Below are 61,790 nucleotides of genomic sequence, written 5' to 3'. Positions count from 1 at the left end.
AACTGGATTCTAGGTTTTATGAGTCAACTCAAGTTAACTCTAAAAAATTAAAAAAAATAAAAATTTCATATTTCATATGAAAAAAAAGGGCTATATATGTTATAAATAATAAAGTTTAAAAAAATATTTCAAAAGGTATTTTATCCCATATTAAAAAGATATTATATTATATTTTTAAGTTGAAGTATTTAAACTAATTTTTTTTTATCTCATATATATATATAAGCACTTCAAATCTCATTTTAAAAAGATATTATATTATTCTTTTAAGTTGAAGTACTTAAACAAAAAAAAATTATTCTACATTAAAAATTATAACTTTTTTACATTGCAAGTGTGAAAAAACTCTTTTGTTTTAGTTTATTTCTTATTATTATATGTTGTAAAATAAACACTATGCATTTATAATTTTTTTGAATAAAAAACTAAAATAATTATTTATTGAAATAAAAACCCTGCAACGTAGCTTAGACAATTAATCAAGTTATTGACTTTAATTCTACATGATGGATTGGGCGTATAAAAAAATAAAATATATACACTTATTATATATATTCATTCATATTGCTTTAGACATGAATAATTAAATAAATCATTTACTTACCAATAACAAAGTGTTAACAAGTTAGTAGCAAATATTAAATCTCGAGCTCTCGAGCTCCTTCACTCCCATTACTATCTCTTCACTCCCCCCCACTCTCTCTTCACTCCCCCTACTCTCTTTCTATCTAAAAGGAAAAAAATAAAAATAAAAATTCAAAGCTAAATAAGAGAATTCATCTGTTTTTGAAAAAAAGATTTATGAGAAAAAATCGATTTGATTTGATTTGACTGATCGAATCAGGACCATCAGATCCCACCTTCACCGACAATCGCCATGTCCTCAGCAACCATTGCTCGATCCCTTCCTCTCCTCGCCTTCATTTCCCTCCTTCTCCTCTCTCCAACTCTTGTCTTCAATGCAAATCACAGGGTAAACAAAAGATTTGATAGCTCAAATTTTATTTGCTCTATTCTATTTGGTTTTGACTCAAGTGTACTAACCTGAGTCAATCATAACTCATAGATGTTGTTATTTAGGTTTTATGTGTTTCCTTCCCAAGTTTGACTCAGATCTGTTAATTTTTGTGTTGTTGTTGTTGTGTGAAAGATGCTTAGATTATTGAATTATTGAAAAATTAGATGTGATTATAACCTTATCTTTTTTGGATTATATTTTAGAGAATTATCTGGCTAGTTTTTCATTAGGAAACAATCTTTGTAACTTATTTAGATTGGATACCTAAAAACATTAATATAACAATGGATTTAAATGTTAGGTTGATTAGTGTTCATGGATCGAGTTTTGATTTTACAAACAACAATTTATGCATTACAAACACTGGATCTTATTTGGGTTGCTCGGGCCATGGGTCAACTTATCGGGTCGATTGGGTCTTACCAGTTTTTTACATTTACCAGTTTTTCTCCTAACCAGGACCAATTTATCCACCAAGTCAACTGGTTTCCAACTCAACTGACTAGGCTGGTCCAAGTTTAATAACTATGTGCAAAACTAGGGCTTGAGTTTCTTTGAAAATTAGAGAAAGTTGTCATATGTTAAGTAAACAATACCAAGTTACAGTTAGATGTATAAAACTTCAATGATAAAATTCAATTATATGCAACATAATTTTCACCAAGAGAGAGAAAAGTGTCATTAAATTAATTTTTATTTAAAAAATATTAAATTAATATTTTTTAAGATCTTTTTAATAGTTTTAATGTATCAATGTGAAAAAATATAAAAAAATATGATTTAAATATATTTTTTATTAAAAAAATATTTTTAAAACACACTACATTATATAAACATGATTAACAGGCCTATAGCTGACCCGTTAAAGATTGCTCCCACTTGAGTTGCGTTCTCCCACATATCTGAGTTAGCCCATCACTATTCAACCTTCTAGTCTGCTTTGGCCTTTAGCCCAACTTGTACTTGCAAAAATTTCTAGCCTTCCTTTATTTCATTTTAAAGTAGCAAGCTTTCTCGCCTCTCAAGTCTCAAATAAAAACCAGCAATCTTGATGAAGAGGAAAAAAGAAAAAAACAAATGAGCTTGAGAAATCTAAATGAATGGACCATTATTGCAAAAGAAGCATTCAACGGATCCTTCTTAGTAGCCAAAGCTCTTTGCTTTCTCCATGTCACCAAAACCTATGTTTTCACTATTGCTTCTGCAAGTATAAATAAGCATGAAGTAATGCTTTTTATCTGTTTCTTTAAGTATTTAAGGATTGATGGGGGGGTGTTGCAGCTCTATGGACCAAGTATGCTCCCCACCTTTAGCATTAGTGGTGATTTGGCATTAGTTGAGAAGATTTCACACAGGCTTGACAAAGTAGGTTCTAGAGATATTGTTCTTGTTATATCACCTGTGGAGCCAAGAAAAATTGTGACTAAAAGAGTTATAGGTGTTGAGGGTGATTCTGTTACTTATGTTGTTGATCCTAAAAATAGTGATAGAACTAAGACTATTGTGGTATGTGTTTGTTTTTTTTTTTGTTGGGTTTTGAAGATTTTGCCTTTAGTGTTGTTAAAGTTAAGCGTGATGTCTTCTTGTTGATGGTTTTCTAGTGATTCTGCTTTGTTTTGTTGATTTTGATGCTTTTCTTAATGGGTTTTGATGGGTGTGATTTGGTTAGGTAATTGTTGATTTTTTGCTTGCTGAATTTTTGGATTATTGCTATTTTGCTTTAAAGATTGTTGATCGTTAGCTTAGGAAATGAAAAGGTTTGCTCTTTTTGTTTAGGTGCCTAAGGGCCATATTTGGGTAGAGGGAGATAACATATATAAAAGCAAGGATTCAAGAAACTTTGGAGCAGTTTCTTATTGCCTTCTTGAAGGGAAAATGTTTTGGAAGGTAAGCCTATTTTCTTCTTTGGCCTAATTTGTTGGGTTTTGAGAGTGTTTTTTTTTTTTGTTTCTACCTTTCATAATGACACGACTAAAAGATTGATGTAGCATTCATGATTATAACTTATGTTAACAATAAATCAAGTTCCTTTCATAGCTCAGGTGTCGGTTATACCATACATTATGGGCTATGAAAGTGCCAAGCATTTGTTGTACCAAGTGTTATACAACATAAATCAAGATTAGTCATTTAACAAGCAAAGTATTAAAGAGTGAACAAGATAACAAATATAAAACATGTTAGTATCAAACATTAAAGTCCATATTAAGTTTACATTATACTTATTCTTACACCATTAGTGTAACCTTTTCACCTTGACATAATTAACTTAGCTAGACATAATGAAAGAAAGCAAAATAGATAAACAAAATAAGAACATAAAAGTTAACTAAGTAAAGGAAAGGAAATGAAAGGCATAAACTTAATATTAATGAAAACAAAGCATAAAAAATACAAAGAGAGAAAGGAAGAGCATGATCTTGATCTGGAAATCAAGATGCCTAAATGCATGGCAAATGCCTCCTTTTATAGGCCAAAAATGGGAACTATTGATTTGATGACTAATTGATAAGTGGGTGACCAACTTTTGACTTGGTGACAATCCTTATCTTCTCTTGTCTGCCCAAAACGTCATTGATAACGTCAAAATTGGAGCCAGTTGTAAACATGAAAGTTGTAGGCAATTGTCTCAGCTTTCTTGTGTAAAAACTTCAGCTCATTTGGACTTCTAGAACTCTAGATATGGCCAAAATACCGAACAGTGCTCGGGCTGGAAGACAGATTCGGGCTTCTTTGTTGTTGCTACAATTTGGACTTGATAATGGCCTTTTTAGATCTTGGGCTCCATATGAAAGTTGTAGGCCTATGTCTTACCTTTCCATCCATATAAATTTGACCTAAATCTGAGATATATAGCTCTAGATATGACCCAATTACCGAACAGTGTTCCGGTTTGGATTGCACCGACATCTCTTTTCTATGTTTGGCCATCTCTTTATCCTTGCAATTTAAGTTCTTCAAGTCATCAATCAATCCTTTCATTTATGTGATAGGTCTGCATTAAAAATAGACATTTACCATAAATTATAGGTATCTTATATTATTAGATACATTATTATAAAACATATTTTATTTAAGGAGTTATTGATATTTCAAGTGCAAAATGATGATATAAAACCATGATAAAAATGCACTTTTAACTAATAATCACATAGAGCACATTGTTCTGGTTTTTCTATGAAGAATATGTGGGCTATCAACAGTAATGTTCGCATCATGTTAAAAATAATTATTTTGACGTAGCTGACATCAATTTAGGGCAACTGAGATTTTTTGGTCACCACTATTCGAGGAATTTTGAGCTGTAAGATTAAAACTATGCAAAATGAAACTTTAGTAATGGTTGAGTGGAGCATGTTTTATAAGAGGTTAAGATGTAGGAAGTGAACATTTATCTCTTGTTTTCCAAGGCATTGGAATAGACTGAAAATGATCTTGTATGTTGCGCTAATGCACAAAATGTCCATAAGTTTGCAGGCTGGTTAACTAGACTTGGTAGGTGTAGGAAATTCTATCAAGTAATATGAACTAATATTATTGTAAAGAATGTTGGTAGTAAACCAAAAACATATCTTACCAATCCACATGGAAGAGTGATGGGGAATAAGGGACGTCATCTAAGACAAGACAACATCAACTTGGGATTGACATGGTAGCCCAAACAGTAGGTACAAGCTTAATGAGTGTTTGTTTTTGCATTACAACCTATTTTTCAAATTGTTTTTTGACTGAAAAAGTATGTTTTTTAGGTGTTTATAGATGATTTTGTAGTGCTGATATGAAAAATTAAAATTAAAATTTGAAAAAAATATTATTTTGATATTAATTAAAAGGCTTTTAAAAAGCATTTGCACCACAATATCAAACATACACTAGTTTAATTTTGCTAAGAAGTGATATTGATTGCAACCAATATGCTATATGACAAGAAGTCATTCCTAGATTGTCCTAGACTCTTAGTAATTATCACGTTGAAATGTAGGTTTTATTAGAACTTAAATGGTGTTGGACTGTAACATCTGGGGTGCCTTTGAAGGCACTGTTCACTGCACTGTGAATAGTGCTTTTTTTTTTTTATTAATTTGATCAATAGACTTCTTTAATCGCAATTTTATTCATCCAAGTTACATTAGCATTGTTTTATATGTTGATATTCTTGCATTTTCTTGCATATACAAAGTGTCGATAAATTAAAGATTGATCTTGTAAAATTAAACTTTATTTATAGTTTGAAAAAGGAACTAGAAGAAGAACCAAATTTAACAATAATAATAAAAAAAGAGACCTTGTTTAGATGATGAGAAAATACTTAAATTTTCTCTCTAAAATTTCAATTCAATTATTGTTTGGTAATTGTTGTTTTAGTAGTTTATATTTTGATTTCAAGCTTTATTTTTTTTCATGATTCAGTCTCTAGATATTAAAAAGAAAGTCACCATAAAATATTGAAGAGAAGTGATTGAATATCTATATTAAGGCCACCAGAAAATGTTGATCTTAATGTAATTGAGTTTGTCTCATCAAGAAAAATTTCATGAAAGTGGTGTTGCTCTTTAACTATGCTAGGAAAAGTATATTGAGATCTTTAAAGTTTTTTAATATTCATTTAATTTTTATTTTTTGAGAGATTAGAGGCTGTTATGGTGTTGAAAACGGGGTTGTTAAGGTTTCTATGGTTTTTTCTTTTTTATATGATTTCAAATGAAAACAAATTGAAAATTGAGGTTTTTTAGGTCCTAAAACTCGAACTCTGAAAATTTTTGGATCCCTTGCACATATCCTCCCTCTTATTTATTTATTTTTTCACTTTGCGTTAGTTTTTTTATTTAAATTTTAATTAATACACTCTCATATTTTCTAAATTGTTTATTTCATAATTTTTTAAATAGTAGTTATTTTTGAATTAGTTTTTAATTTTATAATACTTCAAAGAGATTATTGTAATTTATATTTAATTTTTTGCTTTTATATTTTGTATAAATAAATTATGTTTACATAATGTATTTATAAAAATGAAATCATTTGTTCTTGGCAATGAAAAATAACCTTTAAGATAAAATAAATAAAAACATATAAAATAAAATAAAAGAATGTTGAGGTTAAATATTTCCATTCATCTATCTTTTGTTTTTACTAGAAAGATTAGCTTTCTAATTTAGTATTTAATAAGTATTAATAATTTTTTTTGAATTTATTGGTTTAAATAATTTTTTAATTTATTTTATTAAGCGTAAACAACATTTTTTGTTTCTCAATTTAAAAAATGATGATACCCAAAAACACATCCATAATATTAGTATCTTCTTTTCTTGTATTAGAAATTAACTTGGAATCCTATAAATGGTGTTGGACTGTGGAGACAAATGCGTTATCAAACCATGGTTGCCCATGAAGGCTTGACCATCTCAAGCAATCTGCCCTAGGGAATAGGCACTGTGATCTTTGTGAATCAAGATTCATGAAATTGTTGAAGAAATGTAAACAAACACAACCTTAACTAGTAGCAGTGACCAAATGGTGTTAATGGAATGATTATATCAAAGCTCAGGTGTTGTGCAGTGAATGATTCAAAAAATCAGCAACAATGAATCTGACGAAAATGGATGAAGGATGGGTCTGGTTGTATTGTCTTTCTTTTGGTATTTAGGCTAGATTATAATATTTTTTAAGGTAAATAAAATGGAGGATAAACTAGAGTGATACTTTGATAAGTCGATCTGGATGCTACAAAGATCAATCTAGGATTTTGACGCCACACTCTTTGTGATTGAAGAGTGATAAGTCAGGTAGGGTTCTTCACAAATCAATTTGGAAGAATAACTCTTAATTCTCGGAATTAAGTTCAAATATTGGCCAAAAGTTGTTTATTACATATTCTGATGCCATATTTATAATGGAACATCCCTCCACACTTAGGAAAATTCAACATGACAGAAATCAAGCCCAAAACTTGGACTTTGACAAAGTAACCAGACAAATTACACTAGCACACATTTTCTGACTTTAATTGAAACATAAACAGACCGAATTTAAAATGGCTATAACTTCTTGCACAAAAGTCCAATGCAATCATGGTTGGACAATCTGGAAAGATCACGTTCTGAACTTGAAATCCACCTAGATTAGTCTTGTTTTCACATGCAATGGATGACTTCAAATTCGGGTTCAAATTTATCTACTGTTCTGACGTAAACAGCATCAATTTCTTAACTTATTTGCATTATCAACCCAAATTCAAGTAGTCCAGCATCAAAAGAACCATTAAGGGCTCTTCCCATCTTTAAGCTCCAATTGTAGGCAAATAAGCACCCTTGAACCAATTTGAAACTGATTGCCAAATTTTAACTCCGACGCAGCTTCAATCATTCCAATCTGACTCGTCAAGGTCCTTTGTAGTTGTTTCGCTCTCGCTCTTGTCATTGGACCATCTGAATCCTCTTGCATATTTGATTTACCTTTACGAGATGGATTATCATTCCCATGATGCACATCATCAGCCCCGGGTTGATAATGATTTGTCCTCAAATCATAATCGTCATCATCATCCAAGTATGGAGTCAAGTCTTTCACATTAAAAGTAGCTGATACATTGTAATCACCAGGAAGATCTACCTTATACGCATTATCATTCACCTTCTCTATAATCCGAAATGGACCATCAGCTCTTGGCATCAACTTGGACTTGCGTTTGCTTGGAAATCTGCCCTTACTAAGATGAATCCAAACAAGATCACCAGGTTCAAGCCTAACCATTTTCCGCCCCTTGTTAGCTTGTTTAGCATACTTTGTTGTTTTCTCCTCAATATGTAATCGAACCTCAGTTTGTCCATCAGTTTGTGGATGACATGCCGTACTGAAAAGTATCTTCGTTCCTAGCTTCCTCCAAAGAGTCTTCCAAAAGTAGCTTAAGAACTTTGTATCACGATTAGAGACAATGCTTTTAGGAACTCCATGCAAACGAATAATCTCTTGAAAGAACAAATCAGCTACATGTACAGCATCGTCAGTTTTGTTGCAAGGAATGAAATGGGACATTTTGGAGAATCGATCAACCACAACCATTATTGAATCCTTTCCACGCTGTGTTCTCGGTAACCCCAGTACAAAGTCCATGCTAACATCCATCCATGGTTGCTCTAGAATAGGCAACGGCATATACAGCCCATATGCATTCTCTTTAGCTTTCTTGCAAATAGCACATCTCTCAATCACCTTGTGCACATCCCGTAACATGCTAGGCCAAAAGAAATGTTCTTTCAGCAACTCATAAGTCTTCTTCTCCCCAAAATGACCACTAAGACCACCACCATGAGCCTCTCGCACAAGCAACTCCCGTAATGAACCTGAAGGAATACACATTCTGCCCATTTTGAACAAGTAACCTTCATGCATAAAGAACCCATCACAAGCTCCCTTTGCACATTCGGTAACCACATTAGCAAAGTAGGAATCATTAGCGTATTGATCCTTCACTTGTTCAAAACCCATCAGCCTTGCATTCAACATAGAGATCAGTGCATACCTCCTAGAAAGAGCATCAGCAACCACATTAACTTGCCCTTTCTTGTACTTTATGACATAAGAAAATGACTCCATAAACTCCACCCATTTAGCATGTCTTCGATTCAGCTTGCTTTGCCCCTTAAGATACTTCAAGGATTCATGATCAGTATGAATAACGAATTCTTTTGGCAACAAGTAGTGCTGCCATACCTCCAGAGCTCGAATCAAAGCATAGAACTCCTTGTCATAAATAGAGTAGTTCAAATGTGCTCCATTTAACTTTTCACTTAAGAATGCAATCGGCCTCTTTTCTTGCATCAAAACAGCCCCAATTCCAACTCCGGAAGCATCACACTCTATTTCAAATGTTTTAGCAAAGTCTGGAAGTGCTAAAACTGGAGCAGTACACAACTTTTCTTTAATTAGCTCAAAAGCTTTCTGAGCATCTGCACTCCATCTAAACTCGTTTCCTTTTTTCAAGCATTTTGTTATAGGAGCAACAATAGAGCTGAAATCTTTCACAAATCGCCTGTAGAAAGAAGCTAAACCATGAAAACTCCTCACATCAGCGATACTAGCAGGTTTTGGCCAGTCCCGAATTGCCTCAATTTTCTCCTCATCAACCTTAACTCCCTTGCTAGAGATAATATATCCAAGAAACACGACACTTTCTTTACAGAAGTAACACTTTGTGAGTTTCCCATACAACTTAGAATCTCGCAAAGTTTCAAACACAACTCTAAGATGCTTCACATGATCATCAAAGGTCTTGCTATACACTAGGATATCGTCAAAATATACTACAACAAACAGCCCAATATACTTCCTCAAAACATGATTCATAAGCCTCATAAATGTACTAGGCGCATTAGATAACCCAAACAGCATTACCATCCATTCATATAACCCCTGTTTAGTTTTAAATGTTGTTTTCCATTCATCTCCCTCTTTCATTCTAATTTGGTGATAACCACTAATCAAATCGACTTTAGAAAACAATGCAGCACCATGCAACTCATCAAGCAAATCATCAAGTCCGGGTATAGGAAATCGATACTTAATTGTTATTTTGTTGATAGCACGGCTGTCCATACACATCCTCATGGTACCATCTTTCTTTGGTACAAGCAAAGTAGGTACGGAACATGGACTAAGTGATTCTCGAACATAGCCCTTCTCTACAAGCTCACCAACCTGCCTTTGAATCTCTTTTGCTTTTGCTGGATTACATCTGTATGCTGGTCTATTAGGAAGTGAAGCTCCCGGCACCAAATCAATTTGATGCTCAATTCCACGAATAGGCGGTAACCCTTTAGGTAATTCATCTGGAAACACATCTTTAAATTCTTCTAGCAATTCCTTAATCTGTGCTGGTAAGTCCAGTCCTTCTACTTGTAGCAATTGCTTTGCCCAGATCATGAAAACAACCCCCGTCGAAGCTAATGCCTGTTTGATATCGCCTTTTTTGGCTAACAACAACCCCTTACGTGATTGCATCTCCTTTTGTTGGCTTCGTAACTGATCCTCTCTAACCTGTTGAGAACTCAATGGCAACAAGTTCACCTTCTTTCCATTCAGCATGAAAGAATAAGTGTTCTTTCGTCCATTGTAGGTCACATCCTTATCAAACTGCCATGGACGACCCAGTAACAAATGGCTAGCTGACATCGGCGCAACGTCACACAAAACCTCGTCATGATAGGTTTTAATGGAAAAGGGCACAAGAACTTGCTTTGTCACCCGAATCTCCCCATTCTCATTCAGCCATCGCAAACTATACGGTCTAGGATGTGGAATGGTAGTTAAGCCTAATTTCTCCACCAAGGTAGTTGACGCAACATTAGTGCAACTTCCATTATCAATGATCATCCCACACACCTTATCTCGAATCTGACATCGAGTATGAAAGATGTTCTCACATTGCTCAGCACTAACATCAACTTGTGCATTTAGAACCCGTTGCACAACCAACAAATCTCCCTTCACTGGTTCGAAATCCTCTTCCTGTTCCATTTGTGCCTCATCTTCATCTTCAGTTTCAGCCTCATCTCCACTGATCAGCTCTCCATAATCCCCATGCAATATCATTACCCTTTTATTTGGACATTCTGAAGCAATGTGCCCATGTCCTAAGCACTTGAAGCACTTGATGTCTCGTGACCTCCTTGGATGTGGAGGTTCTGTCACCTTCTCCTTTCCCTTTAAAGAATCAAAACTGGTATTCCCCTTGCTGACCTCCACCTTCTCATCTCGTTTAGGTGTGCTCCATGTTCGAGTAGGCGTAGATCTGTCCCTTGTCGTACTTGACGTAGTTACACTAGTTCGGACACCTCCTCGTTTCTGCTGCCTCTCTACACGACTTGCAAGCTTTATAACATCCTCAAGGAAGATGTACGGTTGCAATTCAACCACATTAGCTATATCCTTCCTTAACCCTCCAAGAAATCTAGCTATTGTTTGTTCTTGGGGTTCCATCAATTCACATCGAATCTGTAGCAACTCAAACTCTTTCACATACTCTTCCACGCTTAAAGATCCTTGTCGCAAAGTCTGAAGTCTGATGTATAGCTCTTGTTTATAGTAATCAGGAACAAATCTCTTCTTCATCACTCTTTTCATAGTTGCCCACGTTCTAATCTCCTCTTCTCCATCCCTTCTCCTCTAAATCTTTAAGTTTTCCCACCATAAAAGAGCATAATATGTAAACTCAAGTGCTGCCACCTTGCACTTCCTTTTTTCAGAATATTCATACCATTCGAACACCTTTTCAACCTTCTGAATCCATTCCAAGTATTCCTCAGGTGAACTACTTCCTCGAAACGGTGGAATCTTAAGTTTGAGACCACTAGGAGGATTATTATTCTGTCTTCTTGGTCTGCCCCTGTCGTCGGCCTCATCATCCCCATTTGGATCTCCATCAGTTTCTACAAAATCATTTCGTGGCACCCTAAGTGCTTGCCTTTGCTGGGGTTGCAAATTATTTCTTTGCATCATTTGCATAAGGGTATGCAACTGTTCACGAATTCCAGTCATTTCATCCCGAATCTCAGCATGAGATCGTTGTAAGCCCATAACCTGTGCCTGTTCTAAACTTAACCCTCTTGGCAAATCTTCTTTATCTCCAGCCATAACTAAGTTTATCAATTGCAATTCCAGCAAGCCTTTCTTCTATTTCTAGCTCTTGTCTTAGATCGCAACTGATGCTCTGATACCAGATGTTGTGCCGTGAATGATTCAAAAATCGGCAACAATGAATCTGACGAAAATGGATGAAGGATGGGTCTGGTTGTATTGTCTTTCTTCTGGTGTTTAGGCTAGATTATAGTATTTTTAAGGTAAATAAAAATGGAGGATAAACTAGAGTGATACTTTGATAAGTCGATCTGGATGCCACAAAGATCAATCTAGGATTTTGACGCCACACTCTTTGTGATTGAAGAGTGATAAGTCAGTAGGGTTCTTCACAAATCAATTTGGAAGAATAACTCTTAATTCTCGGAATTAAGTTCAAATATTGGCCAAAAGTTGTTTATTACATATTCTGATGCCATATTTATAATGGAACATCCCTCCACACTTAGGAAAATTCAACATGACAGAAATCAAGCCCAAAACTTGGACTTTGACAAAGTAAGCAGACAAATTACACTAGCACACATTTTCTGACTTTAATTGAAACATAAACAGACCGAATTTAAAATGGCTATAACTTCTTGCACAAAAGTCCAATGCAATCATGGTTGGACAATCTGGAAAGATCACGTTCTGAACTTGAAATCCACCTAGATTAGTCTTGTTTTCACATGCAATGGTTGACTTCAAATTCGGGTTCAAATTTATCTACTGTTCTGACGTAAACAGCATCAATTTCTTAACTTATTTGCATTATCAACCCAAATTCAAGTAGTCCAGCATCAAAAGAACCATTAAGGGCTCTTCCCATCTTTAAGCTCCAATTGTAGGCAAATAAGCACCCTTGAACCAATTTGAAACTGATTGCCAAATTTTAACTCCGACGCAGCTTCAATCATTCCAATCTGACTCGTCAAGGTCCTTTGTAGTTGTTTCGCTCTCGCTCTTGTCATTGGACCATCTGAATCCTCTTGCATATTTGATTTACCTTTACGAGATGGATTATCATTCCCATGATGCACATCACACTTGGGAGAAAACATTAATCTTTTCGTCGTGTCACTGCTTCCTTCTCTTAGTTTTTTGTGTATTTTTCAGCGATCTCAATGTATTTCAGATTTTGCTTTCATCTAAAGATGAAGGAGGCATCATTAGCTCACTTGTCTTGGTTTAGTCTTTCGACATAAAAGTGTAGAACAAACTAAAAAAGTTTACTTTTGTCCTTTTAATTTGCCACATACCCATTTTATATCCTTTTAATTCATGTATCCTTTTTATTTTATCCCTAATATGAAGTAGGAAAGAGAGTCACCAGATTCTTATGGTAGAGAGAGAAAATCATCAATGAACAAGGATTTCAATCACCAAAATAGTCAATTTTAGTGTCCATATATTTCATTTTATAAGAAAAATTTAACTAAGGTGTTTTTAGTAGATATGATATTAGGCATTTTTTAGGATGGTTTTCGGTTTTGTGACCTTTTTAGGTTATTTAAATGGATAAACATGTTTATTTAGGTATATAGGGTGTTTGTTTAGATGTTGTTGGGTTAAAAAGTGATTGAAAATGAATTTATGGGGTTTAAAACACCTCTAACATAATTTTCCAACATCCTCTATATAATAGCTTGGCTTTTCAAGCCCAAAACAACAGTAATTTTTTTTGGGTACTTGACACACATCGTGTCGGAAATTGGAGAACATGTTCACTCACATCATCAAGATACAATTCATACATCAACAACAATCAACATTTCATTTAAAAGTGATTCTTACATAAATACATAATATTATGTTTGCATAATTAAAAGTTCATATTAAAAATATACATGCATAGACATAAGTTTGTATTCTATCATACAAGTAGTCATCATGAATTTAAACAAAAAGGATCTAATAATAGTTATATATTTAGTATATTGATTCATACAAAAGTAGGTTCCTGCTGCAGTATAAAAACATTTGCAAGAATGTTATTACTTAATAATAATAATGATAAGAAACGGTCTGGCAATTTAATGAAGCATTAGCATTGTCTCATGTTTGAAGCGTGACACTTATAGTTCCTTCATGTTTCTGGTATAAACAACTTGTAGTGCATATAGATGCACTAATTCTTGCAATCAGTCATAATCTTAATTCTGGCCATTCTCTTAAGGTATCATTTGTCGAGGTTAACCATTCACTCACCCCAGCCATCCACTTCGAATGCCATCAGCCAAAACTAATCAACCCTTTATCCTAGTCATCCTTTCGGATGCCATTAGCCGAAGCTAATCAATCATTTGTCTCGATCATCCCTTTGGATGTCATTAGCCGAAGCTAATCATTCCTTTGTCCTGGTCATCCACTCGGATGCCATTAACTGAAGTGTCTCAGTCATCCCTTCAGAAGTCATTAGCCGAAGTTAATCATCCAATTGTCAACATTTAAGCATTTGGCAATCTGATATCTTAATTAACACAATACGGTAACATTCATGATAAGGTATTTCATTATTCAAGGTGATCACTTCAGATGCCATTAGCCGAAGCTAATCAATCATTTGTCAACATTTAAGCATTTGGCAATCTAATATCTGAATTAACACAATATGGTAACATTTACGATAAGGTATCTCATTATTCAATGTTATTAAAAAGAAAGGTGAAAGTCAACTACCTGTAGTAGAAGCTCTACTTGTGCTCCCATGTTGCTGCTATTGCACCACACCAGTGGTGGTCCCTCCTGCAATCACATGCTCATCTCATAAATTTTTCTCATTAAAGGATATGTTTTATAATAATCATATCAATAGCTAATAGATCTTTCTTTCAATCATTTCTTTCTTTATACTTTATGTTTTTCTCATTACATTTATTAATGTTGTCATACTTTATCCAACCATAGTTATCATTCATTTCTTTATATTTGAATTGTTATTGTCTGACCTCTTCTCAGATTTTTAACTATATCTAGAGTTATAAAACTCCATTTAAGGTGAGATTGGTCTCGTTGGAAAGCTACTAACCTTGACATTTGTTATTATTATTGCTTAATCCTTACATTAATATTTCATCTCTAAGTTCTCATCATCATCATTATTATTATTATTATTATTATTATTATTATTATTATTACTACTATTACTATTGTTGTTATTGCTATTATTGTTGTTTATAATTATTGTCTATAATTTGTACAATTAACCTCCCTGTGGTTCGACCCCGGTCTTGCCGGGTTATTTATTACTTCGACACTCCTGCACTTGGGAGAAGACATCAACCTTTTAGTCGTGTCAAGTTTTTGGCGCCGTTGCCGGGGAGGTAAGTTCTTGTATAAATTATAGTATTTTCTCTTTTCATTTTTCTTGTATATAACTTTGTTTCTTTTCTTTTGTTTCTTTTTATTTTGTTTTCTTCCTCCTTCTTTTGCTTTCTTCTTTTTTTTTATTTTATTCCTACACGTGCATGAGAGTGTGGTCATGTACATCAAGTGGTAGACTTTGTAGGATATCCTCATCATTTTCAGAAAATATGGCTGAAGAAGATAATCAATCACTTCAAAATGAAAATAATGAGAATAACCGTGCTAGAACACTTAGAGACCAGATGAATCCCACAAGAACAAGTGCACCATCATGCATAGTTTTTCCTCCCGATGCATCTTGATTAGTACTTAAAAGTGCATTTTTATCATGGTTTTATATCATCATTTTGCACTTGAAGTATTAATAACTCCTTAACTAAAATATATTTTATAATAATGTATCTAATAATATAAGATACCTACAACTTGTGGTAAATGTCTATTTTTAATGCAGGCCTATCACATAAATGAAAGGATTGATTGATGACTTGAAGAACTTAAATTGCAAGGATAAAGAGATGGTCAAACTTAGAGAAGAGATGTCGGTGCAATCCAAACCGGAACACTATTCGGTAATTGGGTCATATCTGGAGCTACAGATCTCAGATTTAGGTCCAATTTATATGGATGGAAAGGTAAGACATAGGCCTACAACTTTCATATGGAGCCCAAGATCTAAAAAGGCCATTATCAAGTCCAAATTGTAGCAACAACAAAGAAGCCCGAATCTGTCTTCCAGCCCGAGCACTGTTCGGTATTTTGGCCATATCTGGAGTTCTAGAAGTCCAAATGAGCTGAATGTTTTACACAAGAAAGCTGAGACAATTGCCTACAACTTTCATGTTTACAACTGGCTCCAATTTTGACGTTATCAATGACGTTTTGGGCAGACAAGAGAAGATAAGGATTGTCACCAAGTCAAAAGTTGGTCACCCACTTATCAATTAGTCATCAAATCAATAGTTCCTAATTTTGGCCTATAAAAGGAGGCATTTGCCATGCATTTAGGCATCTTGGTTTCCAGATCAAGATCATGCTCTTCCTTTCTCTCTTTGTATTTTTTATGCTTTGTTTTCATTAATATTAAGTTTATGCCTTTCATTTCCTTTCCTTTACTTAGTTAACTTTTATGTTCTTATTTTGTTTATCTATTTTGCTTTCTTTCATTATGTCTAGCTAAGTTAATTATGTCAAGGTGAAAAGGTTACACTAATGGTGTAAGAATAAGTATAATGTAAACTTAATATGGACTTTAATGTTTGATACTAACATGTTTTATATTTGTTATCTTGTTCACTCTTTAATACTTTGCTTGTTAAATGACTAATCTTGATTTATGTTGTATAACACTTGGTACAACAAATGCTTGGCACTTTCATAGCCCATAATGTATGGTATAACCGACACCTGAGCTATGAAAGGAACTTGATTTATTGTTAACATAAGTTATAATCATGAATGCTTGACGAGATTTACAAGTATTAGCATTAATTGAATAAGATGACTAATGCCACAGGTCTTCAAGCTATTTTGGGTGGGGGTAGAGTCTGACCAGGTGTAGCGACCAGGTACCCACATTGAAGAAAGATAGTCTAGTCATCAACGTCGAATCAGATGAATGAGATTTGATGATGTCCGATAATAAATAAGAGTTCAATCGGCGCCCTTTCAAGAGCTTTTTCCCTTCATAATGACAATTGAAATCGGGGCAAGTTCACCGGGAAGGCTTCGGGTAAAGGTAAAGTCGGGCAAGGAGTTCGCAAAGAGTCATAGCAGAGCCAGCGCGAAGGATCAAAGGCTGAGTAAGTGACGGGCTTTTCCCTCTCTCTCCCCCCTCCGCGATTTGACTTAAAGCCTTACGATGGGGTCCTTCAAACTATCGGAGATGCCTTGTCATCACATCCACTACTTCGTCCCTTTCTATACCGAGCCGTACCGTAACATACCGTACGGGGGTCACGTCCTCTCTCATTTTTGAAAGGGATGATGGGCAGCTACGTGACTCTTAAAGATGCCCAAACATCCGCGTGATGTAGCTTCTACTCTGATAGCATGCGATGAGCAAACCGGTAAGAGGTACTCGAATCCGACGGCGTGATCAATCCTCTATTTTGAAAGGGTTAGAGCCCGGTGATTAGCTTTAGCTTCTAGATCAGCATCCGGTAAAAGGAGGACGGGCAGTGAGTTTAACAATCCACTCTTTCTATTCGCTCTAGCCAGGCTTTCATCCGCTTCTACTTCAAGGAAAAGCAGTTTTTTCGATACGATCTCCCTGTCTCGCTGCACCGGCATAGAGGGAAACTTCTTCTGCGTTTTGTCTAGGATAACGAAAAACGGCTTTTGATCGGTCCGCGTGGCGGAGTCGCAGCCCTTTGCGCGAGCATTTTAGACTTTCTCGCGCAGCAGGAAATCGAAAGCACGAGCTTCGATCAACCAATGAAGCAAGCTTTTTTGGTAGGGCCCTGGAACAGAAGAAAATGCGATTCCAGAAGTGTGAAATGTTGGCAATGCTTACCAGCCTAAGTGGCAATCTGCTCCGCGTCTCAGATGCACCGCAAACAGCCAAGATTTAATTGACACCGATCGCGAAGCGGTCACTCGTATAATAAATGTAGGATCGCTATAATGAATAGATAAGAGAGAAAGATTACTCATGCCTTCACCACTAGCTATATCTCGATTCAAGTGTAAGTTCGAATCCCGGCAAGACTGGTTACGGGTTTCGAATAGGCGTGATCGATAGGGTGACGGGACTGACGGGAAGGGCTAGCTCGGACTGCCTTTCAAAAGGGCTCAAACAGCGACCTCCCCCTCATGGCAGGAAAGGCTATTAGACAAGGTTTTCACACTTCTCTTGATATATGTCTAGCGAAATGTCTTGAGATCACGAGGCTTAGTCGCGTGTTTGTGCGAAAGTCCGGAAGCTCATGATGCTGCTAAGTTGAAAGTGAGAGAGAGGCTCTTTTGGTAGAATTCGTGGATAAGCCCTAATTTCACTCAGTTTAGCCCTCCATTTCCCTGCCTAAGTCGATCGGGATGAAAGGGTGCCATCGACCATGAGGATAGGCTTTCCAGGCTCATTCATAAGGACAAGGCCGGAGACTCTTTAGAGAGAGAGGTGTGATCCGAGACTGATTAGAATTCATTTTTCTTCTAAGTTGCAGAGATTGTCTCATTTAGTAGAATTAGGTCGATGCTTTGAGCCTTCTTACTCGACCAGAAGTCTTTGATTTGCAGAGCGATATTTATAGCTTTTATTCACGTATGCCGCTAAGGGGGTTTACTTTTTCTCCAAACAATCTAAAAATATAGATCCTGCGGCTAAGATCTTTATTTCTTCTCATGAAAGGCCTGGTTGAAGTTGGTGAGCCCGTCCACTAGCCTCATCTCCATAGTCAAGTCTTTCCTTTTCTTTCTATTCTAATGAAAGGTACGGGTTCGTTAAGGGCCTCTCTTAGACTTCTTTCCTTCCATTTCTTGCTTATTTATATCGTGTTTTGAAATGAAATCCGTCTTTCTTTCAGGTTGTCTTTCTGTTCCTGGAATAATGGTATACAAGAATAGATTGCCTTTTAGGAGTGGAATTGGGTACCTGTCCCAAGGTTTTCCGCGAAAGACCTACCTTAGATCTCGACTGTGATCCCTGCCTCGAGGAGAGGGTGGGGAATGTAGTTACGGGAGTCGGAGTGCGATTAGCCCGTTCGTTAGAGCAAGGAGAGGCGGGTTGGCTCTTGTCTTGAGGTCACGGGTTGCATTGGTAGCCAGAGACAGGTGGTTACGAGTTTCATCCCTTAGTGCTTAGAGAGAGGGTGAAGAATGGAGCCCCAAGGGATGAGAAGCTCGTTGTGACCGATATTTGTCTTTGTTTTGGCTGCCTGTATCGCTAGTTAGAAAGGTCTAGTAAGGTAATGTCTGAATCCTTAGGCACTTAGAGTGATTCGAAACATTCTGAATTTCAACAGGTCGAGAATTAGCTGATTGACGAAGCCTTTTCTTGAATGATTTCACTTCCCTTTCTCGGACTACTTGAAGCGCACTTCCAACTCTCAGCTTTCCTTTGATCCCTTCCCTCACGAATCTTACAAGCTCGGATCTCGGTTTTCCTTTCTCTCGAGCTGCTTCTCCGATCCCTTATCCGTTAAGTAAGATAAGCTCTTTACCCTTCCTTTTCCCGCCCTAGGACATGAACTGCCCGCCCTGCCTTCAAAGGCGAGTTTGAAGATAGAGTAGACCTTTGCTCTATGTAACAAGAAATTGAAGATTCCATATCATCCCTGGAACTCCTCAAAGAAAGCAGGCGAAAAAGGTATGGAGGATAGGAACGAGCTCTATCTTATGGACATGGCATCGTGAGAGCAAACAGCACAGCCGCATCGAGGTCAGCCGGAGCAAAGGAGATTAGATGAGTGATTCTCGTAGCTAAATGCTAAAATCAGGATGGGATAGAAAAAGAAAGAGAAGAAGCTAGTGACGAGTCTTGCTATTGGCGGTTTTTCTTATTAAAATAAAACAGTCCCAATGCCGATTTCTACTTATAAAACGAGTACGAACTCGCGTCGGAGAAGGCCTCCGTCGTCTAAGTCGGGCTGGCATCTCTCTCTCTTTCCTCACTACAGAAAGTTAAAGGTCCATGATCCATGGTATTTGGTCCCCTCAGCCTCAGCTTTGGTCGGAAAAGCTTAGGGGTCCGATCTCTGGAAACTGGTCTAAAACCGTATTTCTTCCAGAGCCTTCACCTGGAACACATTCTTCATCTGTTGATGAACGAAGGCTTTTGGTCTCTCGTATCGTCAGCTCGTAGGTTTCCTGATCTGAAACTCCGCACTTGCCTTGGGCTTTCCTTTCCTTATGGCGAATAGACTTTTCGTAATAATCGACTAAACTAAAGTAGTTGAGCGTCTCAGTACATCCAGTCGATGAGAACCATAATCATTCGAAGTGCCCCGGGCTACCAAAAAAGGGAATCTAGATTAGGGCATGGTCGGCTGAGAGGAAGTTTCATTGCATGCTACTTTCCTCGATGAGGGACCACCTAGATCGGATTATAGAGCAGGGGACTACTCCCAGTTATCGACTTCAAGCAGGGAAAGCTAATTCAGTAGTTGATTTGGGAACGAGTCGAGCATTTGAAACAGGAGAATAAAGGCTTTTGAAAAATATCATCTATCGGTTGCAAGAACAATCTTCGTTGCAGATGAAATATTCAAAAAAAAAAAAGTTCCTTACCTTAAAATAAAAGGATGTAACTTACCAGGGGGTTACTAGCGGTCTTTAGAACCATATCTGTCTGATAATTTTCATGGAGGCATCACTTTCACTTTAGCTGCTAGGGCCATTAACCTTCCCACGTATGTTGCAAATGATTCATTGGGTAACTGACGGTCTACTCGTCAAGTAAAGCCTCCAACAATTCATTCTATAGGGCGAGTGGGCACGACATCGATGTTGTAGCAGAACTGCTTGATGAACTTGTCGGCCAACTCAGCGAATGTTGGCCACTTTCATAGCATAGCTGGTGTGTTACTGGAATAACTGCTGTATTACTTTGTATTGTCTCTTACAACACCTTATCAAGTAGTTGTTCTTTTAAGTTTTCCTTTGTGTTTGTGTTGTGACTTCTTTCTTCTCTAAAAATGGTAGAGCCACAGGTCAGTAGAGCAGGTGTATCGTTTTCATAGCAGGTTCATTGCAGGCATAGCAGTTGTATGGCTTTTCTAGCTGCTTTCTATATAATATCGTATAGGAGGAGGACGTTTTATAGCTATAGAGCAGTTATATGACTTTCATAGCGTTTAGTAGTTGTAGGGATAGGTAGCTACAAGTAGTGCTGGAAGAGAAAACTACCAAAAAGAGAAGCAGTATACGCGACGGTCTAAGCCTTACATAGTTGTCTTTGTCTCCTTGGTACCCCTCCCTCTTATTCTTCCTCTGTAATAGCTGCCTCGTTAGCGAAGAGTCTTCCAAGCCGCATTAAGTTTTAGCAGTTTTTTCGGCTAAGCAACGAGCGTAGTCACCTGCCCGGTAGCAAAGACCAGGGAAAGCACCTAAACGGAAAAAACGTCTGCTTCATAAGATCATAGGTGCTCGCATTCTCATCAATCATCTGTCGAAACATACTATGGATCGGGATAAAACCACTCGACCAGTAGGGTGCCCGCAGTCAGCAAAGGATTTCCCCAGAGGGGCCCAGGAGAAAGAAAGAGTACGTGCACAGACAGACTCGTTAACATACGACATTAGTTCAGTTCAAAGTGGAGTGAGCATCAAATTAAAATCAAAGGAGACCGGACGACGGATGACACCTTCCTTCTCTAGACCGTGTCTCTGATGAAGCAATCCGAACCGACAAGCGAAGCGTCCTTCCTTTCGTGATGACCGGACACCGAGATCCATGTTCTACCTTCCCATGCTGAATCCGCTATCGCCGTCTTTCCCTCACAAGCTGAGATGAAGGAGCTCGTATTCCCATCCTTACTCGTCCATTCAATTCAGCCTTCGCTTAGCTATTCGAATCAATCATTGAATGGGAATGGGTGTGGGAACTACTGGTTGTGCCCTTCCCCCCGTTTCTTTGGCTTCAACGTCAACCGGGGAAAGCTCAAGAGATGAGGAATCTGAGAAAGCTTCTCTTCTGCCTACCAAAGACAGAGGGTCAGGTGCTGTCTGATCTCCTTTGTTATATCTCTTCTTTTTCCTGCTGCTAGTAGGAAACAGCTCTTAGGAATCTTAGTTTGCTTCCTTTCTTCCGTCCCTTGGGACCGCTCTTTGGTACTTCAACTGTTTACCTGATTCTCGTCCCGGAACCTGGGGTCAATCAGCCCAATCCCTGGCGTCTTTTGTTTCGGTATGCCGAAAAGCTAGCAAGTCTTTTTCATTGATCTTCTGCCCGTCTATCTCTTTCTGGTTAAATGCGTCTATCAAGGGCGTGTAAAGCAGCGGTAGATCAACATAGGTGTGAACAAAGCACCATTTTCCATGAATTCGAAAATCTACAATAGCGAGAACATTCTTTTAAAAGAATGTAGCTGCAGTCGTCACTCTATTTCTTAATAAAAATAATTAATACTATTTTTATTAAGAAATAATAGAAGGATTCAGTGCGCCCATTTCCTTGTAGAACTAGACAGAGAGAGATTCTATCTCTAAAGATGTTCCGCAAAATCCCATCTCCGTTAGACCGTTGGAATCGAGGATAGAGCTTGAGCCACCTGCCTGCGATCGAGCTTCACTTCAAGGCAAGGCTACGTAAGCAAGGTTTTACAAAAAGCGGAGGGAAAGATCCTCTTTCTCTCTACCAGATTCATCCGTGTTAGCACCTTGTATGTAATGGAATGCTTCAACCTTGCTAGAACTACCCTTAGATCAGGAGAGAAAAGTACTAATTCAAGAACAACTCGAACAACCTAATAAATCAATGATTCTGTTAAGTATCACAGTTCGGTCTATCTGGCTAACCCAAAATACTAGCTCTATCTCAGAAAGTCAACAGCTAGCTCTAAAAGGGCTATCTCAAGCTCCAGTCCACTCACAATTGATCGGGAAGGCTTGAAATCGAACTTGCCTTGCTTGATTTGCTCCACGCTGAAGGGTTTGAAGAGAGCCTCAAACAAAGAAACTAGAGAAAAGCTGCGAATAAGACTCCCCTATTTGACCGGGAGCCCAACACCTAGGAGCATAAGCAGAAAGGAGTAAAAGGAAGAATTTTTCCATTACTAGATAGTCCAACTGCCCCGGTACTAATATGGTTATCAACCTAGGTCAAACGAAGCCTTCCGCCTATAATATAATGAGGCAGGCAACCACAATTAAACAACATCACCCCGTCTCCCCCGAGCGAAGGAGAGAGAAGAAAAGGCCATGGATTACAGACGTTATCTCATTGACAACACTTTCTATTGAGAACCGTGCTATAGCCGCCTATTCTTGATGGAAGTTTTCAGTCTTCTCTGTAGTCATTCCTGTGCTCTTCCCGAAAAAACACCCGAAAGGAGGCTTTTTTGCATGTTAGCGCCTCCCTCTAGTGCCCATTGATAATAGTCCTAAGCTTGGGAAATCTTCCCACTTCGTTGTCTTTCTCTTTCTTTTAAGCTAGAAAGATGCAGTGCTTCAAAGATGTCTCACAAGAGACCCCTTTATCAACCTAATCAGCTTGCATCTAGGATTCAGACTAGCCCACAATCTCAAAGCCTCCTATCAGAGTCAACCCATGTCACAAACCAATCTAACTTTATGCTTACTTTGTTTAAGTTTAGAAGATCAAAATCTTATTCGTAGTAATAGAGAGAGATTTCTTTCCCGCTTTTCAGATCACTCTGAATCTATCTCATCAAAATGAATTGCACATTGGATTCTCGATGTATTCGTCTCGGTCTAAGGAAAGGGGAAAAAAAGTACTTCCACTCGATGGTTTATGGGGCACTCTCTCCCACCCCCTTGCAGGAAAAAGGATTAAGATACTACGGCTATCTCTTATCTCTGACATTTACCCGGAAAAAGGCCTCCTTAGAAGAGACCAATTCAAAGCAAAGTATGTAGCCATAGAAATTGGAAAGAGCGATTGAGAACAGCTGGCTTGACCCACACGACACTGATTGTCACTTCCTTTCCCTTCTTCAAAGAAAAAGTAAAACGAAATGCGAATAGAACTCACGAAATCTGGAACTAACCTCTTAACCGTTCGTGCTCCATTGCCATTCATTCATGAACTGGTTTGATTGACCGTAATTCCCTACTCCTAGGACAGCCTTAAACCAATCAGTAAATACAATAACAAAAACAAAAAGAAAAAAGATGCAGCGGCTATAGACACTGACTTTACTGTTGATGACGCGCGGGAAAATGCTACTTTTTAGATTGATGCGTAATTGGACAGCTTTCCTTGATCGAAGTCTGTAGCAGCTCAGTAACAAAAGAAGCTTCCTTCCCAGGACAAGCGACAATCGGGACTCTTTTATCCTTCGAAGAGGTAGACGGCTCCCTCTATTTCCAACTCGACCTCAAAAAACCATAACTAACTATTATAGTTAGATCTAGTTATACAATCTCGGATTCTCCTTTCCTAGCCCAAATTGAACATTGACCTCTTTCTAGGCATGACATTCCAGTGAGCTCTTACCATAGTAGTAGTCTATTTTAAATTTCCGGTATTTCTGTTTTTTCTTTCATTGTCGGGAGTAGGCTTTCTTGTCCTCCTTTATTCTAATTCTAAATAGGAATGCCCACGAATTGGCTTCGAGTCTTCGTATTAATGCCGGAATTCCCCTCACTTCCCAAATGAAATAGAACCAAAGTCAAGACAATTTAGCAGGATAATGGGGGGAACCCTATGATAGAATCTTCTAGGTATCTGCCTTTCTGTTAGAGGAGATTTTTGGAGTTTCGCTGTAAATAATCAGCTCTGGTGGTTCTTTCTTGAGCCAGCGGAGATGACACCAAAAGCTCAGTGGCTTTTGGGCTTTCTTCTGTCTCGGACCCTGACCTGTGCTGTGCCATGGAGGGTTTCCCTTTATTGGATTCTTTACCTTTACCTTTTTTAGTGAGTGGAGTTCTTTTAAGTGATTAGAGCAGAGGGAAAATCGAGATCAATCCCTGGATTCTTCCCTGCGAAGGAAAGGAGGGGTTTTTTTGGCATCAATGTCAGCGGATCGATCTGATACAGAGATTTGATTTGAGAGAAACCAAGTCTTTTGGCTTCTTTTGTGCTTAGTGTTACAGTGGTCGAGTCTGGATTTGGTAAAGTTTCTGCCCGAATGGATTTCAGCATATGGAATTAGATCAAATCAGAATTTGTGAAAACGCTATGTTTTCGTACATCCAATTATAAGGAAATATATGATACGCGCAGAGTACTGAAGGAGAAGTTGACGTCCAATTTGCAGCCCGAAGCATGCCATTCCAGTCATATCAGATCTTCTGGCGAAGTCGCAGAATCAGAGCAGAGATTCTCTCCGAACGCCCGATGGCCCTCACGGTAAGGAAGTTTACTACATTCTTCAATCAGCAAAAGAGAGACCCTTGAGCATATTCTTCGTTATTCGTTAGAGTGACCGTTTGCGGATCCAGGAGTTCCAGTATAGTAGGCGAGTACAATGGGAATAAATAAAGTTTTTGGCTTGACTCGGAAACCGCTAGTCAACTCGTAAGCATAGCCAGGGGAGTCTCTTTCCGGAAGAGCAATCATTAATATTCGTGGAAACCCCTTTTAAATTAAAGGGCAAAAGGTAAATCGATTACAATTTCCGGATATCTATGGCATACGTTATTCTCGGATCTCAGAGACAGATGTAGGTATACTTTGACTTTGAAAAGTCTCTGTCGCTGATCAGCTCGACTCACTTGTAGGGATAGGAGCATCAGCTCTATCATACTAGACTATGTCGCATATCCCGGTGTGAGCAAAAAGAGTACCTATCGATTTTCACTTCATTCCTGGGCATACTGGATAACTTCCCGCTTATGAAACTATAGAAAGGGAAGAATCGCTATCAACGGGAAGAAGCGCTACCAGACATCTAAGAGGTGAAAGCGAGTAGAACGCCTTATTCAAATTAAAAGAGAGGGCTTGAGGCAAACAAAGTTTGATTCAAAAAGCAAGTTGTTGGTCTTTGATTCCTGACTGAAGAGATTCCAATCTCAAGAGCTAAAACAATGACCATGATAAAGAAGGAAGGCTAAACCACTCAACAGGGCAAAGGCAGCGTCTTTCTCCTCTATGGAAGTTCTTTGAATGCCTCTTTCTCAAAGGTCTACGCTACGAGAGGTTGAAATCTAAGAGAGAATCTACTAAGCAAACATCTTTCAAAGAAGGAATTGACTACTGAAGTTGCCCTCCTAACAAACTGACCAAAACTCTAGCTATAACAAGTTGCTAAGTAAAGAGAGAGACTAAGCTGAGCTTGATTACCCCTGAAATGAGATCTTCGAAGAACCCGTCAGCGCATGCTGGCCACTATGGTATGGCAACCAGGAAGAATTTTCTTCTTGGTCCTCTTATTCTTAGACTTATTCTTATAAAGAGGAGCATCCCTTGTCTCTGCTCTTTTCAGGAAACTCGAAATATCTATTGAATTTAAAAGGTAGTCTCTTCTCGGCTAAGACGGATTTACTATTGCGACTCAGATTGGGCTAGCTGCCCTATGACTCGACGTTCGACTACTGTCTATTGTGTCTTCCTTGGTTCCAACCCTCTTTCTTTTCCAAGAAAGAAGCAAGCATTTAACAAGAAAGCATCAACCGGATTCATTAAACTTCAAAAGCATTTACCTTTCGACATATTCACTCGAGCTGAAACAATTGATTCCCCCTCGGGAATAGAGTCAGAACTGATAGCCATTTCCCTTTCCCTCGGTCTTTTTCGCCCTGAGCGGGACTCCGAAAGAATTGAAACGCTTTCCTTCACTGCCTTCTAAGCGCTACCTGGGACGTGGGAACCTATCTATTCGTGGATCGTATCTTTCCGGGGTTTCAATCCCACCCCTTGATTGATGGAGTCTGCCTTTCTTCTTCTTTCCGACTTAGTCCTGAAAAGAGGAACGTTGCTAGACTCACTTACTAATAGTTAATAACTGAGCCTTGAGCTTAAGGCTGGCACGTGGTCTTCTTCTCTTTCTTGCTTTCAGCACCTGCCCTGAGCCAGAACTATGAGTGGGGATAACTGAATGCTTTCCCGAGTATCAGCATAACTCACTAATAAGAGGCTATAGTAATGACCATGACACATATAGGAAGAAAAGGAAGTATGCGTGCTAGTAGGATTCCTTTACAAAGTGGAGTATACTTCTTTGAGTCTTCAAGCTTTATCAAATACTCTACCTGGGGAGTTTCTATGTCCCGTTCTAGACTCTGGTTCAATGCTCTCCTAACAAATGGATTCATATAGGGTCCTACTGGCTCTATCTATCACAGGGAATGGAGAGCCTTGTACCTCTCTAAGGGTCTAGTAGAATGTATTGAAATGAGTCTCTGCTGGCTCCTTACTATTGAAGCTCTATCAACCTTTCTTATATCAAGTAAGTAGATGGAAGTCACTTTCTCAGTCATGGCTTCATCCATCCAATCCCTCTGTAGCATTTTCCTTAAAGTACCTTATTAGAATTAGAGCTATTAGTAAGCCCTAGAGTGTTGACAAGTTGTTCAGGTCAATAGACAGAGGCATCTACACCTTTCCAGGAACCTTGAACTAGTGCCTTTCTTTTTGTCTACTCAATTACCTCCATAGAAAGAGTACCATGGTAAAGAAGTCACGGAGATAGAGAAGTCTTATATCCCTCCATAGAGCATCCAAGGAAGCCATGAGCCTTAAATTAAATAAGAAGAGAGTTCCCAGAGAAAGTACCAGCTCTTTCTCTATTCCTAGCCTTTCTTCTACGATGTGTCTACCCTATTTGCTTATTATGAGATTGGGCTGTAGAAGCCTACTCAGTAGCTACTAGGTATGGGGCAAAAGAACTACGGGTATCTCCATATTTTAAATAAGAGCATATGATGTTGCCTCACAAACCACCTATTTCGTCGTCCTGCTGGTCTTAGAAAGAAATTAAGGACTTAGCACATGAAGAGCAAAGGAGTAGCCTCGTCTGGGATCTCACAATCTGCCTACTCTCTTCTCCAAAGCAATTTACTATCCTACCTCTTTAGGTCTTTAAAACTCCTATCTCTCACTCCAACTCGATAGACAGCTCGAAACCATCCAATATGTCCCAGGGTCCAAGAAACCCTTCATTCTCACATTTGGAGCAGTACCCTAGTGGCTTATTCTCAGTGCCTTCACTTATCCATTAGTCTTGTGAATTTTAGCTCAAGAAGTATAGCTAGATAGAAGGAGAAATACGCTATCCAGTCGACTGAATTCCTCTTTCTCAGGAAACTCCAAACTCTCAGAAAGAACTCTAACAAGGAGAAGACTTTTCCAAGTTCCGAGAAGAAAGTCAGTGGACAGATACGTACCCGATAGGGGGAGCCCTACTTCAGAGTCAGGTCCAGAAAGGATTCGAAATCCACTCCTTTCTTAAAATAAAAGCCCTTAACCTTCCCTTCTATCTGTGAGCGAACGACTTGCGGAAAAATCCGAGTTCCTAATGCTCTCAATCTATAAATGTACTAGACTTGAATGAGCACTGACTTCTTCTTCTCGCTTTAGTCAGCCAATCCAATAAAAAGAGTGTATCCGACTTTCTCCCTAAAAAATATGAAATCTAGGGATTGATTCTAGCTTCAAGACTGTAGAAGGACTCAAGGGAGACCATTCTCTGGATCATATAGAAGTCTAAAAAGAAATAAATATAGCTCAGCGAGAATATGGTAAGCAAAGGTCCTAGGAAAGGATAGTACCCCATCCGCAACGATCCGTGAGAATCCATGGGCTAGAGGATGACTGACTTCTTTCTATCTAGATTGTTGGTGAAAGAGGAAAAGAGCAATTCAGTGAATCCGAAAGAAGGTCCCCAGAAGACAAGTATCCTAGGACTTGGTTCTCTTCCGTCTGTTCTAACACAAGAAACGAACTAAAGGAAAGTAGTAGCCTGAGTTTGTTAGAATGCAGAATAGACTCATTTTCGCGTATTAGCGCTTCTGACTGGAGTCTGTGAGGGAGCATCTAGAACTAGAATCGGGTTCACAACAGAAGCCCTGGAAACTTAAAAAAGAGGGGTCCTATGTGAATGAGAGTGTAGCTAGGTCGAGTGAGTTAGGAATGCAGAAAGATCAGCTCTTCCTAGGGCAGAGCCACTAGCGTTTTCACGGGAGAGGTTCATGGCTATGTGGAACTCATAGTTCTAGCTTCTGAGGAAATTGACTAGTCTGATTGTAGACCTTGTTGGAGCTCTTTGATTCTTTCCATTGAGTGATTCTCCCTTCACCTTCTTGTTTAGAAATCTAGCATTCAGCAAGACAAAGACTGAGCTTAGGCACGTCTCGAAGGAGAACAGAAGAAGAGATGCTTTTCATTCTTTATTTTATTATAGCCCTGTCCAAAAGGCTAACTAGAAATTGAATAAAGAAAGAGGAAGGTAGCTAGGAATTAGTGCATTGATACCGAGAAGAAATTCACTCAGCTGTGAATTCTGCCTTCCATGAAAAGCCCGTCTTTTTGGCTTAATTTGATAAGGCGAGAAAGTACTCTCTCTTATTCTTTGACTTTTTCTTATAGAGAAATTACTTGGATCAAACAAAGATTGTGTCGACAATAGAGCGGATACACGCGATTTCCCAACTTGGCAACTATGTGTACTTCTTCTCTCTAGAGAGCGCAGCTGTTAGGTGATTATGGCGTTCCTTACATGATCTATATGTTTCATCAATAAAGAAAGGCTTGGAGATTTGTTTCGTAGAAGCACCTTCTTCCTATCCATGTCTCTATCTTTATTCGCAGAGACGGCCCGCTGTCACAGCTTTTGTCAGCCTCAGCTCGAGCCCTCGCCTGTTCAACGCTAGTAACGTGGTCTTGGAGTACTTTATAAGCCTGCTGAGCCTCATTAATCTTCGTCTGAAGTGCTTCCTGAAACAAGCACGAGGGAACGGTCAGAAGATAACTCGTATCGGGATAGGAGACACACCGTATGAGCTTTTGTAGGAGCAAGCAGACCGAGTTTCTAGGATAGGAGTCCTTATTTATTGACCTTGAAGTTCCGGCATACAAGTAAGCACGAACATGAATAAAAGCAGGCAATGGAATTGTATCACAATCGTAATATGTTGAATAGGCATAATAGAGCCCGACTGCCAGTTAAGTTATTGGAATAGGCCCCCTGTCTTGTTTGTCTTAGCCACCTTATTTTGAAGGAGCAAGCCTGCTTCGGTATTCGGTAGTGGTAGTAACTTCAAAGGAATTGGTAGTATATCTTGAATAGATAAGCATTCATAATGTATGAACTCAACCCATGTTCAAGAGCTTGAAGAATGAAGTGAAAAGCTTGACTTTAGAGTTCGATCGGTTTTCGCCCTTCTCTTTCGCTTACTGGTTCATACCAGATAAGGTAAGAGTTCGGTTCCTATTGAGTCAGTTCTGGGACTAAGAGAAAGGGGATATCGATAAAGATGAGTATGCCTCGAAAGGAAGAAAGAATTTTTTTAATATAGGGAAGCAATTATAGAATATTTAGTTTCTGATTTCTCTTCTGATGCTTTGCTTAATAACCGCTCGTCGAGCAGCTTCTCCTTTTCCTTTTCTTCCACCGGACGATGTAAACTCAGATTATTCATTCATTGTAGCAGCTTGCTTGTTTTGTTCCACGCTGACACAAGGGTTTGAAGAGGGGAGTGCTTGCTTAAAGTTTTTGTCTTTTGCTTACCCTCTTGGAAAATTCATCCTTAAGTCAAGAGTCTGAACTTCGTCAACCGTAACGTAATTGGCTAAGCAAAGGGTCTACTAGCAGGAGAGGATGCATTTACCAACGGGAGTTCTCCTTTCAGTCGAGCTCAATTATATCGACCCTGGCGAAGTGGAGTTTCTTGTAGTTGAATCGAAAAATGTTATTAGGGGTAAAGAGACTCGACGTAAGGAAGAGGGGAGAGTCTAGATGTCTAGCTTGACTGACTGACCGGCCTGGCTCTTTGGCATCTTCTTTCGCAAAGAATACGTAGCTCTCCGCTAAAGCCCTTGACTCGCTTTTAGTTGAATCCTCTATTTGATTAGCAGTTTCATTGCGCTAAGGCTGGTACGCGTAGTAAACAAAGCCTCTACCTACCCCGGAATTAAAATAGCTTTTTTTTTTCTTCTATTCGAAAAGGTCAGAAAAGTTGAGATTGAACCTTGGCGAAACATAGCAACAGGGGGCAAGCCAGGTATCCTAGTAGGCAGGGGATTCAAAACAAAAGAGATAGATCCAGACCAAGAAAAGAAAGTGTAGTCTTGGAATGGGACTAGGTTTAGGTTAGGAATTCTTTTTCCAACTCGTCCCAGAATGGGCGTTATGGCAAAGAACAAGAAGAAAACAATCTGTTACTAGGGACATAGCTATCAGATCTACTACTAGTGCTTTAGCCATAGCCTTCCTTCCTTTACCAAAGCTATCTTCTCTACTTGCTACAATGCCGCTTAGTGATGATGCTGAAGCTTACTAAGCTAATAAGATACGGAAGTTTCTCACCTTTAAAAAAGAGATTCCATAGGACTTAACTTATACGATACGATATGCCCTGGGGTAGGCATCAGAAGGAAGACGTTCTATATGCCTAAGAAGCGAACACTACCTATATATCTAGCTACTTCCAGTTGACTTCCTTAACTCGCCTCTGGGTGCTATAAGGTCTCTTCCTGCCTAGCGTTCACCAGTAGAAAAAGTCAGAGAAGGACTTCACTGCTTGCTACACACTAGAATGCAGAATGGGCTATCCTTTCAAAAAAGTTTGATGCTATAGAAATTCATTTTCTTTGAACGTAGATAAGAGATCTTAAAAGCCAAAGAGATGATAGGAGTAGCTCGCTAAAGCCCTTCGCCCCGGAAAGAAAGTTTCTTTGTGACTCTACCTGGGGAAGCAAGAAAGCATTTCTGCGAAGCTAAGCAGGAAGAAAGGGTTGGGAATAGAATAGTGCCGTAGGGGTGAACACCCAGCAAGCGTAGTCGATAGGCAAGAGCTAGCCTTAAAATGAATATGATTATGCCTATCCTTCTGGGGGAGTCAGAAGATCCGCAGTTAGACGCGGAAGCAGCAGCGATCGGGGAGGCAGGTGGCCGACTAGGTCAGAGTTGTGAAGGTGGTGGCAAACGACGTATTTTCGCCATAGGCGGCTTTGGTCAGAGGCTATTGCCTGAGTGGGAAAGGGTTATAGTGAAGACTTGCACGCCATCTCGTGTAGTGAATACCGTACATCTCATCCAGTCTCAGAAAAAAACTGAACCTGCTATTTGGCTCCAACGGGTGCATGTATCAAGGTAAATTACTATTCTAAGACTGTAGACTCTCTATCTATCTCTTAGTGTCCCTCTTCTTTTCCTCAGCCTGTGGGGAAAAGCCCGAGGTGCACTGATTTTCGCCCTCATTTTATGAGATGGGGTTGGTCAAACTTTCCCTTCCTTGCTTCATCCTTCCCGTAATATTACTTTCTATCCGCTTCTAGCCTAACTAAGGCAATTCAGTTCACTTCTGGAGCGTCGAAAGCACAGTTGAATGTGTCTTTCTTTCTTCGGAATGAATGAGCGTAATAGTAGTCCGGGAAAGAGAGTCTTTTCAAGGCAACTAGTGCTCTTTCTTTGACCCCTAACGCTAGGGCCACTTCCTGGCGTTCGTGCCCCATACTCATGGGTTACTTCATTCACTTCATAGAGGGCAACAAAGGTAGATTTAGAAAAGATAGACTTTCGCTTATATAGGACTTTCGATCATTAATACGAGTAGGAGGAAAGGGCAAGCAAGCAGCAACGGGAGCTCCTTCTAACAGAGTGAATCGTAGCGTTTATATCTGGGATTAAGCTCTGCAGCCAGCCTATGCCTTTCAGGCAGTTGATTGCCCTTCTAGCTATAATAACTCACTTCCTTTCCCTCTACAACCTTGCTGGGATTGCTTGATTGGGTTAGCATTCATAGCTGTTAGCACGAGATGCAGTTCAGTTAAATAGATAACTCCTAGCTCTTAGGATTGAAGCTTATCTTCTCAGAACTCAAACTTTGAAAAGGTTCCTAGTAAACTTAACGTTAAAGAAAGCTTAGCTTATTCTCCCACTCTGGTTTTAACCGATGCATTAGCTTTTCTTTTACAAGATGTCCTGGACGCCCCTTTCTTCAAACTTCAAAAAAGGAGATGCATGTAATTACGGATATCATAGCTTTAGGTGCTCCTACTTTAGACGTACATGGACGATACACTCGATACAGCCAGCGTATAGGGATAGGGAGAGGTAAAAAGGCATAGCATAGCTTTCAGGGAAACTCCTTAACACAGGAGTATTGGAAATGGAAATACAGATCAAATACCTTCTGAGGCGGTGTTCCCTACATACAGTACGGAGGGGAAGCGGGAAGAGAAGAAGGGCTAATTAGAATATGCAACAGCGCTTAGCCCCTCCACTCAACTCAGCCATACAAGCCTTTCTAGTTATCCTATACGTTATGTGCTTAGTTACACGGTTACACGACTTCGACTCTGGGCGTCCCCCTTAACCAACTATCCTTCTTTCCACGGACAGGCAGGTTAAGCTGACTAGCTGCCATCGCTTTCAGATTCAAGGAAATTTTCCAGACCTTTAGGTTCTGATTCGACTGATCGCCCTACTTCTTTAGCTTTAGGAGCTAGACCAGCGAGAGATTCTTTCTATTACAAGAGTTTACTTCGAGAGAAACAGACCGGGCATCCATCCATTCTTCTATGTCTTCTATGTTATAAGCCTCTGGCTCTAGCTACTCTCGATACCTCTTACTTCAGAATAGTCACGCTTCCCAGTCTCTCCTTGCAGCGAGTTAGAAGGTTGTCTAAGCGATTAAGGAGTTTTGTAATCAATATCCGCTATCTTCATCTGGTCTTTCCGGAAGCCTGCCCATCGAGCTGAGGAGAAAGGAAAGAAGAGCTTGTTGTTCCTTCCCGCGTTGGAATGCAACCCTAGTTGAAAGTGATGATGTTGATCTCCTTTTCCGAGAATGAGAATGTTAGGCTAATCTGAATAGGGGGTTGGGAATCCCACCTTTGAAAGAGTTGGTGTCTCGTCCGGGGCATGCTAATAGTTGTGTGGGGATATATTCCTAAGCCAAGCTATACCTGCAAACCAGTTTTTGTCTTGTTCTGAGGGAAAAGACTTCATAATAGGCCAGCCAGGACTAGTGTGATCCTAACCGGTCTTCTTCTTACTTACACTATTTCTTTTACCGGGATTGATGTCCGAGGAAGGATTGGAAGAGTGAGGGTTTAGGCTTTCCAGGAAGAGATGAGACCAAATCCTTCTCACTGGAGAGATGCGAAGAAGGAACTGTTTTCAGGACAAAGACTCGAAGGGCTTGGTTGTGAGGAAGTGAATAAATTAGGGTACGGTCCGACGTAAGCCACAGTTTGATCGACAAGCTCAGTTTACAATGAAAATCAATGCAAGAAGAAGAAGGACGACAACGGAATGGGAGGTTCATCGGAACTGTTATAGTTCGATCGCAAATAGCGTTTAGCTTGAGTGCGCGATCATGACAAGGACTTGAGGTTCTTTTTCCGAAGGAGCTGAGAAAGGAAGCATCATTGGCTAAACCCACGAGCCAGAGACGGAATTCCCAAGTCGAATGGGAACCATTTCTGTACCGGTTCCACCGAATGCTCCTCTTTTCTACTACGGTAAACTTCACTCTAAGCCAATCCAGTTCTCTGACTAAAGGTTCACTGGAACCTACCAAGCCAAGCATTTGCCCGCTTGACGGTCGGAGCGCTCTTTTATGATATGAAGAAGAAGCGCGTATATCTTTTATCTATGCTTGGCTGGTGGAATAGATCATTGCATTTTTTAGATAAAAGCTGGCGATGACTTGTCAACTCAATCGAGATCGATCGCTTTCAAGTGTTTTTTGTTTCCCTCCCGAAAGAAAATTGGAAAGAAGAAAGAAGGCGCAACACTTTCAGTGCCTTTTCGCTAGTAAGATCCATACAAAAACAAGTGCGTCTCACTGTCACGGGAATAGACAGAGAGCGATTGGAAGCCTTATGCTCCGCCCGCGGTGCTAAACTCTAAACTAAAGTTCCGCGAGAATAGAGTTTGTTCTATGGTCCGAAGAACGCTCAGAATCCGGATGAGTTGACTCAGGCACAGATCCATTTTCCCTCTGCCTCGGCGTCACTCCAATAGCCGATGTCATCATTAGGGCAAACGATTTCTCTTTATTGCCTATCTCTCTAGAAAGGAGGAGTAATAGAAGGTTAGGTGTTCATTGGGTATGATATCTAGTGCCGATCCGGGATACTCCGAAGGGCGACTAGGTCAGTCCATTGAGGGAGGCGGAAAAGGCCTTATATTCGCCATCGGGAACTAGATCGGTCTTTGGCTTTTACGGCCACCAATGGGCAGCAGCTGTGTTAAAGAGCCGTGGATGGTACCTTTAATCAACTTGCTCCCCTTGACCTTGGGAGCATGGATTCTTTCTCGTAAAAATCAGCAACAGACCGTTGGCCGCTGCAAGTTATGTCTAAGATGATGACAACCGTGTTCGGAGAGAGGCTTGGCTATTGTTGGGCATTAACCATCAATGGCACTATGTTCGATGTACCCTTTGTAAAGTAAAAAAGGGTCCACTGTATGTTTTATAACAGGCCACAGGCCAACCTCTCGGATATATGTCGTCTTGGGCCAGTATTCGCACTATCTCACCATTTTCTGGTGTGGTTAGCTGCGGACGAGGTATACCTCGAGAGAAAGTGTACAAACTATGCTCTCTTGGGTGATGATATTGTTATCGCCGACAAGAAGGAAGCAGAATGCTATTTTGATATGCTGCTGGGTTAGTTAGGGGTCAAGATTTGGGCAACGGGACCATTGAATTTTCAAAACGCTTTTTCCATAGTTCACTTGATCCTTCCCCTATTTCACTTAAAATGGTAAGGGGACCTACCCAATACAATAGGAACTATGGCAGGGATGAATAAGTACGGAAAACGCTCTTTAAGAGTGAGTCTACGTTTGCGCGGGGCCAGGTACCACACATATGTGGTGAAACCCGACTTGCCTTTTCATCTAAATCATCATAGACACTTTCTAATATTGTTCTGCCCTTCGGGGATCACCCCTCTTCGTAGGAACGATACAAGCATATGTGCGCGTCTCAAGACATGAGGAAAATGAAACAAACCCCTCATAACATTACTTATCACTTGATCAATCACAATCCTAAAAAAATAGGCGCTTTTTCATTCAATAGCTATTCTTCTCTTGAAAACGAAAATTCCACATTTCTGTCTCCAGAAAGTAATAAGTCAAAGGGACATCTTCTTCCTGAATGACGGAAGTTAAAAAACAGAGAGGGAGAGGAACTCCTTTTGTAATCGCCGAAATTGTACGATGAACTCTTTCAGACGTACGACCTATAAACTCAAAATTCTCCAGTCTGGCCAACAAGTGAAAAAAGAAAGAAAGAGAAGAGCTTTCTGTCTGGTAGCAAAGTCCAGTCTGGCCCGGCCCTCTCACGAGAGTCGAAAGCAAGGGTCAATGGACGGATCTTTTAGATAAAGATTTTGATCCGAGGTAGGAAACAAAGATGGGCCAGCCCTCCAAGCAACTTCTTTTGAGAGATAAGCGGAGTAAGGGTCTAAAGACTGTTACCAATAGCAAGGGGCAGTCTTAGTCTTAGAGAAAGAAGTTCCTTAACAACTCACTGGGATCCGCACGGGACCAGATAGGCCGAGGGTTAGAAGGCCGCCGCCTTATCCAAAAAGTTGCCCTTCTGAGGCTAACCCGTCATACCCCTGCGCAAAAGAACTACTTTCTCTTCGGGGAGGAAGGGCTACTATTAGCCTAGAAAGAAAAGAAAGAGGAGATTCGTCCTTTTTCTTAGGCACGGAAAAGTCTTTGTGCTTGTATGAATGAATGCTTATCTCGGGACATCCGGAGCGAAAGCCTTGAGAGTGAGGGCCAGGTCAGCCTTCAATCTTTCCTCGAGAAAGCTATCATTTAAGTGCAAAATCGCGACTTAAGAACCTTCAAAGCGTAAGAACTGAGCTACTTCGTTCCTTTTCATCTTTAATAACGTGTTCAGTTAGAAGAGCAAATCCCCCTCTCCAACCCAAACCCAAGGGGAGCAGAAGATGCTCCCGTTGCTGCTTGCTAGCCCTTTCCTCCTACTCGTATTAATGATCAAAAGTCCTATATAAGCGAAAGTCTATCTTTTCTAAATCTACCTATGTTGAACAACATTAGATAGGGATAGAGAAGAGATTGGTTACAGATGATGAAACTCATGATAGAATAGCCAAGGAAAGTTCAACTACTTCTATCGGCTCTAAGCCTAGTTCTTCCAACCCTAGAATCAAGCACCAGGTAATTCCTGAAAGCAGCAAATCCAGTACCTCGAACAGGAATCAAACTTTTTGACGTTGCAAGCACCACAAGTACTATTCCCCATCCCTAAATAAAGCTCCGCTCGGCTCGGCGATGTTGAAGAAGAATAAAGGTGAGATAGATTTCTCTTTGATCGACCAAGCCATTCAATCAATGCTTTCGTGCGCTTACTCTGCATCCAATGAGTGCAGTTACTACCCAAGTCGGCAGTTTCTCATTCGGTGGTTTGTACCTTTTAAATTATAATCCTAAAACAATGATTATTGAGTTGGAGCCTCCTCCTCTTTCTTCATTTTGCTTTTTCTGACTAGTTTATGTTCCCTCTTTCGCTTCTTCATCTTGGACTGGATTGTCACCGGTTAGGCAGATAGTTGTTAAAAGATGTTAGTAGTAGCTCCCTGCTTGATAGGACCTACTTGGCTTAGGTTGTTGAAGCGATAAGACCAACAGCACTTTGTATTGACTTAATGCTCAAATCAGAATGAGTTCGTTATTTTCCTAATAAAGGAAAGGCAGAGCATACCCAACTTCTATATGTCAATCAAGTTCCTGCATGTGAGCATGGGTGGTAAAGGAAGAAAGCGTGAGCCTGCTAGACTGGTAGTTGTGGTTGACTGGGACAGTCTAGAGGTCATAGATCCAGAGGACGTGGGTGAGGAGATGTTTGCATGCTCCGACTATAGGCCGCTACCTTCCCAACGGTCTCAGTCCTACGATTGACTTAGATAAGTGGTGTTCGAAAAATGCTCGACCAAAGGAATGAATCACAAGGTGAATTTGATGTATGGAAAGTGCCAAACATTGGGAACTACCCGGGGAGGAGTTAGGAATAGGAACAAGGAGAAGCGAAAACCACTTAAATGGAGCTTCGAAAAAACGTCGGGTAAGTCATTGGGCAAAATTCCCGGCGTGAGAGACTTCTGCAAGTCGATCTCCACACAGAGTTGCATATGACCTCTTTTTTAGCTTATCTTAGTCAAAAGAGCGGCATTACTCCGAAATAATAAAAAAATCGAAATGAATATGTCGTCGCCTCCCTTAGTGCTGACCCGACGAGTCCCACCCCCTGGAAGAGTCGGATTTCCCTGGGGACCTGGTACGCTTAAGTTCGCCCGATAAAATAGCAGTTTATAATCAAGCAGTTGATTCGGGCAAGTTAGTTTGACAGCATACCGTAACCGTAGTATGGAAGGTTTTCTTTATTGACCACGCACTCAAGCCACCCCGCTCGAAAGGAAGGAAGCCCGCCCGTACTCCCCAGTCCCGATCCGGTTTGGTCACTGATAATAGGAATCCTACAGCGATAGAAAGAATCCCCATAAAAATACCACTAGATCGAGCACCTTCGTATCCGGTCAAAATCTTGGCTAATTGATCGAAGTGGGTAGCTTCCCGTTCTACTGTCCAAAACACGCCGACCATTCTAAGTTCTGGGGTTGGGTCGGATAGGACCAGACCAAATTGGCTGGATCTTTCTGCATTCCTAACTCACTCGACCTAGCTACACTCTCATTCACATAGGGTCCTTTCCTTATCCCGAGCGAGAGCGATGTCTCTTTCTATTATGGAAAGCCTGTCGAAGACTTCTAGGTAAGGAAAGGGAGGAAAGTGAGTAACTAGGGCTTACTCTGTCAACACAAGCCGTGTAGGTAGCCTCCTCCTCCGGTCTAAGAAAAATTGTAATTCTTTCTACTTCTCGGGGTATAATGATAGACCAAGGGACTTTTGCAGGCCATTTCAGGAGTTCACCTTCCCTTCTCGTTCGATTCCACACCGAATTCACTATCTTCTGAATCATGCCCTTCCTTCTCGTGAGAGGACGTTTCTCGCTCGGCGCCTAAAGTGCACTATGCTCCGCTTCAACAAATGAGAGTTTTCGGTGGAACCGGTGAACCACGCGAGCTGGTTAGATGCGTTGGGCTAGGGTGAATATTGCAGACCAGCGGATCTGGTAGTCGACAATCGTTCTGACTTGATAAAGGTTAGCCTTCCTTCTGAGCTAGGATCAAACTCGTCTTTTGAGCATGATCACGCCCTGCACTGGTAGAACCTAGTGAACCAGACGTACGACTTCTGAACTTCACGGATACTTTGCAGTCTTTTATTTTGAACATGGGCGAGGCTGCTGCGAATGAGCTCATCTCGAACTCAGTCTTTGATCTCTGTTTTTACATTCCCCTACCCCGGGTGAGAAAAAGAAATGGAACTATCCAATCTCACTGTCAATGCAATTACATGATGTCTTTCCATTGCTTCGGAATGCCTGGACTTCCGTCCTAGGCGTAGGGGGGATCAGAGCAACAGGGAAGGCCTAGACGGACGTTTTTATTCCTGGGCTGCAGTAAGTAGATCGAGAGGGTTTTTCTATCTGAGCCTCCTATGATGACGACGACCTTCCCTTCTGCTTTCTCATCACATTGATGCGGAGTACCGTAGTCACTTGAGTCACGGAGAAAGGGAGCGCTCCCGAACTCGCTCTAACGTCGTGTCTAGGTCACAACGGTGACTAATGCAATTTCTTTGTTCCAGTGGACTAAGTCAATTGACAAGTGGAGATAGTGAATCACGAATAGACTCTCAACCTCTCCTTCCAAGTTCCGTGGGGAAGTGCCCAACTCCAGCTCGACTCTTAATCTTTGGGTGAGAAGGTAGCTCTATTGACTTACGGTAGGAAAGAACGACTGATAAGTTAAGGAGCTGAAGATAGTCAATCGAAGATTCTCGAAACTCTCAATCAACTATGGGACTCCTTTCTGGCAGGGGAGATTCCTTTGATAGTTGTGGAGCTCTGTGGCTGGGATGTCCAATCTCTCGATGACAAACGACTCTGTGCTCCGGTATAATAGCATGTGTACTAGAGGGGCTGAGTATTCATTCCATAAGGGCTAGCGAGTCAGCCAAGCGAGTCTTGTTTGTCTTAGCCACCTTATTTTGAAGGAGCCAGGCCAAGGCAATAACGACCAGGCGCAAGGGGAAAGGCCCTCCAATCTTTACGGAACTGATGGAACTGCATCTCTAACTGCTTAAATGCTCATCTCGTGAAAGCAGTTTCACTAATGGCCGAAGTCCTTCTTCGCGCACAGCCAGACCTTCTGCTCGATTCTTTCTTGCCTCAGCTAGGAAGAAGGTTCTTTTCACCTCGATTTATCTCCTGACTCCGCTCATAAAGCGCTATAATTTGAACTTGAAAATGACATTTTTAGATCTTGGCCTCCCTATGAAAGTTGTAGGTCTATATCTTACTTTTCCATCCATATAAAGTAGACCTAAATATGAGATCTATAGCTCTAGATATGACCCAATTACCGAACAGTGTTCTGGTTTGGATTGCACCGACATCTCTTTTCTAAGTTTGGCTATCTCTTTATCCTTTCAATTTCAATTCTTAAATTCATCAATCAATCCTTTCATTTATGTGATAGGCCTGTATTTAAAATGAACATTTACCATAAATTAAAGGTATCTTATATTATTAGATATATTATTATAAAACAGTTTTAATTAATGAATTATTGATACTTTAAGTGCAAAATGATAATATAAAACTTTGATAAAAATACACTTTTAAGTACTAATCATATAGTCAGTGTTAAGGCCTTAAATATAAACTTTGTTTTGGGATTGATGAATTTCAAGATTTAATGAAAGCACGAGGTATGATTTAGATTAATAAATCCTTATGACCATTGTTTTGGACTAGTAGATCCATAGTGAGAATAAAGTTGGAACTATGATTATTGAGGTGGATTAATGAATCCATTACCAAATTAAAACATAATTGACTTATACGACTTGATTAATGAATATGATAATCTTAAATCAAAAGCCATAATTAATGAATATGATAATCTTAAATAAAAAGCCATAATTATGGAGTTGGGTTAAGGAAATTAAAGCTAAGTTAATGGTATAAAATTAGGTAAATGGAAAAGGTTATCTTAAGATAAAAGCCATAAATATAGAAATGAATTAATAAATGTAAAATTGACATAAACCACGAGTTACAGGTATCAAAAACAATTTAGGAAGGTAATTAACTTAAAAAACAAGGGGGGATGATTTGAAATGAATGATTGAACATATAATGATGAGATTTTAAGATATTCATTATGGAAATAATTTAATATGCATAATAAAAATGTTAGACTATTGGTTGATGAATAAGCTTGAGAAAACAAACAAGTTATGAAGTGGATTGTAAACAAAGGTGAATTTTCCTATACTGTGAATGATTTTGTATGTTAGATATGTTATAATCTTGTTATTTATTATATGACTTTGTATAATTATGTTTTGATAGAATTGATTTTTGGTGAGCCTTTTTTTTATTAAAAAAATTACCCTTATTTTACACGTATAAGATTGTGTGAATGAACAAAGATGTATTATAAATTATAAGGTATTATAATTAGTATCAGAGTTTATCAATTATAAGGTATTACAATTAGTATCATAGCTTATAGTTGTGATTTAGTAGACTACTTGAATATTATATGTGTGATAAATATATATTGTATAAGATTTTCTCTAGTTAGTTTGTAAGTTTTGGCATATGTATATCAACAATTTTACATACAACATTGTATACAGTGAATATAAAGAAATGCATAAATTGTAAGTTCATCTAGCTCTAAATGCCATGACTTGTTATTTACTACAAAGGTTTACTTCATTCGATTGAAGAATTAGACTCAATTTTTATTATTCCAAGTTTTGAGGCATATTAACAATTTAATGTGATGGATCCATTATGATTGGATTTAATATTAATTAGGGTAAGGGTAACTCATATATACAATAAATAAATTTGATCGCAACTAGTACTTCGTGACACTTAAATTGTGCTTAAAGAAATTAGTCATGTTCGCTAGGCTTTGATTTACTTGATCTATTTTTTTAAAAAAATATTCATTTAGATTTTGACTTAAATCAATCTACTTTTAAAGATTATTTTATTATTTAATCACATGTCATTGATAATTTTATAGGCAATATGTTAAGTGTAATTTGTTCCATAACAAATGAGTTTAATATATTTTATCGATGGGTTAAGAAAGAGTTATCAAGTACAAGAATAAAATCAATAGTTATCTTAACATTACCATAAGTTAAAAATTAAAACTTTGTATCTATCAATGCACCTTGTTGACTACACCTTGAGAATAGGAAGGTATTAACGACTAAGATGATTTTTATAATTGTTTTTATCATTGATTAATGAGATAAAGCTTAAAATTACTTCATATAATTCTTAAAAAATTATCAATTGAAGTTGGATTCGTTTCAGATTGGTTGACATGACCATCTAAATGGTTTAAGAGTTATGATGTACTTAATGATATCATTATTTTAGAAAATAGAATTTGATTTGTTTTAAATCTCACCCCAAGTATAAATTGAGAATAATAAAAAATTAACATTTAAAATTTATTATAAGAAGAATATAGATTTAAGTAAGAAGAGCTTATGAAGTAAATGATTCCTTTAGTGAGAATAATAGGGTGAAGCTTCAAAATAAAACAAAAGATTGAAAAAGCACCAACGCTTGTTTTCAAATGTAAGTATGAATTTAAATTTCCTTGATGAAATTTTATAAGGATGGAAGAATATAAACCTTGTGATAAATATCGTAAAATCTTGATCAGGAAAGAATAAATTAAAAGAGAAATATTTTTATTTGTTGTAAATTCTTATAAACTAGTGTAAAACTCTAGAGAAAATAAATGATATAATTATACTTGAAAATACTAATGATTGATGAATTTACCAAAATAACCTATGGGTAATAAAAGAGTGGCAAAACTATAAATAAAAAGAAAAGTCCCCCTTCCCTTTTCATTAAATTTGGCCGATGCTCGAAAGAAGAAGAGACTTAGGAATTTATCTTAAAATCTTCTCATTTCTTCTTTTCTTCGCTAAGTTTGACTCCCATGAAGTTAATTAGTGACTCTAACATAAGATTTTAACTTTAAATAGTGTGTTTAATAAGACTTTTTGATTGAGAAGCTAGAGAGAGAAAGTTTGTAAGATTGAGAAAGGAGTGATGATACTTGAAAATGAGTTCAAAAGACATGGAAAATTGGGATGATACTCATTGGGATGATATTCTTTTATGAATCATTTGCATTATTTCTTTTAATTATGTTAGGAAGTGAGTAGTAGTTAGGGTTTATGCTTGATTTTCTAAAATAATAATTTGAATGGTTCTTTGTTAATTTGTTATATAATGATATGTTTATTAAGCAAATTGAAGGAGTTTTGGTGAATTATGAGGTTCTATTATAAATAAAAAGCTGTTAGTTTTGAAAATTAAGGGATTTTTGAAAATTGACTTTGATTTAAATTGCTTTGGTTTTTTTTTTTGTATTATTGTGATGATTGTATGCTTAGTTTTGATTATAATAAGGGTTGGATTTTTTTAATCTATTTAATTATGGATTATAGTATTTGAAAAAAAATGTTAGCATGTAAAATTTCTATATTGGAATTAAAAAGTGTTGTTTTGGTTAATCCTTGGGTAGTTTGACGTGGGAATGATGTGAAAAGTAACAAATATAAGGAAAATTAATGTAATTTATAGATTTCTAAATTTCTAAGTGGCCAACCAAAATTGAAAGTTTGGAGGAGTTGAAATTTGAAAGTTTGGAGGATTTGTAAATTTTTCTGATTATGCAATTTTTATGTTAATTAAGGATACGTGAGTTTAATTTATTTATAATTAGGTGAAATTTAGGATTATTGCATGAATGAATACTTGTGAACATGTTTTTAGAAAATATAGAAATGTAAAATCCTGCATTTATTATGGTTGAGATCTTTATTAACTAAAAATTAGGTTAATTGACATTTAAAAATTGATGAATTGAAAAATAATCCAAGAGATTTGGTCATCTAAAAGGTTTTATTTAAAAGTGGCTTAAATGTTAGTTTTTGAAATTTTAAAGAACTCATAATAATTAATCTTGATTTCTTATTAATTTATATTGTTGTGATGTTTTGCATGTTTGACATTAAGTGTGTATAGGATATGGTTGATTATTATGTGTGTGGCTATAAGATAATAGCAAAGCATGAGCATAATTTTAAAGTTAAAATTTATATTAGGATTTAGATATATAAATTTTTCATTTTTAATATAAGATTTGATGAACTCTATCATTTTTATTATGTAATTTCTTTTCTATTTTCATAGTAAGTAATTGATTTTTTTTAAGAAATTAAAAAGTAGAATAAATACATACTAAAATATTTGTATATTCTCATAATGATGTGAACACTTAGCCTTTTCTTGTAAACATATCAGGAGGATTGTCCTAATAACTTGTATATTAGATTCAATTAACTTTTAACCATTTTAAGATACATGACTTTTCTTTAATTGTGTAGCATACATGCATCTAAATTAATTTTATCTTTATTAACAATTTATAAAATAACTTGAATTTCTCGTAATGTTTAAAATAATATCTTTATTCTGTTTTTCAAAAGAATAGTGTTTAAAAAGTGAAGACCATACCAAATAAGATTTATCTCAATTCCAACAAAATAAAATTTCATGACATTTAAAGGTATAAATTAGGTATATTTATAAGGTTTGCTTTTGCACATTAGTGTTAACAATCTCATTTGTATGAAAAACATATAAAAACAAAAAAAATTCTATACATATTTTTTTATTTATAAATTTTATCTTTGTTAAGAATTAAGACATGTTACAAGCACTAATCACTTTCTTAAGAAACTTAAATTTTAAATCATCTAAAGGTTTTATGAATAAGTCAACTAATTGATGTTTGGTGTTTATATATTCCAATGACACAATTTTTGATTTCAACATGTCTCTAATCAAGTGATGTATTATATCTATATATTTGGTTCTTGAATATTGTATAAGATTTTTAGAGATACTAATATCATAATAAATAATTACAGCATATTAAGAGAAACCATATTATCTAGAATTTTTTCAATTCAAAAAATTATGTGCAGTAATTACTTGTTACAGTATACTTAGTTTTGTAGTGGACAATGAAATTAAATTCTTTTTCTTACTTAGCCATGCTATCAAGTTATAACTAATATAACAACACCCCTGTCCAATCAATATTTGAAGAATAATCTAGACTCAAGGTGCTTTAAGATTCTTTTAATTGTTGTAAGATGTGAATCTTTAGGATTAGATTAAAATCTAGCACAATCACCCTTATTAAAAAAGGAATCATTAAAATGTTAAGTCAAATCTTTTATGATTTTTTTAATATTTAGAGGATTATGATAGGTTGCTAGTCATTGTGCTTAATCTTCAAATATAGATCAATTAATTGTTAAATTGATAATAAATTAATTGATTTAGTTTATTTAATCATATTTTATTCATAATTATAATTTATATTTGGACCAACTTATTAGAAAACTAAATGGTTCATACGTATAAGAATTACTGGTCAAAAATTAAAATGGGATGATTAATCAAGTGTGACTTAAATATAAATAATTTTTAGAAATTCAACACTAGAATGTAATTTATACAGGGAATTACAATTTTAGACCTATAAAAATCAAATAGGGACTGAATTGGATAAATTTATAAAATTATTTTGAAATAATACATGTCATTTTATTCAGGGGTGAATTAATATGTTATAATTTGTAATGTTTTCAGGTTTTTCTATAAATAAAATGCTATGTCTTTTGTTTTTAGTATAGAAACTACGTAAGTTATAAAATAACTATAAAAACATAAAAGAAAATAGCTAGTAATTAAAAGTATAACAATCCTTTCCAGAAGAGTTTAAAAGATTTTTTATTAATGGTTCATGTAAATTATTGTTAAAGATAAGATATTTAAATAATTTATGATTTATAATAATTTAATTTTAAAGTAATTATTAAAAAAAATATTTAATTTTCAGATAATTTTTATATAAACTTTAAATAGTTCTATAAATATTTTAATTTTAAATTTTTTGTTTCCTAGTATATGTTTTAGAAAATCCAAAAACAAGATTACAGCTTCCTTGACTTAGTGGGCAGAGCACTGAGCGCCGTCACTTGGCCGAAATGAACTCCTGGATGAAGGCTAGTTTACTTGTTCTAGTCCACCTGATTACTTTACACGAAACAAGGCAAGCGGAGAACAAAGTCGAGGAGGATTTACTACCACTAGTTCTTAACCACCTGGAGCAAAACACATCGATCTTTCAAACAGATAGTATAATGTAAAGCAAAAACAAGCCATGAAAATGTTATACATAATTTGCCCTAAGCTGAGCTGATGCAGCTGGAATGTATCCACTGTCTCCTCAAGTACATCAAATATTGAGAGAATATAAATGTAGCAAGACATGATATAATGAAACTCATCAGTAGCTTAATATTGTCCCAATGGATGCAGTTTAATTTAGTAACATGTTGCTACTAAGTAAACAGTACATCAATATTCCAAATTCAGACAGAGGATGATCATTTGATGCTGTAATATGGCAGTCCATGACATCTGAATTTTAACCTGCTTAGACAACAACAGAAACCTTTATTGGTAAAAATCATGCTTATTCTTACATAACCAATGCGATTTTCCAGAGAGTGAGCCTAACCTTCATGCATCAGGATCATAAGGATCTTCGTTGTGTAATCTTTCTATTGTTGAATGCCGATCATAGCCATTGCAATATTTTTCATGTTTAAGGCACTTGATTAAATGATTTGCAGTCTCGATACCTATTTTAAATAATATAACACAATTTCTTCAGCGAGGATGAAACTTTAATCTTCTTAACAGTACATTCCAATTTCCAAGCCTCTATGTGCTAGTTTGTGTGTGTTTGAAAGCAGTCTCGTACACAAGAGAGAGGGAAAGAACCTGCAAAATATGCAGCATCAGCATATCCCAAGTATCTAGAATACGTGTGCTCCCCACAAAAATAAATTCGACCAACAGGTTCCTACATTTTACAAAGTAACTAAGGTTATTGTTCTGACTTCTGTCCTTGCCCTGAACTCAGTGTGCTTTTTCATTCTGGAAGCAAAATATGATACCCACTACCGGATTTTGATTGTTGCATCTACCTCATCAACTGCATTGATAGAATTCACACAAAAACCAGCGAAATTAAACATGAATCATTATTTATATTTTGTGTTTTTCTCACCTTTAGTTGCATGTGTCTTCGTTGACTATATCCAATAGGCCAATTTGAGAAGCTACCCTTGAAGAACCTGTTGGACCACCATCTAGGAATAAGAATTTCTTCTGGTTCTGGGATGTCGTTACCAAACATTTTTTTCAGCACATCCATGATCTCCTCTTGGATTTTAATATCCGGTTGCTGCTCTATCCTCTTTGCTTCTTCATCTGTTACTGTTACAAATAAAATGTTTGATCCTGGCATTTCAGTCTCCAAGTGCTGTAGTTGCAAAAAAATGATTTAGGAAGTCATAGTTCAGTGACAGGCTATACTGGTTTACAGGCAATTAATAATCTGCAAGAACACATGCTGCCAGCTTAATTGTTTGAATGTGCACCTGCCATATCGGGTAGTATCCACGTTTTTCGTGGGCATAGAGGAAGAATTCTGTCTCGGGTCCAGAGGGCCAAAACTTGTAAGGGAATCTCAGGAATATCTTGGTGTATACAGCCATATCGAATTCATATATTGCCTGTGTCTTCCATTGCTGCTTCAAGTTTAAGAGAACCTGTTTAATGAATGAAAAGAATGGGGGAGAGGAAAGGGAGGTGTGAAAGAACTAACAGGTAAGTGTGGCTTGAACACAATGAGGTCACTTTGAAGCACCCCAACGCTCACAGAGACAATCACATATTTGGCTTGGTACACAGAACCATCTTCAGTTTTTACTTGGACTCCACTCTTAGAATAATTGATCTCTCTAACCACCTGTATTGCATGAACATGGATTGCTATGATTAATGGCTTGTGGTCTATGGACCATGGTTTTGAGAAACAAGATAGTGATTCTGTTGTTTTAGGCAGCTTATTGTAATGTTTGGAGGGTGGCACATTCTAATTTTCATTTGCCAGGTCGCTGTGCATGCCAATTACACATCCATCATGTACAAGGTAACTGAGATGGACGGACAGTATGGCCTTATCTTAAAAAAAAAAAAAAAAACCATTCCATTATTTTCTTAGAAGACTTTCGTTTAAGATTCTAAACCAGTGGCACCACATGATGATACCTTGTTTAACTTGAGCCTCTGATCCCTTATTACTTCATGTTTGTGGGAGAGAAACTGCTTGGCAATGTAAATAAGTATACTCTCAAAGCCTCTTGAATCAGCCAAGAAATATGTTTGATCCCCAAAGTCTAAAAACTCATAGCGAGGAATAGTGTTCTTTAAACTTGTCACTCTTGGAGGTTCTGCATCTTCATAATCGTTGTAGAAATAGTCTATAACCATGTCAAGAGGAGTTGTCGGCACCCTATGTACCAAGTTCTCTGTTAATATTTGTATCCAGTTGATCAACGTTTGGAAGCTCATTATACAATAACAAGAGATTTGTGTTTCCTTACTTTTTGAAGAGGCGCTGCGATACCAGTATTGACACATCATCACGATCGTGACCTGGTGCAGATAGTCTAGTGGAAAAGCTCGTGCAGAATTGATCCCTTGTTTCAGCAACTTCTAATGCTGCGCTGACTATATGCTTGGGGTATAATCCACCCCTGTGGAGATCATAGAGAGAAACAAAACAATGATGGATTATACATACTGCGCAATGGTTTTTGTCACTGTATCATGAAAGGAAATTGAAAGAGACTCTTTACTCTTGTTTATATATGTTTGCCGAGATATTTCCATAATCTGACAAGTAGGTCTTAAGGTTGAGTTTGCTAGCAATTTCATACAAGTGATTGGACCTGGGTCCCCCACCAATAACCCAATTTGCACCCAACTCAACAGTGTGTCCTCTAAATTGAACGCTATGAATCCGACCACCAATCTTGCTGTTTGCTTCTAAAATCAATATATCTTGAATTCCAGAATCATGCAGTGTCTTTGCCGCTAAAATCCCTGAAGAGTATACAAAATCATTTAAATCGTGATGGACTATCAAGTTAAGCTTCAAATAATGGAAGAGAAAAATATGGACATACTTGTTTCTTTCACACACAATGACTAATCTACCATCGTATAAAAAAGTATGGATCTTGACATCTGCTCTTTACCTGCTTCATAAATACTAATATAATACTGAACAAACCTGACATTCCAGCTCCGATGATGATGACCGTGGGAGATGGTGAAGCAGAAGTCATTGTTAATAAGAAAAGAATTGCCAGCACAAGAACCGCGCTCAAAAGCTTCATGACATATCTCTTGCTTTCGGGGTGGCTTTTCTCTTTGTATGAGAGATAAGGTTTAACTTTTTATATGTGCCCATTGATAAAATGCTAATCAAACTTTCCCTGTAATAGATAGGAAGAAGTTTACAAACTCTGAATTTCATTATTAGCCAAATAAAAGCATTGATTTGCTTACTAGAACCTGTTCTGTTTTCAATTCATTCTTTTAGTATACATTTTTTTAAATATTATTGTTGCAAGGCAACTCAGTAACTTCTCAATTCAGGTTGACACTTGACAGTTGATGTTTGCCCTTCCATCTTCCCTCCAACTTCAAATTTAATTCTGGTAATTACCTAATACTATCTGTGTCAAGATTTAGTGTTTATCCTGAAATTTAAGTCCCTGAACATGCATCAGGAGTCACTAAATCTTAAATAATAAAAAATGGGAATTTCTTCTCCAAATTGAACAAAATAAATAAAAAGCAGTTCAATTCCCTTAACTCACTTTATTCTGGTTGGTATCACTGTCGGCGACAGCTAGTCGGCCACTTCTGTTAGCTATATATCTCTGAAGGACCTATATTAGACCACCATCTCGGTACAAGCACTATGGCCTCTGGCTTCACAATGTTCTTTACACGCATTCCTCAGCATCTCCTCTGCCTTGTTCCCTTCTTCTGAATATCGGTTTATCCTTGCCGACCACATCTATGGTGGATACTGGAAATTCGTTCTCCAAGCTTGCCAAAAGAAAAACAATACGGATTCAGTTTTTAAGAGAGAGACAGAGGAGCAATTTTGAGGTAAGGCATTAGTTTGATGGTTCAGCTTAGCAAGCAGTAGATTGTCTTCGTGGGCATAGAAAAGATGCTGGTTCTAGGGCCTGTATGCCGTTATTTATATGCGATCCTCTCTCGTGAATGTCTTGGTGTATTTTATGGTCTTGCTGAAATCAGGTACTAATACCATTCAAATTTATTTATAATCATGTTTCAAAGAAAGTATACAAGGGGTTGCTGGCCATATTCAACGTGTTTATCCTAGTTTCCTAATTAAATCATTGTTGAGAGCTCGTGTTTAACATTCCAACCTGATCATTGATAATAATTACATTTACATTGCATTCATTCATCTAGTAATTTTTATTCCAAAGGTTGTGGTCAAGAAAATTCTCTTGATCTGGGAGTGACCATTGAAAAAGAAAAAGAAAATATGACATTTATAGCACTGTACTTTTGATAATGCTATAAGAATTACAGGGAATGGAATATTCTGGAAGAATTATTTTTGAAGATCCTTTTAATCATTCACAATATATTTTATGATTTTTATTTCCAGAGTGTATTGATTTTTTTTAAAGAATATCTTCAGTAATTGTAAATTTTTTATTAAATAAATACCTGCACAAAGTTTCTTGAAGATACTTGAGGGGTGTTGTTAGAGAATTTTTTGAAGATCAAATATTAATGAGCTTTTATAAAAATAAAAAATAAAAAAAAGATGTAAAAGAGAATGTAAATATAAGGGAAAAAGAAAAGAAATATGTTTATGTTTGAGAGCATAAGGTTTCAAATATTTTTTCTGTGTGCTCAATCTTCTTTTTTTATTACATGTCTTGATTTGCTTAATACACCAAGTAAGGGGTAAACATGTAATTTTATAATAGTACAATAATATTATTATAGTATTGTTCGTGTCATTACATTTCATTAATATAAGTATGGATTCTTTGTTCATAATTGATGAGATGTTATGAATATCATGATCAGTAGCTTAAGCTTAGAGTAGAGGAGGTTTAAAGTGAAATTACTTTTTAGTTATATACCGAACCTAGGTGTATGTGGGTTCGACTTGCACGTTAAATTTAAGAGGAGTCAGATTCTTATCTAGATGTTATTAAATTCAGCTTATACATTGAATCCTTGTACACTAAATCTAGGTGTTGTTAGATTCAGCTTATATATTGAATCCAAATGTGGTTGGGTTAAATTATAAACCGAACCTAAAAAATGTTACAAGTGGACGTGTCATGATCCAAGTTGGAGTTTAGACATGCAAAGAATATAATTCTATTTTGGGTTATAATTTTGTTGTGATGGTCTTGAAATGAAGGGCTTTTTTAAAAATCATGACCCCTCAACTTTATTATTATTATTATTATTATCATCATCATCATTATCATCTTCTTCTTGGTTGAAAAACAATAATTTTACATTAGCGCTTTGAGGAACCAAAAAATGAGGTTAAACATTACTGTTAATTAGCTTGATTGGTATTATCATCGCCCAAGGGCTTGGGGAGGAGACAGAGCCTGACTCTGAGGAAGCTAGCTTTACCTGGTGTGTTACTCGTGGTATCCTATTTCCAGCCAACCTGATTATTCTATCTTTTTGTGGCATACCATCTCATCATGGTACTAATTCTCTTGGCAGCAAGAAATTATCATTGCGCTGACTTACTAGCCAGCTCGCCATGGTTCCTCCCATAAGACGCCTGTTCAGATTCAGAAGTCTACTGCCGTGGACTGATTTCTCTACCAATACATGATATACGTTAAAGGAAGGAAAAGAAACCAACGTTTTTTACATTCCATCGTAGTAAAGACAAGTGCAGTTGATAATATAACATGTGGTGTACACGTGACATTAAAGCCTGAGTGGTTGAACTTGAGCCTTCGTAGGCCCTCTTGGATCCTTTACAAAGCTAAAGTTAGTCCCATTGTCCAAAAGTTTGAGCCAAAGGTATCTGTGGTGTCGTGCTTCAGATTTGTCTCTCTATGTGGCCATGGAAACTTTATAGACAATTGTTAAGGTAGTGAACTGGCAAATTCAAGGTGATTTGTCGCGTGCGGGACCTATCTTTTTGTCAAATCACCGAGGGGGATTCATCTCGTCTCCCTCACCAATCCAAAAATTAAAGGGTACTTAACTTTGTTTGCTGGGTTAATTGTGTTCGTTCCTACCTTGGAAATATCCTGAGAATTTGAAAAGGAAAGGAACATTATTATTTTTTTAATGAAGAATTATAGGTTGTAGTGGATGAGGGTAAATTTTGTTATAGCATCTTGTCATTTCTAGATTTATTTTTTTATTCACATAAAAAATTTATTTATAATTTTTTATTTTATTTTAAAGCAAGTATATCTTCTATCTTTGTGTTTATCTCTAATATATATTTGTGTAGATATAAAATTTAAAAGAATCTTTCTTAAATTTATATAGAAATAAAAGTAATATAAGTTTTGTGATTTGAATTTAAAAATATAAATATGTTTACAGGATAATACTATACAAAATGTTACAAGAAATTACAAAAAAAAGTATTTTATGCCTTTTATATATAAACTTGTCTACGTAGTTCTGCCTCCAAAGCTTAGGAGGAGGAGGCTTTTTATATTGACAAGGTTTAGACTGACTTTTTAAAGATTTCAAGAAGCAAATGATTTGTCTCTTGAAAAATTAAAAAAGTTTGTCTGCTGCACTGAATATTGTTTGTTATTCTTATAAGTAAAGAATCAACTTTTAAAAAAGTTGAAATGAAATTTTGTTGGTTTAACAACTTATGCCAATAGGAAGAGTTGAGCCTGCAAATTTTGAAAATAGGCTAGAATATTTCTAGGTCTAGAAAAATATTATTTTATAGAAAAGTGAGTGCTTATGATTTTTGTATAGAAGAAAGAATTCCATAACAATCATCTTCATTGTCATCAGCTAAGCTGACAATGGAACCCGAGGATGATAAAGATAGAGAGGAATCATCATTTTTTATGCTTTGTAAGAGTTGTTTCATAATTTTAAAATACTTTTCTTTAGATTTTGTTAAGACAAGAAGAGTAGAAACATGAGATCTTCAGGTTAGAAATTTAAATTGAGGATTTAGGTTTATAATTTAAGCCTTCTGGTATTGCTGAAGCTATTCTATTATAACAAGTTTTGAACTTTTGCTTTTTGCTACAAAAAAAATACTAATTTTACTTTGTATCTTCTAATAAGGATAGGATTACCCATGTTGGGTATTATAGTTAAAATACCATAAATAGATCCAAATGACAAATAATTTGAATAGAAAATGAGAATTGGGGGAATTTCTTCTCATTTTTTGAAGGTTTAAATTTCTGTTTAAAGTAAATATAGTTATTTTTAATTAAAGGGTGGGGTTTCATTACTTCATAAATATAACCAAAATAATCTTACTATTGAAGAAATCATTTTGGTAAGTTTGAAGTCTTGATCTGCTTATTAAAATAGAATAATAAAAAAAAAGGCTACCTTTATTATCTTAAAGGAAAAAAAGCATTTAAACATGCTTATTGATAATCCGAGTATGAATAAAAATGGGTAATGAAATCACCATGTTTGACATGATATTTGATAAGAAATTGGATTATTTGGTGAAGGAGTTATTTCCAATTAGAAGAATAAATGGTATTTTGGATAATGCATGTGGAGTAGGCATATTGAGAATGATTTGTTGTAATTTGAAATATTTGAATTTGATAGATCCTGTTATTTCAAATATTATCATGTAATAAGATTGGAATTTGAATAAGTCTCATGGTTTGAAATACCAATTTAGAGGGAAGATTTTTTGTAGTTACAATAGAAGGATCAAGATGGAAAAGTCTATTTTTTTTTTTATAGTTAAAACATTTTGATAATTTAGTTTTTCAATATAATTAAAATTTTCTTTTGAAACCTTTTGAAATAGTTCAAATGAAATATTTGAATTAAAAGGAAGCAAGAATTTTTTAAAGGAAGAGCCTGCTTTAGTTTTGGAAATTAGTTTGGAGGACTTACTTGTTTAGGAAGTTTTTTTTTTTTAAGAGGACTTCTAGTTAATAGCTTGTAAAGCCAAAAGTAATTCTAGTGAATTGGATAAGAATTCTACTCAATTTTGTACTTGTGAAGAGCGTTTTGTTTTATTATATTTGATTATTACCTCATACGAAGATTTGATTGGTTTTGTAGAGGAAATTGCTCATGCAAGTAGTTTTGTAGGGTTTTGAGATTTCGGAGACTCAGACTTTATTTGTGGGTCTTATCATTTATCTCTAGATTTGAATTTGAGAGGCATCATGACTTGTTTTGGAGGAATTCTTTAGTTAGAAAATTAGGAATAAAATTTATCTCTTTTTATATATTCTATATCAAAATAAAAAATACTCCATATAGCTTGTCATCGAGCAAATATCTATTTTACAACAATATTTTGAACATCTTTTAGTAAAACTTCTTTAGTAAATTTGCAATCAATGTGTAATTGTTTTTTTGATATAATAAATCAATTTGAAATTTTATAATACATAACATAATAAAAAGAATTTTTTTTAATAGTAAAGTAATTTTTTTTGATAATCATTCCAATATATAGATTTAAATTGAAGAATTTGTTCTTTGTTCTCCTAAACTTGTTTAAGGATACCTTTGTACCCCAACTTAGAAGCATGTGTCTCAACTATTTTGAGAGTTAAAAGATTGGCAATGTTTAGGCAAGGAATCTCTTGGACCTGTCTTTTAATTTGTTGAATGATTCTAGTATGTTTATCAGATCAAGGAACAATGTTCTTTCTTAGTCTATCATATAGGAGTTTTGCTATTTTGCTCACATTATGATATAAGTCTAGATCATAATTAAGAATTCTTAAAAATCTTTGTAGCTTGATTTATCTAGAATTTTGTCATGAAATTTACTAGCAAAAGTAAGGGATCTTTCTATAGGTGCAATAGTTTTTTAAGAGATACAATGATCAAGAAAATAAACACGAGTTTAAAAAAGAGAAATTTTTATTTTTTAAACATCTAAACCAGTTTTCTATACGATATAAAAAACTGTTTGTAAATGTTTAAAATGTTATTCAATAGAATTTCTTAATCCGAATGGCATGACATTCCACTTGTATCGACTAAATAAAATTGTAAATATAGTTTAATGATGATCTTTTATATGAATTTGAATTTGTTAAAATCTTGACATCATATGAAAACTTTGAAAATATAAATGCAAAATGTAATTTTTGTAACAATTTTTTTTTGTTTGGAATTAGATATCTAATTCATTTCAAAGCTTTGTTTAGGAGTTTATAATTTATTAAAAGCCTTGGTGTGACTTTTTTAATCTCAGAATTTTTGTTAACATTGAAAGCTATATATTACTAAGGTGATGTAACCTTTTGTATAAAACCTTTAAACTCTAAATTTTTAATCTCAAGACGACAATGTTGTTCAAATTAAGCATTCATTTGAATATGTATTGCTTTTGTAGAAAGTTGCTTTTCATTAAAACTATCTTCATAAAAAAGATTAACAATGTGTTGTTTTTTCTTTCAAAAGGTATTTGATAAATCAAAGTAAATTTCTTTTTCTATCTTACTTTGAAATTCTAAAATTCTTTTTGATAAAATAGGATTTTGTAATTGCTGCTTAATTTTTTGTAAAAAGACATCTTTTTTAGGATGTATAAGATGAGTTTGTTTTCTTTGGATCAGTGTATTGATGTAATGAGTATGAATAGAATATGCTTTTATTAAATTTAAATTCCTAGTTTTTGGCTTTCTTAGGAAAGAAAAAATAAGTTTCAAACCATTAATTTTTGAAATAATATTTTCTTAATTAATTTTATAAGAAGTAATCATGTTAATAAAAGGAGTGCCAATAATAATAATAATATGATTAATATCATTAGTAACAACATAAAATTCTTAAGATAAAACCCGTTATTAAAAACTTATTCTTAAGTTTTATATTCAATAACTAATATAGTATTATTTGCTGTAAAAAGTTTTTCAGAAGTGCTTTGTAACAAGCATTTTGAAACTATTTATTTTTTAATATAATTCAAATCTGCACTTGTATCAAACAAGATAATAATGTCTATTTTAAAATCATTTAAAAAATTAATGGAATTTTTATGATATATATATTTTTAAAGTAATTTGAGTTAAAACATGTAGAAAATCTTTAGGAATATGCTCAATGTTTGACAATGCATCTTTAAAAAAATCTCTAGGGTTTGGTCTTCTATTTCTGGTTCAGAATCAAATTGATTTTCTAATTTTGTGAAAAGTTATTGTAAAATAGCGAAGTCTTTTTATTGAGTTTGTTTAAGGATTTTGTAGTTCAATCTTAAGATTTTTTTATTTCAAATTATAGATCTAGGATAGTAACAACAAGTTTATAGGTTTGTACTATTTGATGGCAATAATGATGATCTTTAGATATGCTGTGGTGTTTCTAAATTGTTAAAGGAACTTAGAAGTATGTCTAGGTAGGTTTTTTGTAGTTAAGGATCATCAAGTTTTTTTGATAGCTTCAAAAATAAACTCTTAATCATAAATTAGAACATTTATTTGTTTTAAAGTGGTGTGGTTTAATTTATTTTGAGTTATAACTGGATGTTGGTAACTCATCTATTTGGAAAAGTTTCTCAAAAGGATATGATGGGTTGGATTCAATATCAAATGCCTTAATCAGAAGGCTTTGAATATGGTGAATGACTTCTTCTTCTAATAACAGTTCATGTAATTTTGTATTGATCCTGGCACAAACTAGAGATATGACCTTTCTAGCCATATTTATAACATGTAATATTTTTTGGATCAAATTTTATCTTAGGTTTTAACTTTGATTGGAAAGGTTTTGTGAGCGTTTTATTGGTCTTTTTGTAGTAAGGATTGATTTTGGTATATAAATATTTTCTATATTTATAGGCTATTCTTTTGTGAGTGACTTATTTGGCTTTGAGGTGGTAGGTTTGGAGTATGAACCATTACAGGTTGGCTTTGGTAGAGATAAATCAAATTGTTGAAAAAAATTATCTAGTTTTTGTTAAGTTCTTCTCATCTCCCATTTAAGGTGTCTTTAAAGTCTAAAGTCTTAATAAATCTTACAACCTTTTTTTGGTAAAACTGACAAGCTTGCCATATGTTAATTGGTCATAAGGGGCTGTTTTAGAGACAAAAGTATCTTTAATTTTGTTTTTGACTTTTTCTCCAAGAAGGGTTGACAATCTAGTAAGGAATTTTTCTTTCTAGAAAGGTTGCTTTGAATCTTTATGGAGTATGACATGAGTAAGGAAAGTGTTTTTGTACCATTTAAAGTCACTGAGTTTTTTACATCTATAGCTGGAAAGGAGTTCAATATTTTTGTCTTTGAGATGTGAAGGATCTTGTACAAAATATAGAGAAATTATTAAAATAATGGTTAAGACTACATCGTGGATGGTGCTGGAAAGGAGTTCAATATTTTTGTCTTTGAGATGTGAAGGATCTTTTACAAAATATAGAGAAATTATTAAAATAATGGTTGAGACTACATCTTGGATGATGTTTTTGTTAGAGTCAGGGATGAGTATCTAATCTTCATTCATTTAGATAGAGTTGAGGATCCTAAGGTGTTGGGTTTTAGTATGAAGGTAATCCCACCATCCTTTTAACTGGCTAAAAAATACAGCTATAAGGAGTGCAACTATAACTTTGTTTAAAGTTCCAGTTTAAGTTTTGTAGGCATTAATAACTATAGTCATTTATTGTAAGATGTTTAGGATATTATATTCAAACATTCCATCAATGTTCCATTCATAGAGGGAAGATGTATTGAATTTATGTTGGTTTATAATGGTTGTTTCATTATGTATGGCTTGATCAAGGACAATAGTTATTCTAGGAATAAGATATCTAAAAACAAGTATATTGATTTCAAGAGTGTCTTCCTGAAAGTTTTCTTCATCAGAGATCCAAGTTTGGTAATTTTGAATAATGTTTATGTGACTTGTAGAGATTTGAGGATTATTACTAACTTATGAGGTGTTAAGAGTAATTAAGATGGAAGATGAAGCTTCAAGATGGTTAAGGTGGTCTTTAATGGCTCTAAGAAAGTCATTTTTATTATTTTAGAACTGAGTTTGGCTAGTCCTAATGATTTAGAATGGCTTGAATACTTGATTTTTTAGCTTATGGTATATGGATTTTATAACTTTAACTAGAGAAACAATAATCCTTTGGATTTGTTTCTCTATTTTAGTCAATTGTTTTTCTATAGTATTGAGGTTGGTATTGGTGAAATTGTTCTGCTTAGTAATATTTTTGGTGCTTACTTATGTTTTTGTAAGGGACAACATCTAAAGTATGACTATTATGATAGATTTTGAGGTTTTTTAAAAATGGATGTCTAGACTCAATGGAAATACCACTAGCAAGTTCCCAAACAAGAGTTTTACTACTAGATGTCATGAGACATGCATATTTTGTAAATGGATATGTAATATAATATTTAGTTATATAAAATGATTTGAACTAGTTGAAAAACAAAATTTGTACTTTATGTAATGTAATGAAATTATAAAAATATTTTTGTATTTCATGTCTTTCTTTCATGAAGATTTTGAAAAAACCAAGATCTCTTTTTATAGTTATGGTTGCTATAAAAATCATCAATATTTTTTTTTTATTTACAGCAAAATCTACTTTAAGGATATTTAGTTGATTTTGGATGTTTTCAATTACAAATAAGAATGTTTGAGAGGTTGATGTTTTCAATTAGTCAATTTTTGAATATAATGGTTTGAGTATGTTTGTGCTATAATCAACATTTTGGAAACTAGTGCTAGGAATATCAAGATTTATTGTACTTGATGAAGAAGATTCATTTGAGAATTTAGAACTAGTTAGTTGTTTATGGAAGAATAGTTTAACTTTATCATCTCTAAGAATAGTTTAACAAATAGCAAAATTTTTAGTTATTTGTTTGAGTTGAATTTTTGGTTATAGTAATTGAACATGTTTAGGCTGAGTGACACCTTTGAGGATCCAATCTTTTGATAAGGTAAAATCTTTTTATTGTATAGATTTAGGTACAACTGTGTTTGATCTATAAATGTATATTTATGTTTTCTAATATATATAAACTAATATAATTGATTATATTTTCTATTATGCCTTTTTATTTTTATTAATTAATAATATTATAAGTAATATTAGGTATATTAGTCATTAGAGAATAAAAAACAAACTAAAGTAATTTACACTTTGTTTTGTTAAACAATCAAAATCTACATTAATAAAAAGAGTGAAAAGAATATCAAGAAGCTTATTTAATCTAGGGCTAAAATCTTCTTTTTTTTTCAATTTAAGGTATATGTTCTTTATCCTTACCTTTTAATTGAGTTTGTCTTTGCATGGTAGAGTTTTTGAGAAAGATCAAAGAATTATAATTTTTATGATATTTAATTTTTAATTATTGTTTAGGATTGTGTAATATTATTGGAGTTTTAAATTGATAAGAAGACTTTAAAAGTGATTTTTTTTAAGATTAATTAGAAGTAATAATGAAATTAAAGAGTTAGAAAAAATGATGAGTTGATAACTTTAGACTGTCGTAATATGGTCTTTCGATGAGTATTATGGTTATAATTTGGTACATAGTTATATATATCGTGCTTCAATTCGATAAGTGATTTTTTTAAAATCAAAGTTGTGGATTAAGAGTCATCATCATTGAAAGTAGGTTGAATATCTAATTTTTAGATTTATAAGAACATAGATTTCTAAAGCCACTCCTGATTGATTGGAGAGTGCAATCACTACAAATATTTTATGGTCCTAATTTTTTTTGTTTCATTTTAATATGTTACCAAAGAGTTTTAGTTTTTTTTATATATAATAATTTTTAAAAATTTATTTCTAATTATTTAAGTTTAGCAGTTAATAAATGAAATTTATTTTATATAGTTGTAACATCCTATATCGAAAAAAGAGTATCCAGAGCTAGGATATATTAAGGCAATTGGTACCTAACCTTGTAGGATGTATTTTGGAGCCTGTAGGCTGCTAAGAACAAAATTGTGAGGTGTGGAAGCTGGGTTGAGCTGAGTCATCACGGACAATATTCTGCAAGGGAAAGTGACCAAGTCTTGCATATGGTATCAAAGCCCTGGTATGGATTTTGGAAAGAATTCAAAACAGGTTATTGATGTTCATTAATTTATTATAGGATGGTTCATATCCGTCAAGAAATTAGAACAAATCTATCCTCTGCAGGGAGGGGGAATAGAGATATAGACTTTTTCGAGAGACAAGAAGAGAGCCCTTTGAAAGATATTACTTCATATGCACCAATAGTATTGACTTAAGCAGGGTATGAAAAATCGATGGGGCCTCAAGTCAGATAGGCACCAAGGCAAAATGGGAATGTTCGATTAACCGTGTCAACTCCACGAGAATGAGTAGAGGAGCCTATTCAGACTGCACCTGCAAGGCCATTTGTTTCTTACGCTTATCCAATGCTCCTAGCCTAATTAGTCAAAGTAGTTATGGAAGGTATGACTAATGCTGCCACTCCTATGCCAACACCCTTACCTGTACCCATTGTATAAATCATTTTAGAAGTAGTTACAGTTACTAACGATGTGGTACATCTAATTTGTTTGATGAAAAGAATGAGAGAAATGGGTAGTAAACCTTACTCAGGTGAACAAAATGTTGAAGTGGCGGGAAGGTGGATTAGAAAGGTGGAGAAAACAATTATTCAAATTAAGATACCATATGATCTGCGAGTAGATTGTGCTACTGGTGCTATGACTTGGGGGGACATAGTTCAGTTGAAGAGGGCTATAGAAACCCTATCCTAGGATGATTTCAAGATAGATTTTAAGAATCAATATTACTCTAAATATCATTGAAAGATGAAGGAACATGAATTCCTAGCCTTGAGATAGGAGGGAATGTCAGCACTTGAGTATGAGAGATGATTTTATGACCTCTTACTATTTACACCATATTATGTCCTATCATAACAACATATGATAAAAAAAAGTTAAGGGATGACTTTAGACAAGAATTGAAGTAAAGGTTGATTGCTTTGTAATTTTAGACAGTAAAGGAATTGATTGAAGTAGCACAGGCCTTGGAGGCTTGTATGGCAGAAGCCAACAAAGTCACCAAGGTGCAGGAAAATAAAAGGATATGCAATTTTTAGGTAGACCACCACTTCTAAAGAAAGGTGGAGGCGAACAATTCCTTCAATTGAAAAAGAAATAGGGCACATCAACTAGCTCCTGACAGGATATTGGTGGGAAGTGGTTAGACCTGCTCTAGGACTCTAGCTGCGAGAGCACCTATTAATTCGAAGGAAATTGTCTATCCTCGATGTGCTCAGTATGAACAAAGACACCCTGGGATATGTTTGGTTTCTCCTAGATGATCCTATATATGCCAAGAAGAAGGTCATAAGTGGAGAGCTTGCTAGCACTTGGGAAAAGGATGTCATCATTGTGGTGAGAAGGGTCACTTTATAAGGGAATGCCCTAGTTAAACACTGAACAACCTTAGAGATATAGGCAGCAAAGTCAAAGTTATCAGCAGTCCATCACAGTAAACATACCAAGAAGGTTGACTCAGTTAGGAGTTAACTCAAATAGAGGACGACCTAGAGTGCAAAATGAAAAGGGATCAAAGAAGGGTTTTTCATATGACTTAGGAGAATGTCAGAGCAACATTAGATGTGGTGGCAAGTATGCTGCAAATGAATGACT

At 36.2% G+C, this 61,790-nt stretch overlaps 2 protein-coding genes and 1 long non-coding RNA gene across 6 annotated transcripts; 2 read left to right on the top strand and 1 right to left on the bottom strand.

Moving 5' to 3' along the window:
* Positions 1–2,021: 2,021 nt before the first annotated feature.
* Positions 2,022–4,703, top strand: LOC105114150 (mitochondrial inner membrane protease subunit 1-like). Its single transcript, XM_011010601.1, has 4 exons — positions 2,022–2,221; positions 2,300–2,524; positions 2,795–2,905; positions 4,496–4,703. Exons 1-4 carry the CDS (start codon positions 2,096–2,098, stop codon positions 4,502–4,504), a joined length of 471 nt encoding a protein of 156 aa, XP_011008903.1. The 5' UTR covers positions 2,022–2,095; the 3' UTR covers positions 4,505–4,703.
* Positions 4,704–16,568: 11,865 nt separating this feature from the next.
* On the top strand, positions 16,569–37,445 carry LOC105114149 (uncharacterized). The gene is made up of 3 exons (XR_840075.1): positions 16,569–18,373; positions 24,859–24,860; positions 37,435–37,445. It is a non-coding gene; the product is annotated as an uncharacterized LOC105114149 (long non-coding RNA).
* Positions 37,446–46,152: 8,707 nt separating this feature from the next.
* Positions 46,153–50,224, bottom strand: LOC105114147 (polyamine oxidase-like). 4 transcript variants are annotated; one of them, XM_011010599.1, is made up of 11 exons: positions 49,771–50,222; positions 49,179–49,383; positions 48,742–48,988; positions 48,487–48,639; positions 48,152–48,395; positions 47,706–47,849; positions 47,479–47,628; positions 47,106–47,360; positions 46,817–46,898; positions 46,551–46,674; positions 46,153–46,462 (listed from the first exon to the last, which is right to left on the bottom strand). In XM_011010599.1, exons 2-10 carry the CDS (start codon positions 49,282–49,284, stop codon positions 46,553–46,555), a joined length of 1,503 nt encoding a protein of 500 aa, XP_011008901.1. In that variant the 5' UTR covers positions 49,285–49,383; positions 49,771–50,222; the 3' UTR covers positions 46,153–46,462; positions 46,551–46,552. The 4 variants fall into 4 exon arrangements, 2 of the variants coding, with proteins under 2 accessions (XP_011008901.1, XP_011008902.1); XM_011010600.1 differs by lacking the exon at positions 47,706–47,849 and having other exon boundaries at positions 47,479–47,649; positions 49,771–50,224; XR_840074.1 differs by lacking the exon at positions 46,153–46,462 and having other exon boundaries at positions 46,658–46,674; positions 46,817–47,030; positions 49,771–50,223.
* Between the last annotated feature and the right edge of the window lie 11,566 nt (positions 50,225–61,790).

Source organism: Populus euphratica, unplaced genomic scaffold, assembly GCF_000495115.2.
Source record: "Populus euphratica unplaced genomic scaffold, PopEup_1.0 scaffold494.1, whole genome shotgun sequence".
Lineage (NCBI taxonomy): Eukaryota > Viridiplantae > Streptophyta > Magnoliopsida > Malpighiales > Salicaceae > Populus > Populus euphratica.
The sequence above is the reverse complement of the archived record's forward strand: the minus strand, read 5'-3'. Positions and strand labels throughout refer to the sequence as shown.

Excerpts from the sequence above, each read along its gene's own strand:
- LOC105114150 (XM_011010601.1), top strand. The coding sequence starts at position 2,096 with ATGAGCTTGAGAAATCTAAATGAATGGACCATTATTGCAAAAGAAGCA. Across the intron at positions 2,222-2,299 it reads ATGTTTTCACTATTGCTTCT|CTCTATGGACCAAGTATGCT; the intron begins GCAAGTATAAAT and ends GGGGTGTTGCAG. Across the intron at positions 2,525-2,794 it reads ATAGAACTAAGACTATTGTG|GTGCCTAAGGGCCATATTTG; the intron begins GTATGTGTTTGT and ends CTTTTTGTTTAG.
- LOC105114147 (XM_011010599.1), bottom strand. The coding sequence starts at position 49,284 with ATGAAGCTTTTGAGCGCGGTTCTTGTGCTGGCAATTCTTTTCTTATTA. Across the intron at positions 48,989-49,178 it reads CATCGGAGCTGGAATGTCAG|GGATTTTAGCGGCAAAGACA; the intron begins GTTTGTTCAGTA and ends TATACTCTTCAG. Across the intron at positions 46,675-46,816 it reads TGATGCTGCATATTTTGCAG|GTATCGAGACTGCAAATCAT; the intron begins GTTCTTTCCCTC and ends TATTTAAAATAG.